At 45.2% G+C, this 51,815-nt stretch overlaps 1 protein-coding gene and 1 long non-coding RNA gene across 2 annotated transcripts; both read right to left on the reverse strand.

Moving 5' to 3' along the window:
* Positions 1-514: 514 nt before the first annotated feature.
* LOC135372213 (uncharacterized) lies at positions 515-16,707 on the reverse strand. The gene is made up of 5 exons (XM_064605892.1): positions 16,691-16,707; positions 16,560-16,623; positions 15,386-15,537; positions 15,063-15,103; positions 515-594 (listed from the first exon to the last, which is right to left on the reverse strand). Exons 1-5 carry the CDS (start codon positions 16,705-16,707, stop codon positions 515-517), a joined length of 354 nt encoding a protein of 117 aa, XP_064461962.1.
* Positions 16,708-23,529: 6,822 nt separating this feature from the next.
* LOC135372202 (uncharacterized) lies at positions 23,530-34,130 on the reverse strand. The gene is made up of 4 exons (XR_010415874.1): positions 31,550-34,130; positions 30,873-30,944; positions 30,737-30,784; positions 23,530-23,672 (listed from the first exon to the last, which is right to left on the reverse strand). It is a non-coding gene; the product is annotated as an uncharacterized LOC135372202 (long non-coding RNA).
* Positions 34,131-51,815: the final 17,685 nt, after the last annotated feature.

Here is a 51,815-nt window from a genome sequence, read left to right on the forward strand (position 1 = left end):
TTTTGGCCCAAAATACTTTACAAGGACGTTCCCACATAGGGCTAACTTCGGCTATCTTTCGACACCAAGACTGGTACACATCGCATGAGTAAGCTGGCAACCATTCCGCAGTGGCCACAGCGTACGCGTTGAAAAATGGCTCGCTAAAGGAAGGACATTGTCCTCAGTATCAATAACTCATTTCGTGCCGTCACGAACATGTGGCATATAATTCATATGAGTACGCATTGGGCTGCGGTTATATCGGCTGGTATGCGGATAGGCGTCGGGATGTTCGGGTACGGATGCGGGTTGTGCGGTTTGCGGTACGTGTGCGGGTACAACTTTCGTGCCCGCACTCATCACTACCTATAAGGTCATGCTTCGTCGTCATGGACCCCCATGGGCAAGCTTTTCTACGCATGTCCTCTTATGTGTATAAGTGTGTACTTAGTGTATACTCCAACTGAATTTGCGTATTCCCCGCATAAAGACGTACCTGACCAGGGTATTGGACCACATACAATGTTAACAGCTAGGTAGGAAAGGGAGGGTCGTAGTAGATGTTGGGCAGCAAACGTCCTCCACAGGGTCCTGTTTTATCTTCGTACCAGTCTGAAACAAGTCAGCACACTTAAAACAATGAAGGACACAATGAAGATATCATGATACTCTATCGACACAATCGAAGAATCACATATTTCGGTACTAGAACGGCCGGCAGAGACAGCCGTTGCAGTTCCGCAGGCAATTCACTTCGCATAGACACACCTTGCCTGACCCAGACAGACTCTGCAAGCTCTACAGTCTAATCCTGTGACGGACATGTGCCAGTTAAAAAAGCTCCCTCAGAAAGTGCAGGCGGGTACACAGCCGTAACAGTCTGGAAACAGCGGTAACGGTAATCAAATAGCAAAGCCCAGCGAACCTCATCGCCAAATTTCAGCAGGTACAAGCCGTCACCTGAACCTCGTACTGGTGTGCTTGTTGAATAATGCGTGTGCCGGCTGAATATGCGTGACTCGATGGAGCGTACTACGTTGCCCACGCTCCTCCGGTGAGGAGTGACATGGCACAACGTATTCTCCCGCAGTACGTTCCTTCCCGCCCCGCCCTGTCTGCGTTGCAACCTCGCTTTTGAGAAGGATGACACCTTGCTTTTTAAGTACAGGTCTAATGTTTTTTTCAGGGTAAGTCAAAACCTAGCTGTGATGCATCGTACGACACCTGCGTTTCATCTCGTGTTTGACAATCGAAGTACATTCTGTTGCAGACGGTGGACGCATTGCAAATGGCGGCAGGATCGACTGCATCGGTGAAGCGACATGTACATTTCAAGCGAGGTTAATAGCTCGAAAGATGAAAGTCACTGAAAAGGTTAGCCAGCTGTAGGGATCGAACCCACATCTTCTGGATTACCGGTCCAGGGCTCTACCAATTGGAGCTTAAGCTAACACGCCCTCTCCAGCGACTTTCGGGGTTGCGGTCATCTGAAGGGACGACAAACAGCCACTCTCTCACTCATCCTCCTTTCACTATTACATTTTGCTCACTGATACACATTCATACGACGGAAATCGACCAAGCGGCACCTGTTGAACTAGAGATAAAACCTGATGTTCTGAGACTGGAACAACATAGAAGGGACAGATACAAAGCCTCAAATTGCCTAAGAAATCAACGACGAAGATGAAAGTCACTGAAAAGGTTAACCAGCAGTAGGGATCGAACCCACATCTTCTGGAATTACCGGTCCAGGGCTCTACCAATAGGGGCGCGCGCCTGGAGTTTAGCGGAACGACGCAGCGCCAATTTCTCCCCTGTCGACGGAAGGCGAAACTACCGTCCCGTGTATGCCGGATTGTGCTGCTGGACGATTCCACGCGAAATGATCCAGCTGACCTGGTCGGCCCCCACAAAACGATCCCGAATTTTTACGAAAAAATTTTTTAGCAGTCGCTAATAGTGCAAAACGACACACCACGAAACATTTCTTCCCAAATCTCATTGTGGCGGGTGCTAGACACGAGTAAAGTTCGCAGCGCTGGCGAAAACCGTGCCTGGCGTGAACGGCAGGTGCGGCTCATAGAAAGCGCCTAGAACTGTGTGGTTTTCTTTTGCGGATAGAGGAAACTATGCTCTACACAGCATCCAAATCCCGGTTGTCGTGCTGTAATCGGTCTGCAGGGATACAAAGGCCAGGACAGGTTAGCAATTTTCCTCCTACATTCGCGATTTTTTTTGGGACAATCAAACCATATTAATCTTTAATGAATATTTTTTTCCTGCCAATGGCCCCAAGGAATACTTCAACAGAAAAATCGCCAGACAACGTGAACTGTCACAGTCATTGTAGGAAAAAAAGAGAGAAGTATGCGCTTTTTCCTCCAAATTCGCTACAATCGAGCGTAAAATACGCAATGAAGAGGTTGGAGTGATACGGCTGAAACTGAACCAACGCAGTTTTATGAACGAGCATTGCTCTACAACATACTAAAAATCTCGAGGGGTGGTTTTTTTCGTATAAGGAGAAAATATTTTTTTTGTAGTAGAGGGTATTACGACCACAAAAAGAAAAGAAAAAGGCCAACAAAAAAAGCTGTCACCAAACTTCATCCACACGGGCGACTTCCTGTCTTTCGTTCTGACAGTGAAAACCCCGGAGCGGCATAGCTTTTGTAGCGAGGACAAGTCCTGAGCGTCCTATCATCAACTCGTGCACTCCAGTCCAAAAAATGTGTCCCAGTGCAGTGAATATGTCTCTAAACCCTATGGAACGTAATTTCAGTGGGGCTTTGAAACAACAGTGTTGGCACGAGACTGTCCTTTTAACCACTGAAGTCAGTAACGCACCTTTGGCTTCCATTTGAGCATCATTTATTCAATTGTTAGAACATTGCTACAGAATAAAGCAAATGTTGATATTCAAATAATATAAGCCACAAGTTTATTCGGTCTCACTGAGCTCATTGAGGAGATATGTAAAGTAAAAATAGTCTAGCTTTGGGATTAATTCTGAAAGACGATCATCCCGAGTGACTACCACAGTCTGTGTCTCCTTCGGACTGTACACAAACAAAACACCCCTGGACAGGTTGAGAACATATAACTGGACTTGGATTTGAGTGTAGTAGCAATGTTGATTCCTTAGTGATACCTGTCCAGTACACAGCTCTAGATATTCTACCAAACATCGCGCACCATCTTCAAAAAACGCTCCTGTGAAGTATGCTTCTACGTTCCCCACCTTGCCGAATCCACAAAATAGACGCAACATTGCCATAGCTAGGAAAGCACGGCGGCACAACGCAGAAGTAGCCGTTCACTTGCTTTCGCTGGAAACAGCTGCGCCTATGGCCTGGCTGGCGCGAGACGGTAATTACTCCGCCACCGCGAGTGGCGCTGTACGCAGTGAACTTGCACGCCACCTGGCCGAGGCGTTTCACCCTATTGAGCTAAGCTAACACGCCTCTCCAGCGACTTTCGGGGTGCGTCATCTGAAGGGACGACAAACCAGCCACTCTCTCTCACTCATCCTCCTTTCACTCTTACATTTTTGCTCACTGATACACATATTCATACGACGGAAATCGACGCCAGCGGCACCTGTTGAACAAGAGATAAACTGATGTTCTGAGGCTGGAACAACATAGAAGGGACAGATACAAACAAAGCCTCAAATTGCCTAAGAAATCAACGGCGAAAGATGAAAGTCACTGAAAAAGTTAGCCAGCTGTAGGGATCGAACCCACATCTTCGGGATTACCGGTCCAGGGCTCTACCAATTGAGCTAAGCTAACACGCCTCTCCAGCGACTTTCGGGGTGCGTCATCTGAAGAGACGACAAACCAGCCACTCTCTCGCACTCATCCTCCTTTCACTCTTACATTTTTGCTCACCGATACACACATTCATACGACGGAAATCGATGCAAGGGGCACCTGTTGAACAACAGATAAACTGATGTTCTGAGGCTGGAACAACACAGAAAGGACATATACAAACAAAGCCTCAAATTGCCTAAGAAATCAACGACGAAAGATGAAAGTCACTGAAAAGGTTAGCCAGCTGTAGGGATCGAACCCACATCTTCTGGATTACCGGTCCAGGGCTCTACCAATTGAGCAAAGCTAACCTTCTTTCCTTTCGTTATAGGTGACCGTGGGACTGTATCGATTACGAGGAGGTGAGTTACAAAATGGAATACTATTCCAGCATTAACGTTGGAACAATACCAGCGTAATATTCACTTCGGTGTCTTTACAGGTTGTTTCCTGTCTCAACGGTCACACATACGCGTTCAAGATTGCAACTGCTTCTCACATGGAATTGGTGTCTGTTGCCACTTGTTGGACAATTGTTCCTCGGTCATTTCGTTTGAGGAACTGTCGTGTTCCGTGTTCGAAGTTTCGAGGATTGTGTGTTCGGCATTTGGAGGACTGCCTGGTGCATCGGATCATCGGATGGGTTGTGTGCCCGTGCAACGTGTGCTCCATATGTGTGTGTTGGGATTAGTGAACCGTGTATGCTTTCCATTCGGCAAAGGATTATGTACTGGATGCAATTTAAAGGTATGTGCAAGCCAATAAAATTTGGTGTTTCATGTTCGATGTGCTTGGAGCATTTTCTGCTTTTTCTTTTTTTGCGAAGCGTGGAGGTCATTTTTCTGTTAGGGAACTCGAGAGGCGCAATGTGTTTCGCGTATTAGGGGGTACAAGTAACCCTTCGATACGTCCGGTACACTGTGGCTCCTGGCGTCAGCAGGGATGTCGTACCGGTTGCTTCAGGGAGCATATGGCACCCGCAGCTCTCGCAGGCACCGCGTGCCCCTTGAAGACATCTGGCACCTTTTTTTAATAAAAATGTGCCAGTTGATCACACGGCAGCTATCCGTCACTGGGTTTAGAGTGTAGGCAACATTTTTGCATTTCAAATTGAAATTAGGAACTGAACGAACTTGAAGATGGCCACTAGCACCTTTGTAGTGCTACTGAACACTATCGAGACCAGGCCAGGTCAGAGCGAGAGCTCGGGCTGAGCGAGACAAGGCTATTTATTATTCGCGCCTTGATGTGATGGCGCTGGATATGCCGCCACACCTTCAAGTAACGGAGTAGTGCGAGAGGTCAGTGAAATAGTTGCTATCTGTATTTCATACTTTCATTTTATTCTATTTCTATTAGGATGGAATTAATCCGAAACAGGAAGGTTGAGAGGTGATCCCAAACATTTCTCTCTCCCAAGGCCACCGCGTACAAGCAGTATACCCAAGCAGCTCCTGCCTGCTCAGTGACATATATAAATGCTTTCAAACATGAGTAACCCGCACGCTTCTCTCCACCACTACGTGGACTTTTGCCTCTACTCCAGACTACTACTCCAGACTACGTGGTCTTTTGCAGTCCGGGATGAGTTCTACGCTATGGAGGGACGTGACGTTTAAAATTTCCAGCCAATAAACAGACTTCATTATCAGCTGTGAGGCGGATTGGTCCGTTTGCTTCTGTAGAAGTACATTTCGCCCTCCGTCGTTCTCAAATTCAGCGTCATGACATCTCTGACATCTCCGGCTCGACTAAACAATACTAAGCGCCCAATGCCGAGGCGAACGTCAATAGTTGGGCTGGCGCGATTCCCACCCGGTACCTCTCAGATACAACGTCACATGGGCAGCACACTAACCACTGAGCCACACGAGATGGTGACGCGATGCCGCGTGGTTCAATCCAAAGTACGTCAGCCCAGTCGTCCGAACCATTCGAAGGTGACCAAGACGACGACCCATCGCTTACCTGAGATTCGGGAACTGTAGCGCCGTATATTCATTCGCGCTTGCGGTGTTCTGCGTGCTAGAAAACGTGGTGCAAGTGTGATAGCTAAATTGAATGCATTTCTTTTCCAGTTTGATGTTTGAACCGTTTAGGGCTTGAATGTAATATCATTAACATTCATCTAGTCAATTTCCGTAAGTGAAGTAAAATCATTCGTGGAACCCTTGATTATAATGGCAGTTCGGTTTCCGAAAGAACAGATCGACTGAGCTGGCTGTTTTAGTACAGAAAGGAACCGTACTAATAAAACACTGAAAAGAAACTCATTACTCTGGGAATTTTTATTGATTTCAGCAAAGCATTTGATTCGTTTTCACACAGGATACTATTACTAAAACTGTCGCGTTGTGGAATCCGGGGCCCGACACTTTCGCTGTCCTCGTCATATTTAGATAATAGGCATCAGAAGGTTGTCATTAATGGCTACTCTTCTGCACTGCAGCGCAAGGTAGCTTATTTGGTCCTTTGCTCTTTAGTGTTTATCATACCATATAGTTTATCATACATGCCGACGATGCGAGCATCTTTTTTCACGGTTCAGACCCTGACGGGATAGTCACACATGCAAATGAGGTACTGGAACGGGTAAAGTATTTGGCTGATCCTAACTGTTTGAACACTAACGCCAGTAGAACTAAGGCGGTTTTCTTCAACGCAAAAACAAGTTCAGCCCTCAGTAAATCTTAAAATAGATAACACAGTTGCCGACATAGTAGGAAATGCAAAACTCTCGGTGTAACTTTTTCTTCTACACTACTACTTTCTTGGTCATTGATGACGTGCATTCCAAGGCATCGCGATTCTTTGGTTTTCTGTATAGATATCGTAAGCATCTAACCAAACGAGTTATGCTACTTTAAAACTCATTATTGTACACACATTTTAACTACTGCTTCTTGGTATGGGAACAACGAAAATGTCCAACCTACATAGGTTGCTTGTGTTGCAAAATAAATTCCCCCGAACTTTGGATCGTCCACCATATAACCACACCACAACTGGTTTGTTTGAACGGTACTCGCTGATTATTGTTAATAACCCGTATCGATATAAACTTTTGTGTTATTACCGTACTGCTCATAAAACGTCCTTAGATAATATCTTATCACTAATTGACCTCAAAGAGCATAGTTATTCTTATAATAATCGCGCCAAGAGGTTTCGGCATATCCCCCGATGAGAATCAGATATGGTGAACAGAGTGTTCATATATATTGCCTTGCATCTTGAACGAGCCCCTATTGATTCATTTTGACAGTGTCAAAGAAAGATATTCATATTGCATGCATTTATAGTTTACCTTCCACGGATGCTTTTCGTCTCGCTTAACCAATGTCATTTTGTACGGGAGCTGTGAACCCGTCAAGTCGTTACTGCGACTTTTTTTTTCAAGGCTCCAACCACGACTTAAAGTGGGAATAAAATTCATTCATTCATAATTGGTGAGGAAAGCCCCAAGTCAAAATGACGTCAAGTGAGATCACAGGGTGGAGCTAAAAAGCGACAGAGTGCATTGAATATGTCATCCACATCCAAGCGCCTTTCGGATTTCAGCGATAATAAGTACAGCGAGCTTTCACTGCATAAGTTGCGCTGATATAATGCAGAGAAATGCACACCTTGTTTTACTGCCCCTTTAGAGCAGCATGGAAAGCGGGGAAAAAAGTTCACTGCTTGACCGCGTTGAAATACCCAAAGACATTGCGTCCTATGCGAACGTTTGATTCCCCCGCTCGCGCGAACCTCTCCGCTTAGTTTGCGCCACAGAGGCGCGAGACGTGACTGCAGTTCCTTTTCCTACGTTCGGCCTTCGACCAGTAAAGGCGTTCTCTCCCCCTTACAGGCTCGTCCCTTCAATCGACTATATCATGTTCCCAAAAGCAAGACGCATAAAAGCTTCTACATGCCTTATCATCAACCAGAGGCACCTAAACAGATCACCTTTCGCTCATCATCCGTCCAGTAACACGCTCTGAACACAATAGAAGCGGCCGCAATGTCATTTCATGGCGTTCTGCGGCCGCTATACGCCGGTGACGCCGCGTGAACTGGAGTCCGCGGCGATATGGGCTGGTTTGGAAATCCGCCACTGAGCATCCCAAATGGTCTGACCCTCCATAGACCACAATATGCGATGTGGCTTGGACCCCTTTTCAACAACCGTTCAAATTAGTTACAGACAACGTGTGAGCCTATACAGTTTGAGCATCAGCGCCAATTTCGGAATTTCAGTATTGGGCTGACCACCTCGGTAGCTCAGAGGCTAACGTGTTGACTGGCTGAGCCCAAGATCTGGTTCAAACCCGGCCGAGTGGGGCAGGAATGTGGGGGAGGGAACATTGCAGTAGTAATTATACAACCCAAGCTTTACACAGAAAATCCATGGCAAGTATTGCACTTTTTACTTTCAATTATATTAAAATATTTTTTACTTAAATTTTTTAAACTTTTAAATTGTGCAAAATCTAACTCAATGCAATACTTGACGTGGATTTTATATGTATAACTTGGGTTGTAGAAAAAAAACTATATAGAAAGGAAGCAGACAGTGGGAAAAAAGTTATTTGAAAATCAACGACACCATCTTGAAGAAATCACGCCGGTGCGGGCGACTGGGGCACGACGGTTGCAGAGGCAACACACCAGATGGTGCCAGCATCGTAGCTCTCTGCGAGAAAGACAGAGAACAACAAAGTACTAGCGGCAAGTAAAAATGGCAGCACTGCTCAACAAGTCTAGGCATGCAAGAGAAAAGGCCTAACCACAGCGTCACCACACAACACTACACTAAACAAGTCTAAACATGTGCGTACAGCGAGAAAAGGCTTAACACGAGCATGGTAAAAAAACAAGCAAACGTCGGTAAATCACTCACCTTTTTCTCCTGCGGCGACGGTGCGACTGCTCTATCCGAGAGCCACTCAGAAACTGAGAGGGGCGGGGACTGGGTGTTAACTAAACTGGTGTTAACTAAACTGGGTGTTAACTTAACTGGGTGTTAATTAACTGGGCGGAAAATTGGGTGTTAAAAATGACTTCTGTGCTGCCTTAAGAGATAAAACAGTGCGCCCGAACCGCGCCCCACGCGAGCCGCGCGCGGGCCCGTTCTCGCTCTCGAGTGAGCGCACTGTTTTATCACTTAAACAGCAACAGAGCTGACATTGTAGTACCCTCGCAATAAATATTATATTCCGGCGACAGCAGAATGTATTCAAAAAGGCTTCGGGTGTGTGTGTGTGTGTGTAAGGCCAGTCCAAGGCGCGTTGATGGGAGCGCACTGCTCTGTTGGGTACCCAAACTTGCAGCCAGCGATGGTGAATGATTATTTGATTTGATTTTATTTAGAGTCATTATTGGCTCACCTATTTAGTGAAAGCCTATGAACACATGTTAAGTGGTTTAGTTTAAAAATGATGAGAGCTACAGTGTGTAGCGAATGATGTTCACATTTACACGTTCTACTCTATAGTATTCTTGCAAAATATATGAGTGCAAGAAAATGAAAGGAAAACGAAGTGAATTCACTCCTGTATAATGATCGCTGCGCAGAAGCACGGCACCGTTTTCTTCGTGGATGTATAGCGAACATGCATTCCTTTCTTTTTTTTGGTTCGCGCCGGCCGAGTGACGATATCCTATTACACCTGGAACGAAGACCTATTGTTTTGCGTTCGCATATATATATGTGCCTTCTTTTGACGATGGTAGGATGATTATTGATAGGATTGATGACAGGATCATTATTAGGACCTGAGGAATAATATGGATTTATGTGGTTGTGAAAATAGACTGTGTTTGTGAGTGTGAAAATGTGAGTGTGTGTCTGTGTGTCTGTGTGCTGGGACCCCACTTGATAAGTAAGTGCTATCTGTTTGCCTTTTCGTGCGACACGAGTGATACATTTATGTACTATCGCGTGAAATAGTTGTTTAAAAAATAAGGGCAGTCGCGTTTGCATTGCTATATCTAGGATATCTAGGATATCAGGATATAGGATAGGACGAGCGTTTTTAATGGAATTGCCTCGCGAACCTGGTGAAGTCTGTTTTGGGCAGGGTATTTTATGAATGCCCGACGCCGGTCCTGTTGTTGGAGTTTTGTTAGTATGTATCTGTCTGTGACTGACTTTATGGTATTAAGCTGTCGGAGTAGAAGTGACTTTCCCTGCTCGCTTAAGATAAATCGTGTGTCCTTTTTCTGTGCTTTCTTCACGCAGGGACAATGCAAATGAGTATTTAGCATTATGCAATAATTATCTGATAGCAGAAATGAATGTCTTTGTCACAGTTTATTAGCCTGTGCCTCGTTATTTTATTTTGTTCTCTTTTCTCTAGCTATGCGAGCAGAAGTGCGTGTAATTTTTTGCTGCTCTTTTCTTATTTTCTCTACGTTTACGCAGAAGAAAGCCTCCTGGTAAAAGCTGAATATTGTTCTATCAGTGGAAGTGGGGTTGTTTGTTTGATTTTGTTGGGTGTTCGATATCTTGATGAAGTAAGCAGTGCTTAATTTTGCAGTCATGGTTTTTTGAGCAGAAATGCTGGTATCTGAGCACGGAGTAAAAAGTCCTATGTTTCTCTGCTCCCTAAGAAAATTTGTGCGTCATTTTCCAAGCAGACCGCGTTTAGTTTACGCGAAATAGAAAAATGAAGTTCCGTATGCTCTATGATTTTCGGTCGCAGGCTTAAGCCCTTTTCCCGATGAGCAGTATTTTGTATGCGATGTCGCATGTCTGAACTTGTTCAGTAGTGTTGCAATATTTACCCTTCACTAATATCTTTTTGCTGTCATGTTGTGCTAGCCGCGTAGCAATAAGCGGGGATTCTCCGAATATTCCTGAGCGGTTCGACCTAAGCTTTTTCCCTGCTCACTTAAGGAAATTTGTGTATCCCTGTCCTGTGCTTTCTTTACACAAGGGTAATGCGACTGGGTATGTGGCATTATGCAGGAATTATCTGGTGGCAGAAATGGGTGTCTCTCAGTTTAATAGCGTGCGCTACGGTTTCTTGCAGTTACAGCTATTGGACACAAATGCGTGTAAATGTTCGCATTTTTTTTCTTCTTTCACTGCTTTTACTCAGAATGTAGGTGAGGGGAAAAAGTAAGCATCTAGGTAGAGCAGGAGAAAGCCGCTCGGCAGAGGAAATTTGTTTTTTGTTATATGTTTTTGAGTGTCAGTACTCACTTTGCTTGGTATGTTGATGGAGTAAGCTGTATGCAGTTATAAGTATTTGCGCAGAAATGCTGGTATGTGAGCGTGGAGGAGAAATTCCAATAAAGCACCACTCCTTGTGCATTCCTGAGCTGCTGTGTGTGCGGGCGTGCTTTTTTTCCTGGTTTACGACGTCATCATGGCATGTTGGGGCTTCTTTAGCAGTGTTGCAATTTTACCCGCCGCTATGATCTTGTTATATTGTGTTAGCCGCTTAGCGATGTCCGGTGACTCTGCTATTATTCCTGAGCACTCCGTCTTAAGCCTTTTCCCTTCCCGCTTAAAGGAATTTGTGTGCCCTCGTCCTGTGCTTTCTTTACGAAGGGACAATGAGGCTGTGTATGTAGCATTATGCAAGAATTATCTGATACCAGACATGAGTGTCTTTTTTTTAGTTTATTAGCATATGCTTCAGTTTTGAAGCCAAGCACAAGTGTGCGCAATTTTTGCTGCTCTTTCCTCAAATCACTGCTTTTGCGCAGAAGAAAGTCGCATGCTAAAGCTGAGTAGTGCGTTTCTCTGCTTGTTTGTTAGATGTTGTTAGGAGCTCGGTATGTTGAAGTAGTAAGCTGTTATAGGTATTCGTGCAGAAACGCTTGCATCTGAGCGCAGGATAGGAATTCCTGAAGCACGGGCACCCTCAGTGTAAATTAATTATTTTGGATGTGAGTCTGTTTCACTGCATGACAAGGCTGAAATGGGAAGAGAGAAAAATTGGAGTGCTTCATTAATAGCGATGCACCTAATAGGCCAATTATAGTTTCCATAGATAGTAGAATTTTAATAGGCTCCTAAAATTATAGTTTTGTTGTAGTTTTTCTAAACTGCAATGAAATGATCATTAATATGGTGGGAATGCAATCATGTTCCCGTAAAGGCGTTGTGTCTAGTCCTCCGTCGAGCGCGAATAGGACTTTGCCCCCGCTTTCGCGCCTTTTTGCTCGCAGGTGTAGCCTCAGACAACGAATGTGTGACCATAGAAAGGGTCATGTATTACACAAACCTGGTTATGATATTGAGTGGTCTCACTTATTATTTTAAAAGGGCAGTGGTAGTTTACTGGTGTTGTGATTCTAATGACCATGATGAGCCTTTGGGGGTGAAAATCGCTAATATGCATGGTGTTTTTTTTTGTGTTGAATTTTGTTGTGAAAATGAACGTTATTAACAGTCGGACAAAGGAAATAACCTTGCGATTCAATAAAGAATAGGAGTGTTTGTCTTTGCCACTGTCTTCTTCAGGCAGGATGTGATGATGTCATGCAGTCTGTAGCAATGCATTGACCGTTACTGGAAAAAAGTGTAGCAATCGAAAAATGGTGTGTGTTGTCCTGGACGGATTTATGATCAGCACTGTTTTTGAATAAGAGGAGTCCGTGTGCTTAGAAATACTTTGATGCTGGTTTTCTTCTTTGTTCAAGTGTTTCTCTTTGCTTCCCCCCCTCCCTTGTTGTTTGACAAACATGCGCTGACATGCCCTGACCTGTTCTGTCATGTTTTCATTCTACATGTAGTTTTTTTCAGAACGAACATTCTTGACCATGTCGATAGTGCTGTCTTGAATGGGAGTAGTGCTATCCTAAATAATTTTGCGATTCATTTAGTTCAGAGAGTAACCAGACGGGGGACAGGTGCATGGCTTTATCCAGTCGAGGAACAAAGCGACATTATTCAGTTAGCTGCCTGGCTCTCGGAAAGGATGGACATGTCTCGATTAGCTCATTGTATGTAGCCATTGTAGGTGTTAGGATATTTTGTTCTTTTGCAAGTCTAATTTAGTAAGACTTTGGTAATGAAATGCTTAATTCCTACAATCACCTCTCATGTATGGTGTTTTTCTGCGATAGATCCCAATGCAATCATTATAGTAGAATAAAGGAAATTGGGATAGTGATTCAATAAATAACAGGTCCCCTGTCTAGAGCGTACGCGTCCTCGAGCCACGCAGCTGCATGATGACGTATACCGCAGCACTATTGCTTCACGTGGACCCCGTTCAGAGGAGCATTAGTGAAAAAAAAAACAGTGTAGGCCTGAGACAATAGGATGACGTCACGACCAATGAGCATAGCCTGCAGGGGGTGCAGGGATTCACTCTTCGACACTGACGGGTGTGGACGCATTAATTATGTTCCTAGCAATTCGTGGCCGTTAGTGGAAGGGCGTAGCTTCGGTGGGGTTCTGTCTGCTTCAGATGGGGTGCCGATGTGTTGTTCATCACTGCTGAATCGTGCATTTTGTGTCGAACGGATTTACAATGAGGGAATGTAGTGTACGTGTCCGATGGTGGTGAGTGTTCACTCTGTTCAAGTGTTTTTCTGTGTTTGCTTTCCTCTGTTGCCCGGCAGTTGTGCGATTTGTCCTGACATGCCCCGACATGCATGCTTTCCTTTGTTGACGCTTTGTATTTTTTTCTTTTTGACAAGGAACATTCTAGTCTTGACGATGTCGATAGTGCTAGGCTGAATGGGAATAGTGCTATTCTTAATAATTTTGCGATTAAATTAGTTCAGAAATCAACCGCAAGAGGGACAGATGCATGACTTTATAGAGGAGAAAAAGCATTACGATTCAGTTCCGTGCTTGGCTGTCGGATGGAGTAGGCGCATAGTTATGTGCTCCTTGTTACCCGTACTCTGTGTTGATTTGTTGAGTGTCTAGTCCTCTTCTTAGCCATTGATGGAGTTACGTTTTAGGATATTTTCTTCTTTTGCAAGTCTAATTTAGTTAGACTTTGGAATTCCTACAATCACCTCTTATGTATTGTGTTTTTCTGCAACAGTTCCCTATGCAATCGTTATAGTAGAATAAAGGACAATCTTGGGCTAGTGATTCAATAAATAACAGGTCCCGTCTAGAACGTACGCGTCCTTGAGCCACGCACCTGCGTGATGACGTAATACCGCGACACTATTGTTTCAGGTGGACCTTGTCCAGAGTAGTATTACTGAAAAAAAAACAGTGTAGCCATGAGACAATAGGATGACGTCACGACCAATGAGCAACGCAAGAAGAGGGCGCAGGAATGCTCTTCGCTCTTAGCCTCTCGTAGGTGGTCACCGCGGAGGGCGCTAAGGTCGCGCGGGTATGCGTAGCTGCCGCGGCGCGGCGTCCCAGTCAGTTGCTCGCTGGCTCTCGCGGAGAGGAGACGTTCGCTCGGTTGCTCCGCAGTCGCCGCGCCCGCTCAGTTTCTGCCTGGCTCTCGGATGGATGGCTCTCTCATCATCGCCGCAGGGGAAAAAGGTCAGTGATTTACCGATGTTTGAGAGTTCTTTTAAACGTGCTCGTGTTAAGGCTTTTCTCGCCTTACGCGCATGTTTAGACTTGTTTAGCTGTGTCCAGTACCAAGCCTGTTGACTCTCGTTTACAGTCGTGTGGCTAGTGGTTCCCGCCTTGTGTTAGCCGCGTAGTGTTGTGCGGTGACGCTGTGGTTAGGCCTTTTCCCTCGCATGCCTAGACTTGTTGAGCAGTGTTGCCATTTTTACGTGCCGCTAGTACTTTGTTGTTTTGTCTTTCTCGCATAGAGCGACGATGCTGGCACCATCTGGTGTGACGCCTTGCAACTAGGTGGCTACCTGCCTCTGCAACCGTCATGGCTCAGTCGCCCGCACTGGCGTGGTTTCTTCAAAATGGCGTTGTTGATTTTCAAATAAATTAGTTCTCACTGTCTGCTTCCTTTCTATCTAGTTTTTTTTTCTGCAACCCGACTTTTACATAGAAAATCCACGTCAAGTATTGCATTGAGTTAGATTTTGCACAATTTAAAAATATTCAAAATTTTAAATTTAAAATCATTTAAAGTAAAAAGTGCAAAACTTGCCGCGGAATTTTCTGTGTAAAACTTGGGTTGTATAATTAATTGTTGTATAGTTAATTGGTTGCAATAATTATTAGTTCTCACTGCCTATAGCACCATGCGTCGGAGGTCGGGATGCCCAATATGTCGCCGTATTATAGGCCGCCAAGCCCTACATGTAACATAATTGGCCCAATGTTGTCCCTGCTAAGGTGTGGTTATTACTTGCTCTGCCTTGTATACTTACCCCAACTAGTCTGTTGAGAACCTTCCTTGCTGAGGAGCTTTCTGAAAACGACACACGTTAAGTTTCGATGCAGCCATTTTGATGACCATTAGCTGACTTTCGCACTGAAGATCGGAACGATAGCAGCACACCAGCAGAATATATAAACAGAACTATAGCTTTGGTGAAAACCTAGATAGTAAGCACGTTGAACAATGGGCAACTGTTTATGCTAAAACACATTCTCTTGCATTCGGCGTGAAACGACTTGCATTGAATTTTCTGTAAGGGGTCTGCGATCTAGGAGAGGCATCTTGCGTCGTGTGTTATTCCCTCGAACTCACCTCGTAAATACGTAGACGATGTCGGACTCGTTGACCCCAGGGTATTCAACTATTCTTCCCTTAAGTCTCTCAGAGGTTCTCTCTGAGTCAATTGACTGAAACTGTCTCCCAGGAATTTCCACGAGGTGGTTTCTTTCCTGTTCCTCATTCAGCTGGAAATACACACGGTTAACAAAGTCATGCATGTGTCCCTATGTCATGAAATTCCGTTTGCTTTCAATATTTATCATCATCAGTGCCGCCAGTGTGGTCGCTCCGTGACTTAGGCTCAGATTTTTTAATGGACTGTCCTTCCGCTGCTTTCGTTTTTTTTCCTGAGGAACCCACAAAGCTACTCTCGACAGAAGGTAGTCTTCTTTACCTAGTTGAACTCGGCTTCAGTTTTTCTGAACTGCTTCCAGCAGTGAGTCTGATTGCAAGAGTACAGAGCATAACTTTACTAACCGCGGCTTAAAGACAAGCCATCGCCCTATATTTTGAACCTAAAAATGTTTAGAATTGCACTACATGGGTTTGAGAATGGACGATTGCAAGCAATCAGAGTGCTGAATGAAGCACGCGTTGCGCATGGGAGCTTATTGAACTGAGAAAGACAGAATTGCCGATTGTGTTTCATTTTCGATGACATTGACACGTGTTAACTTTCACGTAGTAAGGATACCCAAGCTATATCCACTCGGTGTATGCTGTCAATGTAGCAAACAAGAACACTAATACGCCATAACAGATGAGGCAGTGGTCCCTGCTTGAGCCAATAATGACCTACAAGGCCCTGCTGTAAAACAAGAAAACCGATAGCGTGTCGACGGAAGGCGAGATTTGAAACGAAATGTAGCTCATCAGCAACATTTGTAAATGCGGCCTGTAGTGTCTGCGAAAGTAATACCAAAGGGGAAGGACTGTCTGAAACTGGGTGGGTTCTCTGTCGGAGCGAAACACGGGTCGGAAACGAAAGTAGCCTTATTTTTGCCCATTAATGATGTACTGAATTTGAAACACAGAACACTGCGATATCAACGTCCCTTGCAAACATGTTCCAATAATTTGTTGCTGCTATGAAATTGCCTTGACGTCAACCTGGTTTCATGACAGGACCTTGGCTCAGTGGTTGCCCTCTGTATGAATAGGCCCACTAATGCTAATGCATGTCTGGAAGCCGAGTATAAAATCGTACCACATAGGTGTCGTATACTTTCATCTTCAGCTTGTTGTTATTTTCTGCAAAGGGCTGCATTGATCTGGAACATAGGAAGAGAGATAGACAGTGTCCGTTAATTCGTATATTATGCTGTGTTTTTGCCATACCCGTCGAATTTTGTCATACGCGTCGAAATTCGTAGATTCGAGCTTCGTAGATTACATAGCGGTAAAAATTACAGAAAAGAATTACCTTCGTCCAAGAATAAGTTCCACAACATCGTATAGTGTGGCTAATGGCGAGTTCCACGCAGAGCGAAAATCATTTTTCCAACCATTTGGTGGGGTTTAAGCAGTGTTGTACAGCTTGGGGAAAAGAGTGCACGGGACAGCACCGTGCCGCATGTCTACATTGCAGTGACATCAAAACAGGAAACAAGGGCGGACACACATACTGATACATGAATAGAATAGTCAGTCACCCGTTTTTGACTGGGAGGTGTTGGGTCGAATCCTACCGCCGACTGTTCTGTCTGAGGTTTTCCCGGGGTTTTCCTGAGACTTTCCAGTTCCCCCCTGAAGTCGGCCCAGCACGCATAGTAACTCCCCTGCCCCCAACTTCTTTATGCTATTCCCTGTTCACCGGTCCACATCTGTACGCCGCTCATAGCCACAGTTGCTTCGCGGCGCTAACACGGAACAACAAAAAAGTTTCATATTCGACCTCTTCCTGGTATAATGCAGACGACCTCTGCGATGAAGACATGCGCCAGTGCCGTGCATGTCAACTATTGTCTCAAGCTGTACATGGCAGTACCGGACATGGACATATACAGTGGTGGCTCTGTGTTCAGTTTGTGAGTAGAGATCTCGCAACGTTGCAACATTTTCCGCTGCAAATATGGGTAGCTGTGGGCTCTCTCAGCGACTTTCTGCAAAGCACATAACTGAAAAACAGCAATGAAGCTTCCTTTTGAAGCTTGAACTTTCGCGTGTTGACCACGAGAAAGCTTTTAATTACGTTTTGGAATGCCCCGTTATCATTTTTGAATTGTTCTCTACTAGTTGACCTGATTTTTCCCGGTGACTGAGGTGTACCTCATCTACTTTCTATAATATGGAAAATACGGGGCACCCAGGACTAACGCGATGGCAATCCTTGAACTTCAACAAAACAAAACAAATAAAATGCGAGGACACCTTGAAATTGCGTGTAATGCTTTGCCAATATGGGTCAAATGTAGGAGCTTACTAGAGAGGATAACGCGCTGCGGGTTTGGCATTAAAGAGGCCATGAAATGGTTAACGCGAAATCTAAGTACTCTGCAGGAAATCGTTCTCATGATCCATAACTATCGTACGACACGATCGACATTTACCCGTATTCAGTACAATGGAGGCGCAGTTACCAGGCAAAAAAAAAAAAAAAATAGCGGTGCGTGACAGCCGGATAGATGCCTTCGAAACACCAGCTGAACAGCTGGCTAACCTTTTCAGCGAGTTTCAACTTTCATCGTTGATTTCTTTGTTCATGTGGTCTCTGTAATATTTGTTCCTGCTCTTGTTAATATTGTACTGTTATTAAATTACTAAGGTTAAACATTTCCCTATGTATTCCGTCATCGCTCTTAGACTTCTTGCGGCGAATCACCTCATCCCATTGTCATTCATGTAGTCGTTCTTAGGCAACTAATAAATCAATGAATGCATTTCAAGGTTGCATAATACGGCAACTGTTCACCTTCAACCGGGAAACCAAGTAAGTGGTCATTTTATCCTGTGGTTTATCCCAGATGCCCTAAATCACCATTTTCCGGTTGCTACAGCAGATGCTATGCCCGAGAACACGCACAATCCTCATGACGTCCTCACAGTGTCATCATGTATCGAGCTGTATCCCCAGAACGTCCTAGGGATAACGCTCGTGGACTGTTCTTGAAGAGTAATTCAGATTCGTCCTGTGCCCGCCCCTATAGGTGGATAGCGGGGCGAGTAATGATACTTCGTTTAATTTACATGCTCAGACTCCCTAACACATTTGTTCTGTTTTGCTTTTTCCGGCCGATCCTGAGACATGATAGACATTTCTCTTAAATAAAGAGTATTCCAACGTACAACTCTCTGGCTTCAAAAAGGATGACTGAGGATACATGGAGCATTTATCGTGGAAAGTACAGCAACGCGCGGTTATGTTGCACTGCAAGAAACATAGACATAGTGATCCAGAGCTAATACTTCGATCAATTCCTCGCTTCGAGTATTTCTTTTTTCCTTTTCGTAATCGAAAGAAACATGTACAGCTCACCCTTGGTTTTGTGTCGCAGGCGAGCAGGCACTCGAATTTACGGTTGGTCGAGTTCTAAGCAATTAATAGGATCTGTTTTGGCTTCGGAAGAGAATAACACTGAAACACCACTTGGCGCTTGTTTCTGTGTGACTCCTTGCTGCCCGTCCTGTAAAACTTTGCAGCACTTTTTGCACCTTATTCCTTTTTATTTTATTCGACAGAAGGACATGTCTCGTTCGGGTGACACTCATGAATTTTTGAATTGTGTGAGCGAGAGGTTACTACAATCTGTTAAGGGAAGGGAGGAGAGCGTAGCGTGAGCCTGGGAGAGGAGATGGTAGGGTTACCGTAGTGCATGCGTTATCCCATAAACCTAAGAAGATTAGTCAGGAGCAGGACGCGTCAGTGGTGCAGGCTTCATAGGACGGTTGTCGAGTTTTTAACGCCCGTGTTGCGGGAAGAAGCATGCAGGGGATTTTGTTTAGTGCAGAACAGTAGTAGTGTACTAGATACAACTGTCGTGTGGATGATGCCATATTGGCCCGCTGCGAGGTGGGTGAATGACAGATAAGAGAGCATGCGCTTGGGGTTCGGTCGGCCCAGTCTGGCCATTGCGTAGTTCACGGTGCCGCTGCACCTGTGAGCCGGATTGTTGTATGACCTTCAGCGTTCTCAACGACTCTCTAGCGTTTGTTAGAAACGTATTACGTACACGATTCGTTAGAAGTAGAAATATTTCTCAGAGAACCGAGAGGATGGCGGGTGAAGATCAACGGCATGTGTTAATGAAGGAGTCTCTCTCCAGTGGGTACGACTGTAATATCAGCTTCCAGGGCTGTGTTACCTGTTACTTTCGACAATACCAAAGCCATGTAGGTACCGCAATACGTGTTTGAGCGCGCCCGCAGACCGTGTATCACCAGAAGCACAACCGGAACCATGTGGACTCGGATTGGATTAGATAAATAGCGTAGTATGGCTTGAACTGTCTCGATAGTCGACAAAGCCACTGTTGTTAGGTGGACGCGTGAGCTAGGGTATCGCAAGTGCAAGCACGCACTTCTGTTTTAGTATTGTTGCTGTTCAATATGGGGGGATAATTGGTGCACAGCGGCGCAGGAAATTAAATATTTTGACTTTTTTTAACAGGATGTGGGAGGACATCGCCCGGGCGCAAAACTGCGCAATCGGCTCAGAAATCATACCCCTGCAAATATGTCTGCAAAAATGGTCAAGAGATATGGAGCGGGGAGAGGAAGTCGCATAGACAGCTCTTCAGAAGAGAATATGTCGGCCGATATGTGATTCATTGAACTGTTAGAAATGAACAAAACACGGAAGAAAACTCCGCACCAGACAAGGTTGTTTTACGGTTTTGTTTTTCGCTTCCCTTATGGTACAGTTATTCCCCGAATGTTGAAGTAGAAAGAATAATCTAGTGCAGAGAGGGAAATCTGCGGAACATTCAATTAGGACAGAATAAAAAGACAAACGAAGTCGCGAAGCACCCGGGGCGAGGACCACAGAGAGACTGACACAACCTGCCTGACACAACCTGCCTGACACAACCTGCCGTCGACACAATCGCCAATGCTATGCGGAATTTTTTTTCATTTCATTTCATTTATTTCACCTTAAATGCCCATGCGGGCTTTACATAAGGGAGTGGATAAATTGACAAAATATGAACATTTACAAACATGATGCAAACCTGAATTTACATGAAAAAAGAAAAATAATAATTCAAAATAAATGAGAGCCACAAAAAGTACACCGTACATAATAAGCCATTAATGCAAAAAAAATATGAATCCAAAAGTGAACATCGTAGTAAAAACACATTAGCAAAGGAGATATGATGACAACTGTGAGCCAAATGAAGCACTGTCCTGATATGTTTAATAGTGATTCGGGTAGACCATTCCATTCGCTTATTGCGAGAGACAGAAATGAGTTAGAGTAAGCTAATGTTCTGCATTGAGGACGTCTTATTTTGTATGGATGATCAATGCGAGAGGACACGTAGTCAGGCGGTGTTATGAGGATGTCCTTAAGGAATGGAAGGTGATGGTAAATTCTGTGCAGTAGTGTGAGGACGTGTGACCTTGCGACGGATGTTAAGTAGAGATAACTGAAGACTAGATTTCATTTCTGTTATGCTGGAATGACGAGAATAATTAGAGCATATGAAGCGACAGGCATGGTTTTGAACACTCTCGAGCTCACGCGAAAGATAGTCTTGGTGAGGGTTCCAGATGGATGAGGCATATTCTAACTTACTGCGGATGAGTGATTCGTAAGCCACTTTCTTACTGTGATGGGAGCATGTTTAAGATTGCGCCTGAGATCGCCGAGGGTTCTGTTAGCGTTGGCGGTGAGCTTGGTTATGTGTTCCTTCCAGGACATATCAGAGGTGAAGGTGATTCCAAGATAAGTTAAGGAGGTTACGGACTCAATGGGGAGGTCGTTAATGTAATAAGCAAAGCTAGGAACGTTTTCTCGTAAAATGAACGACCTTGCACTTCGAGCTGTTTAGTTTCATTTGCCATCCGGAACACAGTTCTGAACGCGGCGAAGGTCGTCCTGAAGCAGTGATTGATCGGATATTTTTCTGTAAATGACACAGTCGTCGGCAAATAGACAGACCATCAGGTAGATCGTTAATGAAGATCAAAAAGAGGAGTGGGCCCAAGACAGTTCCGTGGGACGCCTGAGATAACGCGTGACCCAGGGGAAGAGCAATTATTGACAGATGTGTATTCATGTCTGTCATGGAAATCGCGAATCCAAGCAACGACGGGCGGGTTTATACGTAGGCGGGCTAACGTGTAAAGTAATCGTTCATGAGGCACACGATCAAAGGCCTTGAAAAAGTCTATAAAAATGGCGTCAGTTAGGCAGTTATGATCCATGTTGGAAAGTAGATTATTAGAAAAGCTAGATAATTGTGTCTCACACGAGAAATTTTTGCGGAATCCGTGTTGGAATGGTGAGAGAAGGTTATTAGTTTCCAAGAATGATATTAGGTTTGAAAATAGGACGTGTTTCATTATTTTTGAACAGACATTAGTAAGGCGAATGGGACGATAGTTCGTCAGCTGGTTACGTTCGCCAGATTTAAAGATCGGGGCGAGCTTGCCTACCTCGCAGTCGCTGGGCACGGCTTCAGTTAGTAATGATTGGGAGAAAATGAGGGACAGGAAGCTACTGCAGGGGTTTTTAATGCTGTTGAGTACTTTTGCGTTAATTTCGTCAATACCTGCGGCAGAGGGCTTTAATCTGTCAATGATATTCACTATTCCATCAGCATTAATCACGACGGGTGGCATCATTTCATGAGTAAAAGGAGGGAGAGACGGCACAGAAGACGCGTCCTCACGCGTAAATACAGAAGCAAAGAACTTATTAAATGCAAGAGTTTTTGTTTGTTTGTCGATGGTCTCATGGCAAACAGTACTCGTGTTAGTCTACATGACCGGAAACTTAGATGATGAAGGTAGACATCGGAGTTTCTGCATTTCTCGCTTCGTTTATGGTCAGGAAGCCGGTCATTAAGACAGCGGGAAGTCAGTTGCACATATATCGTCCTACAGGAGAAAGGGGTGTAGAGTAGACGGCATTCTTGCAGTGCGGCATATACCGGTTGTTTCACGAAGGTCTCCAGGCTGGATAGTTCGTAAAGAGGTGGGGCCATCGAAGAAATTTCTTTTTCGTAAACATGCTCGGGACATGGGTCATCAACTGAGTCGTGAGCGGATCATATGGACACGCTCACTAAGTAGTCAATCATCCTAATTTTTAAAGTTTACTTTGCACGCATTCAAGACAACTGTTTCCCGTATCGGCACCTTCAGCGAAACATATTCAAAGAAACAAAAAAACAAACGTGTCACGTTCACATACAATGCCAAGCATAGCAATGCGTATCTTGCTGCTGTTCCTAATCTTCCGTCGCCCCGTGTTATGTACTAATCGGATGAACACGACATAGACAGCCGGATAGCTGATTGAAAGAGCACATTGGTGCACTACTCCGCGCAAGAAATATGTAAACCGAAACCGATTAATTGCTCGAAAAAGTCCTATGCGTCGACGAGTTTTTTTTTTTTACGAATGTTTCTCGCTGAAGGTCCCCATACATAAAACAGATATACCGTAGGTGTGTGAAATAAAATTGAAAAATGGGATGTGTATTTTATTCGTGAGAGTATGCAAATGAGCCGCTCACAACTCAGTTCACGGCAGATGTCTTAACCAAAAAGAAAGGTCCGCTTTGGTGTTTACGAATTATTCAGCAGAGGTCCTTTCGTTAAACACCCGGTAGAGCAGACGCATCCCTGCTACACCTGACTTTAGGTACTCTGGTGTTTTTTTGCATAGTGGAGGGCGCGTATTTGGCTGGGTAATCACCATCATCATCATGATCAAATCAAGTTGTTTTCCTGAAACGGTAGGACAAGCAGGACAATCACCCAGCAAGTAGAATGCATCCTAGTGGATGAATTCGGGACAAGTTCATTTTGTTGAGTTTGGGGTCCGGTGAACGTCAGGAAGTGGACTCAATCAAGTATTTCGTATCCATTTGCTTAAAAAAAGTACAGAGTTCTATAGCTTTCACAGCAAGCTCTATCATGAAGACAACCTCTCCCACAATGTGAGAAACATGCCTTCTCTCTACACATTCCCACCATACGCAGTACGTACATCTATTTCACACTTACCATGTTAAGCTGGCTTTGTGCATATATCAGGAATTGTTCCTTCGATATCGTACTGTAGCTGTGGTCACCGACGAAGAGGACTGTGATGGGACGGGTTTCAGCCAGTTTAGTCAGTTCTTCGTCGTCAGGGGACGCCTTGTAGCTGTAATTGAATATGAAAGCATCAGTGGCACTCTGCTCATATTTACGTGTTACTCTAGCTCCTATTTGTTTGTCATGTTGAAGGTTAAGTGCGCCTCGTGAAATGGATTCAATGGGAACTGTGTGGGGCCAACGTGCATAAACAGTTGTACAGCAGCACAACATTTGTACTCTCCCGCCATTGGTGCAGGATTCGTTCTTATGCAGATATTAGATTTTTATGAACGGAAGTGAATTATGAGTTAAAATAAAATTTGGTATGAGTTACATTGATGCGTTAATTTGATGGAACGGACTACAGCTAATCGATATCGATTTCTATTGCCAAATAGTAATTTTTCAGTTCATTGACTTTTTGCCATCGTCTTACCAAGTGATCGGTATGTTTTGCGTCTAAAGGCGCATAACGGGTGGAGTGGTGCTAGCCGGCGATACTGAATGGTGCGCGTTCCCAACCCGCGCACGTCAAAGAGAGAGACAGTATGGGTGTAGTGGCACGAAAGCGGTAAAGGGAAAAGAGCGCCATAACTATGGTGAGTGTGTGAGAGATGAGGATAAGAGAGAGAGGGGAGGATGACGATAACAAGTGAGTGCGGCAGTTAAAAGCTATCTACAATTATGAGCAATCAGATGATCCAGGATAACAGATTTACATGATGAGTTAGATGACAAAGACTAAAAGCGGGGCAATGCTGAACATCTACATCTGACACGAGTCAGTACGACTGAGGTTTTCGAGTTTGGAACCGCACTGCGAATAACTTCATTTTAATGAATACTATCAGTCAAAGTTCCTTGCTTCATCTGCTACTGCAGACGTTCGTGTGCTACTGAGTCTGTGCAAGCATCTGCTGGGACTTCGAGGCTCTTTGTGCAACGGACTTTTGGCCTTTAGCCGGAAGAGATGCCTTCACGTGTGCCTCCTTCATTTTTGGAAACACGCCAGTTGTCGATTGGACAATTCGTAGCGATTCTAGGGAGCACAGAGTGTCACGGTTCGAGTCTCGTTGATCCGTCCGCAAGTGATGAGAGAAGTCCCATCGAATATTTCCAACAGACGTAACCGGGCATTAAAAAAACGTGTAAAACTTTGAAGATGAAACGCCATTGTCTTTGCATGCAGCGGTCCGGCGTAACATTATGCGAATACAAAAATAAGACTCTTGCACGTTCCGTGCTTTTCACGGCTTTCATTACCACTTTACAGGATCAGCGACTCAAAGCTCGCTTTGCTCAACAAGTGTCGTTGGTATCAATAATGCCTTACGTATCGCCGAAGCCTTTCTCCAGGCAGAACGAGAGCCTCGTCAACGCAAACAACACCCACATCAACACATGTAAGTAAAGTGCCAAGTGCCGATATTCGGGAACACAAGAAATGTTCCATTGTCGAGTGTTTCTGTAGTTTCACAAAGGAAAGCTGTACAGTTGGTTTCTAAATGGTACATAGCCAACGCGTGTGCAGAAGGGAACTTCTCATGCGTTATATGGCCGTCGACAGGTAAGGACTAGAAGTAAGACGAATCCACGATTTTACCAATCCGAATCCAATGACGGTTCTGCGACTCCACCACGCCTACGATTCTAGAATCTACTTCGTAAATGTAAACTATGACGTTGTTCCATCGACTGCAGGAGAAACTCCCGAGTATGCATTGTTTCAATAAAAGTAACAAACGATCAAAACCGAAACCATATTGCCTTTAAGCGTGTAATGGGAGAGTTCCTTCCTGAACTCCTTCAGTCCAGAACAATGCAACCACACACCACACAGATCTATTTGGTTTTCTGTGGACACCGAGGCGCAACCTTTAAAAATATACAAATAAATGTGCTTGGTGGATCGAAATGCTCTTATTCGCCGTTTTGGGCACTGGGATTCGAGGATTCGGAGATTCTATTGGTCCATCCCTTGCGAACACTGTGACGACTTTTCGAGATGAGGATCAAGTATTGGCATAAACGTCACCGTGACAGAGGTTCGACTAATGGTCGACACACTATTACTGTGTAATATAATGGAGGGATATATGACTTAAGCTGGGAAAGCTGAGCCTAGATCCCACTGCTCAACAACTCTCAACAAAGACACTTCCTAATCATTCGATGCCGTTGAAATGTGAGGGTTTGATGGAAGTAGCAGCTAGTTCATCAACTCTGCAACCTGAAACGCTCTTCAACGACTTCAAAAGCGTCAGTAGAGGTCAAACATCTAGGACAAGTCGCACAGGCAAAGAAGTTTCAGCTATCACCGCATATGTCTTGGCATTTGCTAATATGCGAGCGCCGGAAACCGTGACCGAGCTTTGTTTTGTTCGGTACTGCGGATAGTGAAGAGTACTGTGAAGACATTTCCGAATCTCTGGAATTATGAGATTGCCTTTCACTTGCATGCGCTAAAGTGCTTCAGGATAATAGACGATATGTCTGGCCTACCGATCCTTGGACACACTTCGCCCCACCAAGACCGTCTACTTGGCGGAGGATGCACTTTCGATAGGCATTGGTGCGGTGATCTACTACAAGATTAGTGGCAAGGATTCATTAGTGGCAAGTCGTTCGTCCACGTTTGGCAGACAACAGAGCGGTTTAGCAGGTCGTTGGTAACGTTGGTAATGTGACTTGCGTCGAATCGTATCAACCAGAACCAATCAGCGGATGTGTTTCTGAGTCACGCACCAGTGCAATTGATTCCGATAGGCACGATAACCTTATCAACGGCATACTAAAACTCGCATGCCGAATGATGCGAGTTATGAGCCGAATGATGCCACATGCGCCGAATGATATTAAGCCCACAAGCAGAAGGAACCTCTTTGCATGATTTTTAAGCATAAAGAAGTTGCACCATCACAGCTCTGCCAAATAGTTCGTTCTCTATACGAACCACAAGCCATTTACCGCAATTATTGGAATACGTCTGCTTCCAGTCACTGCGGCAAACAGCTAGAATGCTGTGTTGGGTTCTTACACTCCGGGGGGTTCTATGTGGAATCACGGGTTCGTTTGGAAATTGGGACAGACTGCCAAGACTTCTGCTGTGTGTAGGTGGCCCGCCCACTGTTCCTTCTTGTTCCTTTTTTGTATATTTTCTTCCGGGCTCAATATGTGTATTGACTGGCAGCAGGATCACACCTTCTATGTGTTTCAGTACTTTGTTGGCGACGATTACATCAGTTGCAATGGTTATGCTCCTTTGAACGTTCCTGAAGTTGCGTCATGGTTCTGCTTGGCCAACTGATGGCTTTCCACACAAACCGGCAACGTTCTTCAACTGCGAGGTTCTCACACGGCCACGTTTGCGGTTCAAAGGTGTACTTTTTTGCTCGTTTGTAGACCAATTGACCAACTGACCTAAAAACAAATTCAAGCGCAACACCAGCGCAATGCGAGGAGGAGGTGGATGAGGCGCTCTGGTTCTACGACAGTGGATCGAAAGCCCACAAGGGGCATCCATCCGCGATGCGGGCCATTTTGTGGAGCAAATGTAAGTAGTCCAGCTCTGCTCTGAGGAGTGTATTCTATGTATGGAATTGTTGTTCAGGAAGCGATAGCCACTGTCGCCGCATATCATGCAGCACAGGAACAGCCGTCCAGCAACCACCCCGATAGCCCAACTACCTGCCTGTATAGCACTACGTCCCCACCTTGTACAGCATCGGACAAGAGAGACCATGAGCGTCCTCGTGAATCGAGTGACCGTGGAACAAAGTGCAGGCATCTATCGACGAACTCTTTTCTACGTATTCAATAAAGATGTTTCAGTGAAAGGGTCTCGTCAAAGTTATTCGGACTGTTTAATGCATTGCATGTCGATAACCAAGTGGTATTTCAATAAGTCGGTGACAAAGTTCACGATGTAGACTGCTTGCAAATGTCGCTGTTTCCGCAGGGCGTACTTAATATGAGGAATGGCACGAGCGAGAAGGTCGACGGTGTCTGCAGCGATGTAGTTGAATTCTGCATTGGCCAAGCTCACAAATTCGCTCATCAGTCCCAGGGGTCCGTCTGGAACCGTTATACAGACGTTCTTGTAACGGGAGTAGATCCGACGCACCATCTCCTGCAGCGGCCCCGGCGAGATCTCTACTATATTGCCAAAGCCTACCCTGTCTATCACGTAGCGAAAAGCAGTGATGACCAGCTCATTCTGGGGACTTTCGCTGTTGAAACATACCTTCTCCACTTCTTCCGAAGAAGCATGGGTGCGGGAACAATTTTGAAATGAGTGGTAGCTGAACATCTTCACGTATTGATGACGCGAGTGCGGTGCGCGCTGCCTTGATACAGATAAACGCGCGCAAAGAAATGAGAGCGAAACCGAAACGAAGAAGCCATCGTCGCTAGGAGCGCGCGCGCGCAGCGGGAGTAGCATTGAGTGAAACCTAAACCACCTGCGGTGGGTGGCGCAGAGGGTGCTAGGAGCGCGCCCGTGGGTAGCTGCTGCGGCGCGGCGTCCCAGTCAGTTGCTCGCTGGCTGTCGTGGAGAGCAGGCGTGCGCTCAATTGCTTCGAGTCCCCGCGCCCGCTCAGTTTCTGCCTGGCTCTCCGATGGAGCAGTTGCACCGTCGCCATGGGGGAAAAGGTGAGTGATTTACCGATGTTTGCGTGATGTTTTGCCGCGCTCTTTTTCTCGCATGTTTGCCGTGCCCCGTGTTTAGACTTGTTTAGCGATGACCAACGAGTGATTTGCCGATGTTTCTGTGTTGTTTGACCACGCTCGAGTTAAGCCTTTTCTCACATGTTTGCCGTACACGCATGTTTACACTTGTTTAGCAGTGAGCCAGCCTTTTGTTCGCGTTGGCGCATGTTTAGTGATGTGTGCCCGGTGGTTCCCGCCTTGTGTTAGCTGCATAGTGTTGTGACGCTGTGGTTAGGCCTAACCGATCGCCCCCTAAGCCTTTTCCCCGATGTGTAGTTTTCCCCGTGCTGTTTAGCAGTAGCGGTTAGACCTTTTCTCTCGCATGCCTAGACTTGTTTAACAGTGTTGCCATTTTTACCTGTCGCTAGTATCTTGTTGTTTTCTGTCTTTCTCGCATAGAGCGGTGATGGTGGCGCCATCTGGTGTGATGCCTTGCAACTAAGTGGCCACATGTCGTCGATCTCTGCAACTGCCCGTTGCCAACTACCAACATGGCGGGCGCTTCGGAGCAGTTTTCTTCGCCACGGCGTCGTTGATTTTTGAATAACTTGTTCCTCTCCACTCTATTTCTATCTCTTCTTTTTTCTTTTTTATGGACGGAGGTTGCCGCCAACTTACAGCTTGGTCTGGACACGAGATACATGCTCCACAATTAGTGTAATGACTCCCTGGAGGGTGCCGATGAATCTGGGGGTCCCAATTAGCTCTAATTACTAATTAAATCGTGTTTAGACGAAGTTATGCGTTGGCTGCAGTCTGTGTCCAGTTATTACTACTATCGGCTGCCTTAGTTGCGAACCCGACAAGGTAGCCCTGAATCACGCGAAGGCAGCGTACGTCTGCACCGTCATTCCCTCGAACACGTACTCTGAACTTCCCATTCCTTCAGCCACACTGAAGCCCGAGGCCTACACACCTCGAAAGACTGTGACATGGTCCCTTTCTTCTGACCGTCTCCAGCCGGACGACACTCTAGATGGGGGAGCCCTGTTGCACCCTCTGTGGACGCCATCAAGGTGACGCCGCCGCAATAAACGTGTCTGCCAGTTGCCACCTGCCTGGTGCACAGCACAGACCAATGTTCCTTGTTATGTACCCAGAGACAGTGTCACAAAGGACACTGTCAGACTGAACAAGGGTACTCTCAGATAGACAAAGAGGCTCTAAGCATTATATTCGGTGTAAGCAAGGAGCTTCCTCCAAGTGCAGATCAAAAGCTTTTGATCTCAGTATTTGCACGAGACAAGAACATCCCTATACTAGCGGTTGCTAGAATGCAACATTATGCTCTGTACCCGCAAGGGTTTCAGTAACACATCAAGTACCACAATACAAAACTGCATGGCAGCGCAAATGCCCTGTCGAGACTTCCCCGCTCCAGTGAAGGATTTCCACAACTGGGTGATACTGAACTGTTTGAACTACGGTACGTTTACAGCCTACCTGTGACCTACAATGAAATTGCCTGAGCACAAGAAGGACCGAGAACTGCAAGAACTAAGCCGTGAACTCAAAACGGGCGTCAACAAAGCCAAGAAGTGGAGCTGGGGTGGTGAAGAGTCCACGCTGCAACAGGACTGCATCCTTCGAGCACACAGAGTGTTAATTCCACCGATCCGTAGCAGCAGGGTCCTCATGGAACTGCACCGAGGGCACTTCGGAATATCACGAATGAAGGCACTCGCTAGAAGTCTGGTGTGGGGGCCAGGCATTGATATAGATGAGATGGTCAATAGCTGCACGGAGTGCTTACTACACTGGGAAACGGCGCCCTTGTGTCAGGAACTTCGATGGGAGCAGCCGGAAACAGCATGGCAAAGAGTGCATATAGACTATGCAGAGTCCAACAGGAAGTAGCTACTCATCTGCGTGGGCATTTTTTTTTTTTCAAAGTGGCTGGAAGCCTTCAAGCAAGGCTTCAAGCAAGGAGCAAGGCTTCAGGCTTTTTCGATAAACAGTGGAACAAAGGAGATTGCAAATTCACTAAACATGACAATGGCGATCTCAGTGTTCATCGGGAGCCGAAATCTCCATGACGTCAGCTGCCACGCCGTGTCGCGTCTTCCGGTGATGCAAACCAAAGCCATCAAATGCGTTTCTCTGGAGTGTCTGACTGACAACGTGGATATTTAGGGTAATTGATTTTTCCATGTTACTTTGGCGTTATGAGTGATGGTATTCTCTTTACATGCTTAAAATTCAATCTTAAAATTTGCATAATGTAAATACTCGAGACTACGGACCACCAAGGGACAGGCACAACACCAAGTCTCCCTTCGTCTTCCCTATATGGTGTCGGGGTTTCACATAATGTTCATGAGCTTGTTGCTTCTTAGCCATTTTTTTCATTGTCTTAAAATTCGGATGTCAATATTTTCTCTTATCCCTACATACGCAAATGTTTCAATTGATGTTCATACTTACTTGTTGTGGTGGTTGTGCTACTTGTGAGTTTTGGCGTCGTCGTATCCTCTGAGGTTCATTTGGGATTGAATTTCGGATGTTAGTATTGTCTGTGATCTTTAACTCTGCAAATTTTTCAACCGATGTTAATACTTACGCGTTGTAGTGGATGTGCCATGTATGACATTTGGCGTCATCGATGGGACTCGATGATGGATGTCTCCTGAATCTGTAAAGACGAGCAACTCTTACAAAAATCAGGACTTGGAGCAAACGAATCGGAACTGTTGCAGAATAAACGTTGCCGCTAATTTTGAGTTCGAAACAGACAACAGTCTGATCCGTCACAAAATTTGCCACGAGGGACGAAATGTTGTTCGGGAAATCTTATTTGCGGCTAACATGCCTATCAACACGGCAGAACGACAGTCGTAGAAATGGAGAGCAATTAGTAGAGAAACGCTTTCAGCAGATCAGTTTCAGCAGACACATGAGAGACAAATAGTGTATCACCTGCATGATTCTAAACGGATCACTCTTGATCGGATCTCTGCTGTGCATTCTCTGCACTTACGCACAGCCGCCTTGTGGTTATGACTGTGATACATGGAGCACAAGCCAGTAAGGCTGCACTTTTCAGCACAAAAGCGGAAACAGAAAAAGGGTGGTTAGCTAAATAATGATACTGACTCGGCAGTCGGATACACCAATATATCTTGCTGTCTGAAATTTGGCTTTGGCATAAATACGCTACAGGGAGGTCAGGAGGTTATATTATTTCACATTTAACATGCACTTACTGGTTGAGGAAGATACTATTTCCAGTGTTCCTACCTTGCTTGAAGAGCATCCAGGTTCTTGCGGCGATGACGAGGATAACCATTGCAAGAAGAAGTAATACACAGGCCAACACCAGGCCTCTGGAAACGAAATAAGCAACAACAAAACGTTTAAACATGCGAACTTCTCGAGTTCATCGAAACTTAGTGGGAGACGCTCTTTAGTTGGTGAGTTCTTACTGCCGCAGTACCGTGGAATAGCATATTTTTTTCCCTTGTGCATTCTCTTTCGACGGTCAAAGTAACGACACCTAATTCGCATTAATACACGTATGTCTATGGTCCGCCAGATGACATTCTGGCAATGCAACCACGACCGTTGCACCAGTAGCACTAGCTGTGCGAAAACTATCGTAATTAGCCTTAGCTCCATTTCACGAAACGCTTCAAGACATTATTCGCGAGCGAGATATATCAGAGAGATCAGATATACCACAGACATATCATATATGTATGTCAGAAAAGCTCACACATGGTGTCTGCAGAAAAAACACGGGTCGGATTCGATTAGGTTTCATTTGATTTTTGCGACGGACCTTCCACGGATCGGCGATCTAGAGACTAAAGCGTTGCAGCAGCTGTGCAAGATCATGCCGGCTTACAAGCTTCAGTGGTTTAAGAGGGTATCGACATTGCCTTTCCGAAGCTATTTCTGTTCGCCCCCCATATAGTTCATATTATTCGCGACATTAATTACCTTCCTATTTAATGTTATGATGGAATGCGAAAAGTAACCACTAAAGCAAAGTTTTTGCTTATAATACCAACCAACATACTCGACGTGGTAGTGATACCATCACGTGTACAATATCATACGCAGCAGAAAGTACACTTTATTCTTACTGGTTTAGCGATACACTGCATTTTGTTGATTTTATTTTTGCAGGGGTCATCAAAGGCAGCATGTAGTCAACAAAGTTTCATCGAGGTGCCATCCTTGTGTCTATACCGCATGTAGCGATGATTACGCTGTTCTCAAAGGGGGTGGAGGTTCTATTTATTTTCACAGGAAAAGTCAGCCCGGGGGGGGGGGGGGGGTTGTCTTGTTCTTCCTCATTAAGTAATTCCTTAGGGTGTATTCTTGGGGCAGTTAAGAGTAAGGCGATGTGGGGTCCGAGGTCATAAGTGTTGTGCCGTCACACACGCGATGTCACGGACTGCTGAAGAGACCGGTATCAGGAAGGTAGTGGAGAAGCACCGCGGTTACACCACTGCTCCGCGTGCCAATTAGTGTCGAGAGAGAGATGGAGTATCCGAGGCTGGTCAGGCGAGACTTGAACTTGTCGCGAAAGGACTTGGAACGGCGGCATTCGAGAAGAAGGTGACGAATATCTGCCTCAACGTTCCAGATAGAACATAAGGGTGTGGCTTGCTGATCCACTTTGAACAGCAGTGAAGGACTGCGGCTGACATTGAGGCGGAGGCGATGCGTGACAGATTCTTCCCTCCTTGAGACACGCAGATAGTGTACTCCATTGTTGCGCCAATAAACCTCACTAGTCTGTTCTTAAGGGGATCACGCTTTCTATTGGAAAAGTACTTTTTGTAACAGTCAACTTTTTACTGCACAAAATAATCGAAAACGCAAAATAAATGAGTAAACTGGCTGCAGAACGGCTAGCTCTGTGGTTTTTGATGGGTATGGGTACGGTTGATGGGTACGGTTCCGGTTTAGATTTGTTTTGGTATTTGTCTTGGTAGCACTTAACATTTATGTGTAATTTCCGTAGGCTTTCATGCATCTGCTTGTGACCGCCATTGAAACCGTCAGATTGTATTGATGCAGGCGTAAGATATTCATTTTTACTGGTTATCATAGCTAGCCGAGAATAGTAATTTTCTTCATTGTAGCTTAGAATGTCTTAAGTATATTCTGTTCATTTTTGGGGGGGAGTGGGAAACCGTATATCTATTATTGCATTTGGTATAAAGGTGACCATACATGTAGAGAAGCTCGCCGTATGCCTGGAAGGTTGAGGCTCACAGCCTTGGCAATTGCTTCGCCCTATTTTGCGAAATGAATAAGGAGTCAAAAACACATGGACTTTTCAACGTTGACAAGCCTACAGTTTAGTGAAAGTTGCAGCATCGAGCCTGAAGCATTAAGCAATATCAGACGTCAAAGGCTTACCTCAGCAGTATTATGAGCGGACAAATTACTTTTTAAAATAATTGATAGTGTGCAATAGTGAATGAAGAATCATGTTATACAACCTGGACTCGTGTTTCTTTTCAGTTTGTGGGGCGCTGGTGTATGTGAATCGTAAGGTTCTGCTGGTTCGCCTTTTCAGGCTAGAAAGGAGGGCCGCGTGGGGGGAAAGACGGCAGTCGTTTGCTGGCTCTGGAAGCAACTCCCTTCATACTTCTCTACCGGTTCGCTGGATTTCTACCTATCTATACATAGAAGATACGAAGGCAGAAAAAATAGGCGATGTCAAGTTGCCGGTGGTGAGTAAATCAAAGAGTGATATTAAACGGTAGGAACAACTTATTTATTTACACATGGTAAACAAGACTTTCGTGCACGAGACTGCACTTCTTCAGGTTACAAAAATGTAAACATGGTACAGGCACATATATACAGTTGAAGGGGGAGTTCTGGCATGAGAGGGTAACAGGTTGATGGAAAGGATGCAAACAATTCAGATAAAAATCACAAGAACATAAATACAAAAGCAGGGGTATCAGAAGCGAAACAACGCGAGCCCAAGGGCTTATACACAGGAAACGAGAACACTTGTTGGTGACGTTCGAGGAATTAAGGATAAAAAGGGGGGGTTATGGCGACGGAATGAGGACACGGGTGCGGAGTACAAAGGTGACCAGTGGACCGTGAGAAAGTGAAGACGGAGGTGGTCTCAGGAGAGAGACAAACGAAGAAAAATGTGGAAGTTGGAGAGTAGTGTGTGTGTGTTTATCATTATCTTCTTTTATTTGAAAAATTATATTTACGGGTTCAATAATTGTAGTGGGCCTGCGTGGATGTTCAAACCATGAGGCTTCAGAGACTGGAATTTTGCAATTAAAAAGGATTCGCGATTTTTGCGCTTCATGTCACTGTTATAACCCGATTCAAGGATAACGATTTTGAGGTCTGTACCTAAAGCGTGTCCAGGAAGGTTAAAATGTGTAGAAAAGGGGTGTAGGATGGTTATTAACAATATCGGATTTATGGCCGTAAAACCTTTCCCTCATGGTGTTCGAGGTTTCTCCAATATACTGAATACAACATTTCGTGCACATAATGAGGTAACATACGTTAAAAGAGTTGCAGTGCAATCCCTGTCGGATTTCGAAAATAAAAGAGTTTGAGGTGCTCGAGATAAATGTACATGGGCTAATGAAATGACATGTTTGGCAGCGTTTGTTACCACAAGGGGAACACCCAGGATTTGGTCGGGATAGACGGGATGAAACTAGTAAGTTACGAATGTTACGTGATCGACGGAATGTGATATTGGGGGGAGCAGGAAAAATTATTTTAAGTTTTTCGTCGCTGTGAAGTATGTTGAGATGGCGGGTGAAGATGGACCCTGCGCCACTCAGTGCTTTGTTATAGGCGGTAACGAAGGATAAGGGGTTTTGTTGCTGCCGCGGTTCATGTGAAAGTAATTTATCCCGATCTAGAGATTTGCACGCGGAGAGAGCATTGTTTATAAGGTTGGGAGGGTAGTTTCGTTTTCTAAAATCGTTGGACATTTCTTCAGCGCATGCCTCAAAATCTTCTGGGTTAGAGCATATGCGTTTTAGACGTGTAAATTGACCAAAGGGGATGTTCCTCTTCTGAGTATTAGGATGGTAGCTGTTAAAATGAAGGTACTGGCGTTTGTCAGTGGGTTTCTTGTATAGATTCGTGACCAGCTTACCAGACTGTATAGAGACAGTCACGTCTAGAAAATTCACTGATGCGTGGGAAAGATTACACGTGAACTTGATGGCCTGATGTACGGAGTTAAAATGCTCGAAAAACGCAATTAAGGATACACATTTAACTACACATCTACACATTTTAACCTTCCTGGACACGCTTTAGGTACAGACCTCAAAATCGTTATCCTTGAATCGGGTTATAACAGTGACATGAAGCGCAAAAATCGCGAATCCTTTTTAATTGCAAAATTCCAGTCTCTGAAGCCTCATGGTTTGAACATCCACGCAGGCCCACTACAATTATTGAACCCGTAAATATAATTTTTCAAATAAAAGAAGATAATGATAAACACACACACACTACTCTCCAACTTCCACATTTTTCTTCGTTTGTCTCTCTCCTGAGACCACCTCCGTCTTCACTTTCTCACGGTCCACTGGTCACCTTTGTACTCCGCACCCGTGTCCTCATTCCGTCGCCATAACCCCCCCTTTTTATCCTTAATTCCTCGAACGTCACCAACAAGTGTTCTCGTTTCCTGTGTATAAGCCCTTGGGCTCGCGTTGTTTCGCTTCTGATACCCCTGCTTTTGTATTTATGTTCTTGTGATTTTTATCTGAATTGTTTGCATCCTTTCCATCAACCTGTTACCCTCTCATGCCAGAACTCCCCCTTCAACTGTATATATGTGCCTGTACCATGTTTACATTTTTGTAACCTGAAGAAGTGCAGTCTCGTGCACGAAAGTCTTGTTTACCATGTGTAAATAAATAAGTTGTTCCTACCGTTTAATATCACTCTTTGATTTATCTATACATACAAAGTTGACAGTACTTTATTCTTTATTTTTTTCTGCAGTAGGCTGACCGTAAACAGATCTCAATTTTCTCTTATTTTTCTCTTTTTTATTTTCCCCTATCTTTCTCTTATCTTACGGACGGCGTCTGAGTAATGTTTTCATTTACTTTTTCCGTAAAATAACAGACATGTTTAGAGTGTAGGAGCATAGCACACACAACATGTGTTATAGATTCTTTTTTTTGTAACTTGATGTTAGTCTTGCAGCCTCTGCGTGAAAGTCTTTTCTCATTAAAATTTAGATGCTCTCAACCATCCTCTCTTTGTTGTACAAAATAATTAGAAACTAAACATGACTATCCATTGTCATTAAATTCGTTTCGTAACACACAACGAAGATCACGTTTCTGTCGCGGATGACAGCGTGGCCCTACACGAAAGGTGAACAAAATAACAGCGTAGCGTCAGTCTGTGGTGTACACGCATTCTCTATGCACCTGGTGCCTGCTTTTTCTTCTTTTTCTTTTTTCTAGGACATATATTCATATACGTACTGTGGTACACAGCTAGCTGTTCGGTATTTTCTTTGTCTGTATTTTCAGTGTATGCACACAATCATAATAAAAGGTATTGTATGGATATGTGCTTGATTGTCGCCTGACCTCATCAGTCTGTTCTCTCCACGAGTTCCTCCTCGTGCGAACGACAAATAACATACAGCCGGAAAATTAAGTGCAATTTATTTGGTGGTTGAGAGCTGATGTACATGATTCTAGTTGCATGGAACTATAATCGTGTGGTCTACTTTATATAGGCCAGACGGGTCGGTGTGCCAATATTAGGCTTCGAAAACATGCGTCATCTTTGGGTGGCACACCCTCGGGGCATCTGGTCCTGCACTGAAATAGATGTGGGTACAGTCCGACTTTTCAAGATACGGTTGTTGATGTGGTACCACGCAACACAACGAAAATTGTAGAGGCGTAGAAGTGCTTTAGTCAGCCGTCCGTGGCCTTATCGGGGAGGGAAGAAGTCTTCCTTGATATCAGCGCATGGAAACCCCTTATCCCTGTATGGGATGACCCTGATTGAGGCTGTTGATTTCTGAAGGTGGCGGCCGTGGCGTTCCCCAAGCAGCACAGAATGCTGGACCCATACTGGCTGGTCATTGGCGATACGGGTCCAATGTTGTACCCATTTTACCAGGATTTTCCCCATATCGGCTCCAATTGGGCAATATGGGCCCCATATTTCCCAGTTTGAACCGATATGGGGAAAATCCTGGATATATGTACCCCATATGCCCATGTCGTGTCCTGGGCTGCTAGCCCCTACGGAGTCCAGGGGAGAACCCTGTGGCGCAACGCTTCAACGAAGTTGGCGCCACGCCTTCTCGTGGCATGTTTTCACTATCTTCCTTTTTCCACGGATCTTGCCCGACCGAATAAACTTCAGTTCCGACTCAGCACTTCCTCATCACTTCAGTGAACACTTCTTTAGCTTAGCCACTACAGGGTAACTCCCTAGAAGGGATTAATTATTGACTGTAATGACTTTTTTTAGACTTTTGAAAGTATTTCGACCACGTCTCATATAGAATGATATTGAGTAATCTGAGTTGTGTCTTGATAAACGACCAATTGATAACTTGGCTGGACCATTGGATCCTTGTATCAGTACGTCTCTATCGGTGACATTCAGTCCGAGACATTACCAGTACCATTAGGATTGCCACAAGGTTCACTTTTGGGTCGACTTCTTTCTTGGGGTGGGGTTCGCTTTTTTGTCTTTTTAATCTTTCTCAACATTTTTTTAGGTAACCTCACACCTACATGTAACTTATACGCAAATCACTTAGGGCTATTGACGACCAGCCACGTCTCGATGGTTCCTTACGTGTTTTCTCAGTGGGCGGATATCTGGCAGGTGCAGCTGAATGTTTCAAAGTGGGTACCAATGTCCTTTACTAATAAGAAAACCCAATTACGTCATGGATACTACATTCACAATATCGCGCTTAGAACGGTTCATGAAGTCACGTACTTCGCTGTTACACTGACTTCGCAACTGCGATGGACCACACATATAGCATTAACAACGAACAGCTAATCGGAAACTATACTTAAGGGGCACCTTGCGACAGTTCACACAAGGAAGTTAATTATCTGCTTATGTATCCCATGTGCCCTATTTTAAAATAGGCCGTCGTAATATGGGATGTTTAGATGCTTACACTATGCCTTGCGCATATTTACTTCAAATGACTTAAAGTAGGGCAATTCGATTAACCACCGCCGCATATGGACCATGTCTCTCCTCTCTTCGCTGAACTCGATCTTCCATGCTTGCAACTCACCGCAAAATACACAATCTGAAGCATTCAGTTGGTAAGTAATTGTTTCAAGCGTGTCGGTAAGGAATATATCCCATTCAATGGGTTACCACCAGACCCTACTCGACACCACTGTCATGTCAGTTTCCCAAGGTCACATACTAATGCGCAGAAGGTTTCCTTCATCCTGAGAACATCGACTGAACTGACGCATAATGTCGTGGATAGCAAAACCGTTACGAAGTTTGTTGAACAGATTGTTGCATGCACTCCATCGCGCTGTATTGTATCCTATGCGTTCGTTGGTTTAATGTTGTCTTTATTGCCTTGCCTTATGTCGATGTTGTTGATGGCAAAATAGTTACCAAGATAGATGAACCACGCGCTGCATGTACTCCATTTGGTTTGGATTCTATCCGTTCGTTCCTTTAACGCCAGTGTCATACGTATCGCCGTTACAAGTAACGTCGTTACAGTAAGCGATAGTTGCTCGGTATCGGAATGCGTATCGTGATGCTTTCTTAAGTCGGTATCGCAAAAGTATTTCCGTTACAAATTTATGGTAACGCGATCTCTGTATCGTTCCCGGTACCCATAATTCTTAGTGCCCCACCTTTCTTCACTGACCACATTTCTCACTCTTATTCATTCTCATTGGTCCGCCTAGCCCTCGACAAGAAGCTTGCAGAGACGCCTACGTGCTTCGTATCCGGAATTATGGAATTATACCAAACACGTGTTCACCGTTTTTCTTTGAAACTGAAGGAAATAACCACAGTGGGTTCAACAAAAGAGTTTAGGTCCAACGAACAGAGGTCAAGACTTCGACAGTGCGCTCTGGATTCCACTGCTAAGCTGCCGTTTCGCACGAGTCAGGCTCACATACTGTGACATTGTTAACTTCGGATATAGCATTTTTTGGGCATTGGATTCCATGGTATGTGTGGGCCTGACACTAACGCAAATGTCACACTGGCCTTTGTCAGCTGCCGGAGAGACCACGACTTGCAAGGATGGCAGAGAACGATTTCAAGAATCAGCCACTGATAAAAGTCAAGCATAACGTTTCCGAGCAACATATGAAATATGTTGTCTTTTAACTGCAAAAACTAGTCACGTAGGCGATATTCTAAGTTGCGACATCTCCGGATTTCAAAGAAAAGTATCGCCCAAAGTATCGCGTTTCTTTTTCTTACTAACGTAGCGGTACACCGTTACTTTAAATAAGAAGTATCGATATCGCTATTTCGATACTTTTTACTCAAGTAAAGAGTGTCAGCATCGCGATACCATATTTCGGTAACGGGGTACTACACTGTTTTAGGAGCTCACTCTTAATAACTTGTCTTATGTTGTAAAAACCCTGATGCATTATTCATGCCTTGACAACCAAAAGGGTGGTTGATTTGTGTATAAATGAATAAATAAATAAATACCCCTAGATACAGTAATCCAGCAATACTGTGCAATGATATCGGCAATTTCAGCTTACCTACATTGTTTATTCCCGGGTGTTTCACCTAACTGTTCAAAAATATATATAAATTTACTTGCCCAAAAATCATGTGGTCAACGGTATTTCTGTTCCACAAACTTGTGCCATGACCCAGAGGCATTTTGATCAGTTTTCAGTATTGGATAAATCTAATTAATTGAATCCAACCCCGAAATTTACCAAGCCAATGTCACTTTAACATGCCAATTGAAGGTGTCAATGGCAGTGTTTGTTCTCTTTTCCTTTTTTGCCACAAACAGAAAATGCATGTCGGATATACCGTGTTCCATCACAAAATAAACTGCCCTTGCTATAGGGTGTGTAAGACCTCGAAGAAAGAAAAAAAAAAAAAAAAAAAAACGAAACTCTCGCTTCGAGAGGGCAGGAACTGCCGGCTGCGCCGAGACACCGCCCGTACAGTCCTTTTTCCATGCCTTCTGATGATAACGGCAGCCAGAGTTATCTAAAAAGAGGCACTGAGTAGGAAATGAAAGAAAGAGGACAGTGACATTTTCTTCTGTTTTCGCGTAACTCTTGCCTCTCTGTGGGACACCCATGTTGTGATCGTACGGGGCAGATCCAACATGCGCTGTTTTTTGGCAAATAAAAAACAACAACGTGACATTGGATTCACATATTTCGGAGTTGAATTTAGAAAATTAAATTTATCGTGATTAAAGCAGATCAAAAAAATTATCAAAGCGATCCTGCGTCTTCGTAAAAGATTGCGGAATGTGTCCCGTTGAGCCGAGACATCTCATGCAAGTAGATTTAACACATTTTGTGACACGTTTAGGTGAAAGCACCAGTTGTTTAATGTTGCGAGTGTGACGCCACAAAAGGTGTAGGAACAGTAAAGTGGGTTGCGCTGCTCGATCGTGGAATGCGGAAGTGAATAGCTTACTCTGATGAAGTCGCTGGAAAGTGACACCGACCTCATGTTCATACACTAGCAACAACACAGAACAACTGGTTACAACATGTCGCCCTTGTGCAATACCATGGTTCTTCTCGTATGTGGCCACACTCGCACATTCACAACATTCGCAGGATATTCACTGCAATATTCAATTTGTTTGTTTATATTCACGCGAATACTTATGTATATAGATTATAATTCCGAAGCTGAATACGAATTTCGATATTCGAGTTGGCGAATCAAATCGATGCCCATCCCTTTCATACCGAATACATTCGAATACTCGCCGGGAAAAAAAAATAACGCAAGGACAAGCGATGCCGGTGTGATGCAGCGAAATCACCACAAACAGTGTTTGAGTGCACTAGTAGACTTATCCTATCACTTTCCTTAAAGCGACAGTCCGGACCTCCGCAGGGTATTCGGATTCCGACTGCATGCATTCGACTGTGTTGTCGTCCACGTAAACTGTTAAGTGTGGAAGCTTCCCCGTTTAAGAGAAAATAGAGAGTTTTAGTACATGGTTACCAAAAGGCGATTCCGTTAAGTAACAGCGTTGATGGTCCTGCGCACGCCCACAACAGAGAGAGAGAGAGAGAAAGAGAGAGAGATTTGCGCACGGCGCATAACCACCAACGCTATCCGTTACGTACGCAAAGGTGATAGCGCTCGAAATACTAAATCTTACTAATCAATGACATCGTGCGCTTAACCAATATCCGATTTTGGTTTCCCTGTGACGTCAGCGGTGTTCTCGACGTCACCATTGAGCCAAACAACAGAAAGATCGGCGCGTTCAACCCGAGCGCCATGAGCTTGCGGGTATAGAGAAACTGGGTAGTTGGTAAGTCATACTTCAGTTTTGTTTTCTTTTTTTTTTTCAGCAGGGAGACAAGGACAGAGGAAACAGACAGGAAGGCTGCGTACTCACAACTAAAGGGAAATTTTATTATTGACACATTTAAATAGGTAATTTCCAAAGCGTAGGCATGTCATAAACACGTGAGCACTAGGAACATTAGAGCACGTGAAGACTAGGAATCATTATCGAGATACATTCTCTCGGCTTGTTTGAGATCAAGGGATGGTGTGCTTAGATTTATCACTAGCTTTGTTAATCAAGTAGGCTTCAAGGAGCTCCCTATCCACTTAGATGGGTAGAAATCCAGCGAACCGGTAGAGATGTAGGAAGGGAGTTCCCTCAGGACAGAAGCCGCCGATATTTCGAACAGAGACTGTTCTTCTGGGCACCGTCCTCATCATTGGCATGGTATTCAAAAGGGTTAGATGTGACGTGTTTAAAGGTTCATGCGAATTGTGGGTCAACAGCCCGGAGCGAAGAAAGGGTCCGTACGGGCTTTGACGGCCGGAGTGAATGGCCGCTTTGTTAGAGTGTGCAGAGGATTATGTGAACGAACGGAAACAGAACGAGCAAAGTTTTTTTTTTCTTCTCTCTCCATTATCATCGGTTATGTTCTGCATGGCCACTGCTTTCTGCTTTCTTTATTGCATGCCACAACTTTGTATTACAAACAACTTTGCTCGTTCTGGAATTTTCCCCACGTAACCACTAACCTCCTTATCTTTCGCTATGTTTGCCAATTCTTGCCTGTTGTCCCGTTTCGTCCACGTGTTCGTGAACCCCCATTTTTCTGTAGCCGGTCAGGAGCCTAGATCACTTCGTTCACATAATCCCCTGCACACTGACAAAGCGACCATTCACTCCGGCCGTAAAAGCCCGTACGGACCCTTTCTTCCCTCCGGGCTGTTGACCCACAATTCGCATGAACCTTTAAACACGTCACATCTAACCCTTTAAATACCATGCCAATGATGAGGACGGTGCCCAGCAGAAGACAGTCTCTGTTCGAAATGTCGGCGGCTTCTGTCCTTTCCTATCCACTTGGTTTTCAAAAGTACCAACTATTGTAGTTTTTTTTTTTTCACTTTTTTAAATAGTGGTTCACATCCGCAGTTTTTGCAGTGAACTCGCTGATGACCAGACGGGGTGCTAGATTTTTGTGCAGCAGAGTGTTCTCTCAACTTCGTGTTTATACATCTGCCCGTTTGGCCTAAATAGATTTTACTGCGTGATAAAGGGATAATGTACACAGCCCCTTGTGTACATTATAGCCATTTATTATTGTGTTATATCTGACAACCCCTGATTTGTTGACAGTTTTGTTTATGGCAGGGTATCTTGAGAAGTTTATTCGGTGCCGTGATCTCGATAATGATTCCTGCTCTTCGCCTGACCTAATGTTCCTAGTGCTCACGTGTTTGTGACATGCTTACGCCTTGGAAATTACGTATTTAAATGTGTGAACAATACAATTTTCCTTTACTTGCGGGTACGCAGCCTTCCTGTCTGTTTCTTAACTTAAACTTAAGTGTGAGCCTTGCGGGGAATGAATAATTCTATTCTTGCAGTGAAGACGACCTGTTTACTTGCTGGGCGAATGATTGCCTTATAGACGATCGGGACGCACAATGCATTCCCTGTCGTACCTGCGCGTGGTTGAGGCGATTTTCAGGTGAGACTTGACCCAGTCGAGATTCGCGATTTGTTTATCGTTACTCTGAAGTATGTAGCGTGTGACACTTGTTATGCGGGTGTTGGTGCTGTAACTTATGTTGCGTAGGTGACCAGAACGATATGGACACTTAGTAACACTTCCTTGTCTCTTTAAAAGGCTTGATACTGCAGCCACCTTCTACCCAGGACGGTGCATAGTGTCTACCCGAACTGTTTTAGGTGCTCGGTCTCCACTAATCGGAAACGCACGTTGTTTTTCTTGCCTTCACGGTGCACTAAACAGCAACCCCTCATAGCTCAACAACAGCGTCGCATATGCAATAACCACGCACCGCTAATAAAGAGCAGGAATGCAATACGTATTTTGGATACGGCATCCAGGAACGGCGATGCACAAAATACAACAGCCAACACCGCCTAGACAGACAAGGCCTCTCCATGCTTCCCTCTCCCGCGCCCTGACGTCGCGAAATCCCGTCCTGCAGCTTCGTTTGCTGCAGCGAGATTCTACATTGCTAGGTGCCCGCGTCCCACTGCGTGCGTTATTATTTTATGAGTGAATGAGCTTACATTCACTAAAAAGCAGGAAACACACAAACACAGAGCGCTACTTTCAACATTTCAATGCATACACGCTGAAACCGCTGTTGTAGCGAATGAGCTTCTTAGCAATGTAGCACCTTTGACCAACAAGCCCGTGAGCAGGGGCAATTATGAGACGTGTCCGACATGAATTCATTTCAATCCTTCTGAACCATCAAAAACAAAAGTAATCAGAAAAGCTGTCAATGGTGTCCATGATATTTTCTTTGGTGTTTAACAATCGCTCGACCTTGCCCATTGAAGGAGATGCACACATATATCAATACGTATTTAGTTTATGAAGCACAACAATGCATACGAGGCATCGTTGCGAAAATTCGACATTTCTGCATAGGTTTGCGAACTTGATTTTAAGACAGAACCAATGTTGAAAGGGACGAGGCACGCAACGAAAGTAAGAACAGCTTTAGTGATTGAAAGCGAAAGCGCAAGTGATCATAAGAACTGGTGCGCGAGAGATGTGCGCGCCAAATGTCAGTTGTCGTCGTTTTCCAACACCCTCCCTCGACAACTACTTCTCAACAAGACCCATGCGATCTCGTAAGAACTGTAGCTGCTGCCGAGGGAGCAGTTGAGTCAGGGCATCAGCGGTCATCTGGGCTGTCTCGCAGTATTCCAGGCTGACCACTCGGCGTTGCACCAAATCCCTAATATGGTGATGTCGGACGTCGACATGTTCTGTGCTCGCGTTGACTCCTTCAGCGAGTGCAAGTTTAATGCAGCTTTGGTTGTCTTCAAATAAGACGGTTGGCTTAAGTAAGCAAATACTGAAAGACGGTGGAAGTTCTTGGAACTATAGCACTTCTTGTGATGGTAGTGCTGCGGCGACATACTCCGCTTCTGTAGACGATTGCGCAACCGATGCTTGTTTTCAGGTGGACCATGAGAAAGGGCTCCTTCTAGTTGTATGAAGTATCCGCTGGTGGACTTGCGGCCCTGCTTGTCTCCTGCCCAGTCAGCGTCCACAACAATTCATCTCAAATTCCGTGTTCGGCTCAGCCGAAAGCTCCAGCTCGAAGTCTCTGGTGCGCTTCAATTACCGCAGAAGCTTTTTCACAGCATTCCAATCTCGTTGATGTGGTTTGCTTACACGCCGTCACAGAATCCCTGCCGCGCATGCAATGTCTGGTCTTGCCGTCGTACTGAGATAGAGTAGCTCCCGAACCGGCTCGGTGATATATGTCGTTGCTGGGAAGTAGACCTTCGTCTCCCGTGAAGTTGAGATACTCTGCATCCATTGGTACTGGACTGGGTTTGGCGTCCTGGAGTTCGTACTTCCCCAGCAGCGCGTCGATTTTGCTTCGTTGGTGAAATAGGAAACAGCTATCTTGCGGACTTTCCAACTCTATTCCTAGGTAGCGACTGACTTTACCTAGATCCTTAAGTTCGATGTCCCTCCAGGCTTGAGTGATGACTGTGTCGTCTTTGTGACAAATCAGTATGGCATCTACCTACAGCAGTATGTACAGGCGTCTGTCTCCTATGTCCTTGAAGTAGAGAGAGGAATCCGCTTAGCTACGGCTGTACCCCTCTTGCAGAAGAACGGAATTTGCCTTCAGGTTCCAAGCTCTTGCAGCTTGCTTAAGTTCAAAAAGGGACCTCTGGAGCTTGCAAACAAGCCGTTCCTCCCCTTCTGCAATGAAACCTTCCGACTGCTTCATGTAGATATCTCCTTCGATATCTCCGTTCAAAAAAGCTGTTTTCACATCAAAGTGCCGAACTGTTAAGTGTTGTGCGGCAGACACCGTAAGCAGAATACGTAGGGTGATAAGTTTAGCAACACGAGCAGCCTGGTCCTTGTGCGACCAGCCTCGCCTCGTAGCGTTCCACGTTGCCATTGTTATCCAGCATTGTTTTAAAGATCCATTTGCACCCAAATCTACGAGGACCCACGTGTTTAACTGTTCAAGCGATATACTTTCCTCATTTGCAGCTTCGATCCACTTCATCCTTTCAGAAGGAGGCAACAACTGGACTTCTTCCCAACTGACAGGATCAGTGGACGGTGCAGCACGCGCGACGTACGAAAAACGTTTTGGCGGGACTCCTTTGTTACTCCTCGCTGAATGACGGGGACTGCACGCTTTTTCCATGCTTTCACGATGCTGATCCACGCCATCGGGATCGATGTTATTCTGTGAGTCGGGTGCGCTTGGTAACAGTTCCACGCCAACATCACCCTGAGCCGAGTGTTCGTCTCTATCACCTAAAGACGCAGAGGGTGGAGTAGTTGGTCCTCCTAGTTATGCTTGGGAACAGTCCCTCTCTGTGAGGGGAGTTTGAGGAGTATTCTGCATCCCTTCTGTGTTTCACTGAATCCAAGTAGTGTGCCTTCTACAGCACGAGCATCAAATTTGGATATCTTCTGCTTGGGCACATGTACAAAGGCGCGGCTTCCAAAGGTCCTTATGTGCTGTAGGCTGGGCTTCTTGCCATGCCACAGTTCGTAAGGTGTTCTGCAGAGGGCTCTACTAGGAAGCCGATTCTGAAGATAACACGCTGTCAACACCGCTTCCCCCCAAAACATTTTCGGCATGTTAGCTCCGAAGACCATGCTTCGGGCACCCTCACAAAGCGTGCGGTTCCTGCGCTCAGCTACACCATTTTGTTGAGACCTGTAAGGAACAGTTGTCTGGAGCTCAACGCCACAATCACGAAGAATCGCTCATGATCTTCCTTCAGTATATTCTGTCCCGTTGTCTGCGCGAAGAACTTTGGGGTACGTTCCGAACTTGGTCTTCACCATGGCCAGAAACTCTTGTAGTTTTGAAGCAACTTCATCCTCGGATTTGAGCAGATACAGCACAGTATAGCGAGAGAAATCGTCGACGAACGTCAGAAAATATATTTTTGCTCGGTGTCATGACCCTCAGTGGTCACAAACGTCCGTGTGAACCAGATCAAGGACAGCTCCCAGCTCGGGATGTGCTGACTTTCGGAAACGGTTTCCGCTTCATTTTTCCTCTGACGCAGCTTGTGCACTTGAGCAGGTGACCGCAGTCTACGATGAGGATTCCATCTGCTAAGCCTTCCTTCTGTAAGCGCTTAATAGCATTCGGATCACGGTGTCCTAGGCGCTGATGCCAGGTGAATGCAGTTCCAGTGATCCGAGTCGCGAGTCGCATGTGCTGAGTAAGAATTTGCTGTCACAAGCCGATACAGGTCCTTCTCAGCTCTTGCCTTCGCTAAAACCACCTCATTCTTCGTGACAGACCACACGTTCCCGTTAAATGTCACGACGTTCCCACGGCTAGCTAGCTTTTTGACTGAGAGTAGATTACTTTCCAGAGAAGTCACGAAAAGGACATCCTTGATGCATATCCTATTGACCGTTGATCGGGACACCTGACAGTAGGGGACTCCATCACCGATCCTGTGAGAAGAGAATTGCTGACTATTTGCTACAGTAACAAGCTCTGCTTTCTCCTTGAAGTTCCTCGTGAAAAACCGCCGGTCATGGCACATGTGACTTGTAGCACCGGAATCAATGTACCAGCTCTCCCCAGTAGAGCCTGTCGACGTAAGAAACGCAACCTCTGAAGACGACGAGTGTTGTGACACTGCAGTGCGAGCTCTCTGAGACGCCCTTTCCGGAAGTTTTTCCTCTGCGCCCTCCAGGCAAGACAGTCATTCCTGAGATGTCCCACCTTCTTGCAGTAGAAGCATTCTCTGGTGTCAGAGGAGAACTTCCCACGGTGCTGGTCTTGCACACGGAGTGCCGATTCAGAGTCGGGTGCGCACGCTGCAGACATTTCTTGCTTCCTCTTATACTCATCCATAAGCTTTCCTTTGACGTATTCCAAGGTCAGGTCGTCATCTGGCCGAGTGTCCAGAGCGGTGACAGCGCTTCGTAAAAGTCCCGAAGCCCGCTGAGAAGAAGAGCAGCCACTTGGAAATTGGTGATTTCTTGCGCGATGCCTGATGTAAGTCAATATATCTTCATCGTTTTCCACACGTGACTGGTATAGCTCCCTGAGTAAATAAAGCTTGTTGCTTAAGTTTGCCCGCTCGTGAACCTTCTTTAGCTCCTCCCACATCTGCTTCGCTGACGTACAGTTACAGACGTGCACGATCTGTCCGTCATCGATGCTCAGGGAGATTGTGCTCTGGGCCCTACTGCCTCCGGTGATCCATGCAGGCGTTGTATCCGCTGCGACGTCACTCGCAACGTACGACCAGGTGCCCCCCGGATGAGTAGCATTTTCATCTTAAACTTCCATACTTGGTACTTGCCGTCAACGAGCTTCGCCACAGAGAATTTGCTTCATTCTGCAATTTCCAACTCGACGCAGCAGGAGATGACGAGCAGACCCGGTTGAACGATTACCGATGATCAACGCGCCCTGGGCCCATAACCTGTTGAAAGGGACTGGGGCCACTTAGCGAAAGTATGAACAGCTTTACTGACTGAAAGCGCAAGTGATCAGAAGAACCGCCAAATGTCAGTTGTCGTCGTTTTCCAACAACCAATCACAAAAACATCACGCAGTGTTGACTGCAAGACAGGGAAGGAAGTCGTAGTTACTGAAGGACACACGGCTGACTCTTGATGGTGTGTCCCGCACCTGTTCACCACTTACACCAGTTGTTTGTCTACTGCAAACACGTCACAAGAGGCACCTGAGAAGAAAATAAAAGCGAGTACTGAAGCAAATGCAAGAAAGTCAGTGCGGGGAATGATATCACAATGTTCTCAAATGTATCAGACAAAATGTAAATCAAACTCTTCCTTTTTTTACATGTTTAACCCATTCCACCCCCCACCCCACCCCTAAAGTGTACCTGCAACAACAGGCTTAATGAAAAGAACACAGGTGTTTCTTCCAACCAGCATTCCCTGACATTGACAGGGGAGATAGCTATAGCAAGCTAGCAAGATAGCTATAGCAATAGAAACTTCCGTTTCAACACGTTCTAGCTGTAAACAGGCTGTTGAACAACATTAAGCTGCGACAGATCAGTTGCACAGGGAGAAGCAGCTTCTCAGAAACAAAAGATAAAATTCTACAAGGTGAATACTAATGGTGCCATTTAATAATAGTAATAATAATTGGGGGTTACGTCGCGAGACAACTCAGATCATGAGCGACGCCACAGCTGTCGGTCTGTGGATTGCGTTTGCCCACCTGAGGGTCCTTTAACGTGCGATGAAAGCTCATCACACGGCGCCCCTTATTTAACGTCCTTCTCGGAAAACTGCGTGTCTAAGCAACTTGTACCCTGCCACCGAGTTGCTGACGTCCTCGGCCGGGTTCGAACCCGCGATCTCGGGATCAGAAGGCGAACACGCTACCGACTGAGCCACCGAGGCCGGTAATGGTGCCATTTGATCACAGCGTTCTATGGGTGCCCTTCATAACGTAGTCAATGTTGCATCCAAAAACTGTAATTGTACGCCTCAAAGTACAACTTTTGCACGTATTTTGAAGTATGCTGTTGCAAACCGTTCTAGAACTGTTCCTGAGGAAGTATTCAAAGCTACACCACCAGTCCAAACGAGTAGTAAAGCTGTTCAACTCACCTTTATTCGTGCTTTCGTGTACTCTTAGCAGCAGAAGTTGTAAGTCGCTGGGCTTGCCGCTGTGTACGCAATTATTCCGTAAGTTATGGGCACAGACACTGCAGTAGGATCCTATTCTTCGGAAGTACACGCTCGTTCGCTGTTTCACATCGAGAAAACGGGTGAATTCGTCTTCGAAATAGCATCGCTGCCGAACGCAACCACAGCAAGCGGACGCCATTGTTGGCTTGCCGACGGACGGCATAGGGTGACGTCACGGAGCTGCGGAGGGGCCTTGTGTATGTAGGTGGTGTTGACACAGCCCGCTCAGAGGAGCCTAGATGATGCCGGAACAGAACGCTCCTGACGTCACTACTGTTCCAAGTGCGGCTTTCAGTCGAGGGCAAGAGATGCAAGTTCGGAATTGCATTACAAATTCTTGGAGTCGAATATAAAGGAAACATTTTGCATGGTACATCGGAACGATATAAGGAATCATCTGACAAGGCCTGTTTTACTTCACATTTCGTGTCCAGATTGGACCTTTATTATGTCAGAACAATGGTGGTGAAATACCATTTCGTCCTCACCTACCTCACTACCTTCTCAATAGATACTAACAGAGATTTGGCGCTTGTAGACCTATTTTAAACATATCATTTATCTGCTAACATTTCCGTTCGCTCTTGATTTCCACTCCGCCTATGCGGGCAAACCGGTCCATTTTGCAGCTATTCACTTCCTATTCGCTACGGTTCTAGACTTATTCGCTTCGTATTCGATTATCCAAATCAGTTGTTCGCTTCATATTCGCTTCGGTTTTCAAACCACTCTTTGCACGGGATAGTTAACATGCAGGTGGCGAAGATGTTACACTGTATGTCGTGATGTAGTAGGGCGATAAGATATCTAAGGGAGTTGCTCACTGAAGAAGTAGCGATAACCATATTTGCACTCACGTTCATCGACGAGGTTTACTTCATCAGGACGTTCAGCAGGAGCGGGAGCAACTTCTGCGGTACCAAATGCAATGCATTAAGCAACACAGGTAAATGAGTGAGTCAATCAGAACTTGTGGACTGCGCACAGTCTGCAACTCTTCTAACGTTTCCATCAGCGTCATATTCTGATGGGACCATTCAGCCGGCTGTGGGATATGAGCCATAAAACGGCCATAATGGCAGTTATCAATTGTTTTTGCGAGTATATATTTCCCGCTCAACATATGCTGCTTGCGCAGAAATGCTACACTTGTAGAAGCCGTATGTTATTTGAAAAACACTGCATGGACCGCTGATCTGTGCCGCAATCGGTAGACGGTTTCAAAACCATGGTCAACATGTCAGTAGATAATGTCGTTAAGTTAATATATTGTTTCATAAAATGCATTGAAATGCAAAGAGGCAAACACGTACAAGAACAGCACAACACACTCCGAAAACACTGATAAAGCACTCCCTCAATCCCTTTCTTATTTACATCCTCGACTCGTGTAATACTGTGTCCGTCCATGGGACGTTTGCTGTGCGGTCATACGGCGTATTTCGGAGGCGATGCCTGGTGGCATTCTTACTCTCTTCTCAACTGTGCACATCATGACAGTGCACATCTCATCAGACACTATTGCTACACTATGGACCTTCACGATGGGATGGAATGAAATGGTCGCTCAATCGGTGCAGTGCGTCTGTCACCATTCTGACGTAGTCAGATAATGTGCATCCTGGCGCGGCTACTAAGGGAAATGCACCGACATATGTATCAAAAGCGCCCGAGGAACACCCAGGAAAAACGAAATGCCATTAATTACTAATGTTCTGCCATTGTCACGCAGACCAGTCATTTCGCTCCACGAGCTTACATAGCTCGAATTTTGAGTTCACAATGACATTCAATAAACATACAGCACTTGATGCATATTTCCATTTCGACGCCACGTATTGCCTTTTTTTAATTCACCGGAGCACCAAACCTCATGCCCGGCGTACCCCCAGTGTATTTGCTGTTGCATGTTATCTATGTGTCTCCTCCCTGTCCTTCCCAGAGTTTTTTTTCCTCCTCCTTACATATCCTCATGGTAGTCTGTCAAGTCAATATGTACCGTAGCTTGGAGTTGATAAAATTCCTACTCAGTTAGAACCTATGTTGACACAGGTTTCCTAAAGTGTAATGTAATGAGAGGAAAATACAAGAAGAGCGCAACACCC

Source organism: Ornithodoros turicata, unplaced genomic scaffold (genome assembly GCF_037126465.1).
Source record: "Ornithodoros turicata isolate Travis unplaced genomic scaffold, ASM3712646v1 Chromosome131, whole genome shotgun sequence".
Classification (NCBI taxonomy): domain Eukaryota; kingdom Metazoa; phylum Arthropoda; class Arachnida; order Ixodida; family Argasidae; genus Ornithodoros; species Ornithodoros turicata.

Bases quoted from the DNA above. Each gene is read 5' to 3' on its own strand.
- LOC135372213 (XM_064605892.1), bottom strand. The intron at 15,538-16,559 runs GTACGATTTTAT...GTGTATTTCCAG, and splicing joins AAGTATACGACACCTATGTG to CTGAATGAGGAACAGGAAAG. The intron at 595-15,062 runs GTAAGTATACAA...GACTTGTTTCAG, and splicing joins TTCTCAACAGACTAGTTGGG to ACTGGTACGAAGATAAAACA.